The sequence below is a fragment of the Simochromis diagramma genome, unplaced genomic scaffold (assembly GCF_900408965.1).
Source record: "Simochromis diagramma unplaced genomic scaffold, fSimDia1.1 OVJJ01000501.1, whole genome shotgun sequence".
Lineage (NCBI taxonomy): Eukaryota > Metazoa > Chordata > Actinopteri > Cichliformes > Cichlidae > Simochromis > Simochromis diagramma.
The window spans coordinates 825,941-882,542 of NW_024387320.1; the positions used below are offsets into that span (position 1 = coordinate 825,941).

Below are 56,602 nucleotides of genomic sequence, written 5' to 3' on the forward strand. Positions count from 1 at the left end.
AGCTTCAAGTATTTCTTCCCACGCAAAAATGAACACATCACAAAATCAAGCTCTGGTGACATTACATGGAGGAGGTAGTGCTCACTTATTATGGCTTTGTCTGCAGGGTGTCTCATGGGGAGGTCACAGAGAGTTCAGATCTTCTTCTTTTTTTTTTTTTTTTTTTTTTTTTTTTTTTGCTCTTGTACTTTGTTGAAAGGAAACGCTGCAGAATTCAAGCCACGCTACTCCAATACAAAACGAAATGTCAGAGCAAATCTTGTCAAAAATTGTGTTGTGGCTCAATGCAGGTCAAAGTCAGTCCTGCAAAGCAACGTTGACACTTTTCTTTATGATGGCTGTGTTATCTTTTCATAAAAAAAAGCATTCCAATGTTAAAATAAAACTCAAAAATAAATGATGGTGCATTGTGTTAAGTTACAATGTACTGTTACTGATGATTAAATGAGGTAGAAAAGCAGATATATTATAGGAGGCACACATTTTACAAAATTGTAAAGAATGGTGCGTTTATATACATATATACATATATATGTGTGTGTGTGTGTGTGTGTGGGGGGGGGGTTATCAATCTGTCAGAAAGAGAGAGAAAAGTCAATGCACAGATTTTTAAAAAATTAATTGTTCTTTTCTTCAAAATTTCTATAGAACTTGCAGTGAATCCTTTGTTGTCAGTTGTTTTTCAGTATGCTATTATCCTGTCCAAATCTGCTTTGGTGACAGCCCTACTGAAACACATTTGTGGATTGCATTATTCATGACACAAGGAGGATAGTCACGCAAATAATCATGCAAAGTCACTTTTATTAGATCTTGTCAGAGAAACTTAAAATGGCATAATTATGATGAAGATCCATTTTAAAATGGCTATAATGAGGAGATGAATATTCCCGAGATGCTAAACTTTACTAGAACATTTTCAGAAATAAATACATAAAAACCCCTGAATTGACTGATTTCTTATTAGAATTAAAAAAAGTGAAACCGTTCTTAACTATTATTCTTAGATCCTGCATTTACATGTTTTTTTTTTCTTAGAAACATTGACAAGTAATCATTTATATTATAATGACAACTTTATCAAAGTGCTACGACTTAAAAAAGTTCAAAAACACAAAATTTCCAATGGCCTCTAAATCAACCTTCCACAAACATATGAGCCCCCTTAATAGATGTCATTAAAAATTCGCCATTTTCCTTAAAAGTATATTAATAAAAAAGTGTGCAATATGAATGTAAAAAAAATGTGGAGCCAGCTAGTGAATTTGGAATTGTCACCAACCAAAAGAGTAATGTACATAAATGTGCAAAGCAAAGAAAACATTTATTAAATAGCTCAGATTAGTTTTGGAAATCTACACCAATGTCACTGTATCCTTTTTTTCTTTTTTTCAAAGGTGCACACTATCAAGTCCCTTTCTGGATACAAAAAAGAAAATCCAGGAAAGACGGGGCAGGTTTATCAGTTATTGTAGTCTGTTCCCTCTAAGTGATCGGGGATAGGCAGTCCACTCAGGATTGTTAGGCATCTGTTCCAAACATTGAACACAGGGCAGACTGGCTGAGCAAAGTCAATGTCAAACGTATACAAGTGCTGAGAACCAACAGCGTCATAAAAAGACAGAGATCCAGAATCATAGTCCAACAACACCCCAAGACGCCGCAAGTGGGGCGAGGGCTCGATGGGAATCTCTTTACTGTTGTGACGCACCACCCATGAGTTGTTGCAGCGAGACATTACCCAGGAGGCTGAGTTTTTGCCGACCCACTCGTGTTTCGGCGCTGACTTGTACGCAATTCCTACTGCAAACCTGCGTAACCAATGAGAGGAAATAATTACATTTCATAAATACAGGTTTAGTAGTAACATTCTAAATCTGAAACATCATTCACGCTTACATAAAAACAATACATCTACAGACTTAAGCAGAAATGAGAGCAGACATTCTAACTGTAGCAATGTAGCAAATTTCATGGAAATCTATCCAATGACTAGCGAGCCTATCTTTGTTTAGTCTTGAGTCCAGCCAACCAGGAGTCTGACACTGAACTACCTGTGAGCCATGCTACGAACTTAAATGTTTTTACCACGTGCTTCCCCCAATCAGAGCCTCCCAGTAATGGCGCCCACTGTCGATGTAGACATTTCCCGTGACACCGTAGCTGCTGTGGCTGGAGAAGCGGTCCTGACTATGGCTCTTCTTGGACGATGTCTCATCCCTCTCTACTGTCAGGTTGTCATGGGACACCCTCAGCTTCCGGTGAGCAGACTTTGGTTCCAGTTTGAATGGCTGACCTTACAATTTAAAAAAAAAGTATTAATTACAATTGTCAAGTATTAATAATTATTTAGTAACACAAGCATTTCTGAACAGCTGCTGACGTACTGTTTGTCTTGAGTTTCCCTGGTTCACTGCTGCGGGTTCCAGCCTGGTTTATTGCTTTCACTATGAAAATGTACTTGGTGCCACACTGGAGTCCGTGCACCGTGTAGTGATTTTGCTTGATGTTTGGTACTATCATCCAGCTATCAGCAGATTTACACAAACCTATAGACAAAGCACAAATTCACCATGAGAATTATTACTAAGTTTAAACTAAGGAGTGAGACAACACAGTATAACAACATGAACTCTTTCAATCTAAGGCTGCTATTTTTAATTCATCAAGTATAGTTGCACTGCTACTCAAGTGTGCTCGAGCGCTGAGGCAGATAAGAATAAATGCTTGATCGAGCATGTTGTGGCTAATTAGGGCGATCAATTCGAGCAGTCTGCTCTTTATTTCAACCCCGAGATAATATCCAGCTTACGATGTGCATCTGGATGTAAATCCAGTCTGACTGTTATTTTCCTTTCCCTTCTGAGATGCAGCAAAAATTACAGTGCATTTTGGAAACATCTCATTACCCACGAGAGCCAGGACAACGCTCTCCACTCCTGCAGCTAAAACACAATATTATGTTTGGATATTGTAGCATACCCCCTCGAACTATTTGAAAATCTTTCTAAGAAATCCTTTTCAAATCCCACCACTATCGTGTTTTCCACCCCAAACATTTGACCGTGGTTCCTTTAGAAAACGACATATGGACTTACTGACAACATTAGATTGGCTGGTGAAGATGGCATACTGTAGCTCGTATGATACAACAGAGAATTCATCATCTGATGTCCAGTGAACCGTGATCGTGTCATATGAAGCTGTACAGAGTTCCTCGCGGATTACTGGTGGATTTGGCGCTGCAAACACAAAACAAAAGGTAAATGTTGCCCAGAGAAAATAATGAAAGCGGTGTTGATTTCATTCTGCACACAACATCAAAATAACAAACAGAGACCAGTGATGGATAAACAGCACCAGCCCTTTGTGTGTATGCACGTGTGTGTTTGTGTGAGTGTCTGCATGTGTCCTTTATTCTGACAAGTGTAATTAATCTATATTGGAGTTCCTCCAGCTATTACAGCTACAGCCCCCATGCTGAGTTAAATTCACAGTGCACAACAGGAGCCGTGCATAAACAATCAAACCTGTTTCATTCAGCAGCAAAAAAACTATTGCTGTAAATTATATGAGCTTTTTAGTTTTCTGCCACTCCTTCACAATAACATAGTTTAAATATGAACTCACCGCTGTTATGCTTGCCGAAGCCTGTAATTTTATAAATCCATAATTCACGGATAAGCTGTGGTTCATTTTAAGTGCATCTTTCAATAAAGGAAGCCGGCAAATCGTATGAAAAAGAAAGTTTTGGGGAAACTGATCAGGCGGTACTAAACAAGCAAACAGATTATAGTAATTTACATGGAGGATTCATTTCAAACAATTAAATGCTCTGTGCTTAACATGCGTGGCCCGACTCACCTGTGAGGTAATCTAAGCTTTCTAGCATTTTCTTCTCCCTTGTGAAGTCCAAAGCAAAAGTATCAAATGTGTCATTCAGGTTAATTTCTGGTAACAGGATTTGGGAGGATGCTGTTGCCATAGACACTCTGGTACAAAGAAAATATTAACATTAATATGTGGCGACAGTTTTACACACAGTTTCTATTGTTTGTTCCCGTGTCTGCCTTTCGCTGGTGTCTCACCTCTCGCAGATACTTTTAGCTGTCTGAAGAAAGCGAGCGTGGTCTGTCTCCTTGAGGGTTTGGTCAGCCTGGGTGATGAGCGAGGAGGACCTCTCAATGCACTGCTTGCAGCCGGCTATCTGCTGGGCTAGCTTCCTCAGCCTCACAGACTGGGCAGAAAATAGGATATGCAGACAGATGAATAGCTTAGTAAACTACCAACCGATGCATGACCTATGAGACGGCAACTTATCCAATGTAAAATTGGGTTTCACTTTGCCAATAAGGAAATCCTGCTGGGGAGAAAAAAACTCTGATTTTTCAGTAGTGTCATAGTCACAAGAGTCTGTCCTACAACCTGTTTTATAAGCAATACTTGCATAAGGGGTATTCATGAGACATCCTACACAGTATTGTCATAGAAACCAGACCCTTCTAACCCCCCTCTGTGGCTCAATGGCTTAGTGGCTGAAAGCAACCTCACAACCTGTGTCATGAGCCACGAGGTGTGGAAGGAAAGAGGCCCCCTCCAGAGTGGACCACCACAGGAAGCAAGACTGATCTTAGTCTGACACTGAACATGGCACAGCATGCTCCCGCTTCTCTAAGGCGGACAGGAGAAATGGAAGGGAAACCATTCAAGAGGCATAACACATCCATATTAAAATTATGGACACCCGCTCCTGATACTGAGGACAAAACAAAGCAATAAACTCTCGTCAGTATAAGTGGCCATCAATATGTTGAAACACAGGTCCACACTGCAGAAGAGAACTGCAATTTGTTTTCTCTTTAGAATCCAAAGTCAGCTTTTCTTTTAACTATTCTATATTGTATTCTTTAACCGTAACATAGCCAAGTAAATTGTTTTTGTGCCTAAATCTACCTAAACAGTGGTAAAAATATATTTGCTTGTTGCCCTATAATTGTTCACATTAACAGGATAGCAAGCAATTACATTTTAGTTCTTGAAGCATGTGTCTGTTTGCCACATGTGTTTTTTGTTCTTTCCCTGAAGATTCTTCTCAGTCAGTTGCTAAAACAGCCCCACTGTTAGGCAGCTTGACTGAATACTCAATAAGATGTGAAGCAGGAAACAGTAAACATCACGGTAATGTGTGCTACGTTTTACTATTTGTATATTTTTGATAAAAGCTGCTTTTGAAAAGCCACTGGTGATTGCTGGGGGGCGGGGGAGAGAAGCTACCCGCTGAGAACAACACATTTCCAAGGCCTGCCTTCTGTTTGCATTTACATGGCTAATAGGAACTCTGAAGGGACTTAATAGCTGACCAGTGGTGGCTACAGCACCATCCACGCTTTCTGTGTTCCTTTACTTTCACTTTCCCATAATCCTGTTTCAGAGTTTTCTTTATTTTTTCTCTACATTGCAACACAGTGTGAGTTTCAATAAGCCAAACACTTCACAGACTGCTCATTTCTCCATGCATTGCAAATTTTTTAGACTGTAAAAAATTGTTGCTTGCATAGCTGATGTTTAGCTAATGTTCACTTTTTTTTTGTTTGTTTTGTTTTATTGATGTCCACGGTTCCTCTTGGCAGGAAAAGTCCCTGCTACTAACAAAGAAAACACGTCTGAGAACCATTATGGTCACCAGAAACCGGAAAAAATGTCATCCTTCCTCCATGAATTATTAGAACTATACAAAAGTTTATGCTGCCTGGAAATCAAACTATGTATCAAGACCTGCTTTTATGTAGTGTAACGTGTGTCCAGATGGAGCCAAATGTCACATTTAGAGAACTAACATCAGTACAGATTACAAAGCAGTATGTGTCTGCCCACATTAGCTAACACTGGCCACCAGTCAAATCAGAGGCCTACACTGTGAAAGCCTGATTTTGGCTTATCCAGGTAACTTCAGGGTTACCATGGGTTTGCTTTATGATAAAGGCAGTTCACATTTTTGCCTCTAGAGCAGGTTATATTGAAGATTAGAGATCAGCAGGCATGAAATCATTGCCTACTGACCAATCAGTTCCCTGGAAGATAGTATCACCATTCCTGGAAGATCCCTGGGACATCATTAATACAGTAAATCATAGTGTTTTTAATACTAAACTACTGTACAGTGCTTTTTCAATTACAATGCTTTTCCTACTGCTGATTTGTATTAGACAATACATATATGTTTAACTCTTCATATTTTTTTTATCTTCCTTTGTAGACGTTGCATTACATCACTTATGCGTCCTTCGTGCGTTACATACTCTCCCTTTGAGCAGTAGACGTGTGAAGAGTCTTTTTTTTTACCCATCATCTGTGATTTGTTATTGCTGTATTCTAATAAGAACAGCAGCCTAGAGTGAAGAAGCAAGGTTATCAACATGGACGAGGTGATAAACAAACAAACAAAAGCTATCGAGATACAAAGTGTGATAAACGGTACCTTGCCCTCCTTTATCTTGGTAGCTATGATTTGTCTTCGCTGCTGTATGATATTAATCAGCAGGTCACACTCTTCCTGCAGCTTGTTTTCTTGTCGCGATGCATTTACCTAGACAAAACAGGGGTACAGGTAACATACATTAGAGCAGAGTTGCAATCAGCTGTCCTTGTTTACACACACACACACACACACACACACACACACACACACACACACACACACACACACACACACACATATATATTCATTTAAAGCACAGTCATTTTGAGATAACTGACATAATGCAGTATCTTAATCCTTTATTTGAAAGGATTTTCAATGAATCACATGCTATTTACTTTATACATATTTATTTATTTATATCTAGACATAAATAAATTCATATTTAGCTTACACATGCTGTTAAAATACCAAATTTGCAGTCATTTAACAATAATTGTTGAGCTTGTGAGTAATGAGCACTCAGTCTTGTTGACATGATACAATTCCACATTCGGATACAGTAATTCATCACGGTGTTAATAATTTAATGAGTTGTTGCCCACGGATTGCCTGGAAAGCTAAAACCCCCAACCTGAAAGGAACAGACAAATAACCTCACCTCCACATGTTGGCAGGTTTGGATAAGTTTGCCCATCAGACTTTCCAACTCACTGGTCCTCTTGATTAGATTGCTGAGGTTGGAATCCAAGGCTTGCTGCAAAACAAAATTGAAAGGGAACATTTCATTATACACTGCCTCCCCAATCAAACTGTAAACAGCTGAATAAATCCTGGAAGAGAGTTAGGTGAATAGGAACATAAGGACCATATCAAGTGTAACGAGCACGTGAGAGGACACACAAGGTTGCCCATGGATATGAGTGGCCAGATTTGGGCTCTGATCAGTGTGAGCCCCCCCCCCAAGTCCTAGCTTTGTGCCAAGGATCCCATCATACTGCCCACTGAGGCCATGAAGCTAAGCAGAGCATCTGCCAGTAATTTGGACAACTGAACCCAGGGTGTGCTAATCACCGAGTCAGATCAAAGGGTGATGTTTCGAACTTAAGCTCTTACTATAATCGGGCAGCATGATGATGGTGTCCTGTGACATTACAGAATGTCTAATATTATAAGCATTATTCAGAGGAAGTAAAAGATTAATGCATGATTATATTAAAATGATTTCAATTCAAACAAAACTGTGGTCTTGCAAAACCAAAAGCAGATGGGTGGAGAAGGTTGTAACTTCAAATATGGATGACAGATTTAGACTGCAAACTGAGGATACTGCACACCCATGCTGTAGCCACTTGTCAATTACAGTGTGTTCATGATCTCTATTTTATTCCAAATTGGACCATGATTTACAAATTTACCATGATGCTGTAATGGATATGACTGGAAATTAGTGCTTCAAAACCATAAACTCATCTGGGAAATGTTTACTGAGGTCATAAATCAAGTAAAAAGTTATTTTCCTCATATACTTCATGCAGCCTAACTGTGTCTTGCTGGCCATTAGGATAAAAAAGCAGTTAAAAGTACTTCTATACTAGTGTCATTTAAAAAAACTGACACCAGACATTAAAATAAATAAATTAAAAAAAAACAACAACTGAATTTTGGGGTTCTCTTAGAAACCTGCATTTTCAGCTAAATCAAATACAAGCAGAACAATGTATTTCAATCTATTATTAAGTCTTCAGCAATACATGTGAATGCATCTGAAATTTTACAGTCAAACAGTTACAAACTGCCTTTGAATTTCACTGTTTGTAACTATAGCACCTGGTTCCTAAAACATTGATTTAAAAGAAATTATTGTAGAGAACCATAAACACTAATCACAAAAATATAACTCTGACTAACATCCCTTTATTCAAAAGGGAAAAAAAGAACCCACAAATACTTTGAGATGAGACCAAACAAGCACGAGAAGCCTGCAAAGATTTAAAGCAAATAGATGGTGGGAGAGGCTCTGTCATGTTAGTTCAGTCTCACATTGTGATTTCATAAGGTGTGTGAGTCACTGTACTAAAATAGCAGAGCCTCTGTTTTACTGCTCTTACAAAGATAATTTATTTATATGGAAAAGAAAATGTGATGAAAGCCATTTCAGATGATCCGTTGCAGGTCCAGGTTATGGCGGCTTTGAAACCTCCTAAGTGGTGTACGAAACATAAGATATTCAGCTGATGGTGAATACAGCAAAATACAGTATGACCGTTAAAAACCACAAAGTAAAATCACCTCAGCGAAAATTTTTGCTGTACAGGCATTTTCAATTAAGCTAAAATAACTTCTCTTGCAGCGTGAATATTCTTCACATGTTTAGACAGCTCTGTCTAATGGAGGTCTCTTTCCTAAAATCATTTAAATCTGATGAGAGGAAAGAATAGTGGCTTCCTTTTGTATGGGAAAGCTTCTGGTTCCACACCTTTTCATTGGCTGGCCTCTCTTCCTTCCTCTTAGAGTCCCGAAAGGTCAACGTCAGGACTCAGACTTTTATCCTGTGTCAACATTAGAAATTTTATTCACTGTGCGACTCTTCATCCTGTGAGCAACACAGGCCGTGTTTTGCATTACTTTGCTGGAGGACACCGTAACTGTATTTGTACCATAGTGTGTGTGGTAACTCTGGTGTATACATACATGTGTATAATCTGTGCTGTATTTAAGTAAATGAATCAAAAATAGATGCAATTGTAATAAGTTATCAACTTATACATTTATTAATTACTTTTTGATGAGCTTGTAAGTAGAATCCATTTTTTGCTTTTCATTGTTCACTTTAGTCCTGCCTTGGAATATTTCCAGAAAAAGCAGGTCAGCTGCCTCTACATCTTAACAGGCTCCATTCATGTGGCAATATGAAATCTTGAATGCTGTTTTTGATTGTTCTTGTTTTAGTTTTAAACCACCTCTTCTCTGCCAAATGTCAAATCAATGCGTACTGCTCCAAGCAACCGAGTCTGCTATGCCTGCGACCAGCCAACCACACCAAAGTGAGTGACCACGCTGGCGAACAAGAATGCCTCTCAGTGCTGGATATTGCTAAAAATTCAACAATGGTTTCCTTCTAAAATGAGAAACGGGCTTTGACACTAAACAGAATAAAGCTTCTTCACCAGCTGTGAAAGTGCTTTCTAAATCGAAATGCAATGGACTTGAACTAGTTTTACTGAAGACATCAAATGTAGTAAGTTAGTAATTAATACAGTCATATTTATGTTTGAACAGGTTAACTAGTAGTCTTTATTCTATAACCTTTCAAAAAGAACTTTTCCAACACTGATTGTAATGATGCAGATTTTTTTTCCTCACAAAAAATACCACATTAAATATCAGTTGGTTTGATTTTTATAGAACTTTAAAAGTACCCACATACTGTGTGCGACCGAGCTGTTCTAGTATAAGTTCTCTGATGACATGAGTGCAATCTCTTTTTAATTAGGCTCACACAAGGTCATAACAGTGAAATGAAGAAAATTTAACTTATCCATTTCCTACTATCACTGAAAATAAATATTTCAGCGCTGTGGTTGAGTATCCCACCGTCACCTCGTTATAGAGTAGTCCTGGGTCTTAATTTCATTTCCTCCTCTTGTTTTCCGCGTGTTTACATGGGTTTCTTCCCACGGTTTTAATCTAGGTGGTTTGATCAGCTCAAGCTTTACAACGTCTGCATGACTGTTTCGTATGTTTACATATAAGCTCTGTGATTATCTGGCAAAAAAGGGGGTTTTCCTTAATGCTTCTGCCTTTCCTATGACTTTAATAGGAATGCAGCGATATAAGAAAATATAACATGGATATATAAGATTTATAATTATTTAACTGGGATCATGTCACATAATTAAGGCTGAAACACAGACACGCACACAAAGACGCACATGCGTGCCTTTACAAGTCACAGTATCCCTTTGTCTGGGAATTTGCGAGAAATGTGAGGCACTGTGGCTGTAAACATGTGCTTGAAAAAAGCCAACAACTATCAACAAGCTCAGCTGCATGCCACCTGGGTCCTGTCCTATGCCATGAGAAAAAAACTATTTCTCTCTTTGTTGAAAATTGTCATTTCCTCTTTCACTTGGGCTAACAATGCAACTAACAGTGCATGTGCATCAAGGAAAAAAAAAAGAGTAAACACATGAAATAGTAAAATATGAGATACGGCGATAGGATACCGAAAAAGGTAATTGGTTAATGTTTTTCAAGAGAGAAAATAGACCTTTGCTTATAACAGTCTGCAAGAGGATGAAAATGATTCGGTTCGCCTTAATTCACCCACAATCCTAATGTCTGCAAACATCTGCAGGATTTTATTCTCATTAAAAGGGAAGTAACAATGTCACAGCACACATTAACTACTTCGTGAAATAATTAAAACACACCAGGCTCACAATGCTGAGTGCTTTAACTCTAGCATTAATAACCATCCAGGCCATATTGCCATGCCTCATTACTTCATGTTATGCAGACCAGCTGCAACTAGCGTTTCACTTTCATTTCACTGGTCTTGATTTGGTAATCGATCCCTTCAAAAGTTACATTCAGGTCCAGGCAGATCTACGCAGTAAATCTGCCCCGAATGTGTAATTAAAGAAATGATGCTGATCACCTGCTCTGCCTCCTGGAACGAGTGATCACGCCCCACACAGAGAAAGCGGCCGGGAGATTTCTGCACAATGACAGCACGATCAAACAAAGGAGAGAGGTTAAGGCTGGTCCTATCTTCCCAATATGTTGCAAAAAGATTGTTTATATCCCACTTCCACTGTGACCAAGCATTGTGAAAGAAAGGAATGGGGACAAAAAAGGCTTTCAGTGCTGCGTGTGATACATAAAACTATCCTTTTGTGAGTCATGCATTAAGGGAGTGTTTTGTGAAAAGAATAAGGGTGCTCTTTTTTTGTCATGCAGCCTATGCCATGCAGACAAACTTTAAGGTGAACTTTAACTGAACTGAAAAGCTTTTTGCAGCCGAGTTTAAGACTTTCCCAAATTAAAACAGTAAATGTTTGATGTTCCCTTGTGTATGGTAACTTTCTTTTTTGTATTAAAGTTCCATGGAACAACTGGCTTATAGTGGACGATAAAATCATCCTGTTGAGTTTGCGAGTTACTTTATACACCTACCTAAGCTAGTTTTTTTATGATAGAAGCTTATTTGTGAAGAAAAGCCAAACCGCCCTTTTATACTCCAGCAAACAGCATCTTCTTATGTCTTATTCATGTCGGCCCATCTACTGACAATGAGCAGTACTACCTAAAAGTGTGAAAGCAGTCTCTGACTGGCCAAGTGGGAAACAGCTTCAAAGTAAACACATTATCGCTAAGCGTAATTTAAAGAGGAAGTCATTTCGTACAATTATTTATTTCACAATGCCGAATAAAGGAACTTTTGTAGTGTTTGCTAATTCGCTACAGAAAAACTCAACTCTAAACTTGCTTCACAAAAACACCCCTCTATCTCTCTTACTAGAACTGCGAAGTATTATTGCACTTATTCTTGTAAATCATCTGTATTTTTCAAGTAGCAAATCCGTCATGGAGTACTTTCTTGTTGACTGTCTGTTTCAGATAAACGACTTAAAAAATAAATCGATGAGATTTAGTTTCACATTCCTGTAATCAATACTCTTAATTTATCTCTGTGTGTTTGTGCGTTGCCAAAATCGAGCTGTGCAAAAAGCCCACTTAAGTTTATCATAATGTGGAAATTCAATATTTTCATTATCAGCTTGCCAACCTGTCATGCTGAGAAGCTGAAAGAGGTTTTTGAAAAATTCAGAAACCGTCTCTCAATTATGTGCGACATTAGTGAAAAATCTGTTCTCACTGTGTCCTAAATCCCCGAGCTTCTCTAAAATTATTTCTTACCTTGAGTTTGTCATATCGGTCACTGAGGGCTGCGACTTGGTGGTCTCGGTGTCGGCCAACTAGCTTACACAATGCGCAGATCAGCTGCTCGTCCGTCACACAGTACATGTTGACCTTCTCGTCCTCGTGCTCCAGACACATAAGCCCTCGTAGATGTGAGTCAAGCAAGGGCTCGATTAGACGGTGTCCCGTGAAAGGCTTTTTGTTTGGATGGGTGGCCTTGAGACACTCTTCGCAGTATGACACCTCGCAGGTGACACAAGTCTTCACGGCATCCTGTGGAGGGTCCTGTTCGCAGAACTGACACTGGACCCGGTTGCAGGGGGACGTCATGGCTGTGCTGTCAGGGACGGCTCGCTCACGCCGAGTCTCGTTAGGAGAGTTGGGTCCACTTAAAGAAGCTTTCTGGTAGCGGTCGATGATATTCTGCAGAGTGACGTTGCGTTTGAGTCCCTCTAAGCCCCTCTGGTTGAGGGTGATGACATAGCGACAGGTGGGGCACTGAAAGGCGCTGATGGACTGAATTGGCTCGCTGGGGGTGCAGTGGGAGACCAGGATTCGGTGGGCGCAATTGAAACAAAGACTGTGAGCGCAGGGTAACAGCAGTGGGTCCTCGAAAAGCTCCAGACAGATTGGGCAGGTCAGCTCAGACTCCAGCGTTTCCATTTTCAAGCAAAACAAAGCGGGATGTTCAGCGAAATCCAGGGAAGCTGATCAGCTATCTGTAAAGATGACACAAAAATAAATCAGGAAATGCTAGCAGCAGCGACAAAGGTTAAAAAAATGATAGACTGTTGCTTATTAGTTTCTATCAAGTTATTTTTCTGAGATTAACTGATGGAGAAACAATAGTTAGCTGGAGTCCTAATGTCCACAATCAAATCCAACATATTCTTTGGAAGGAACAATAAAAAACACATTACGCATACCCGATCTAATTACCAGTATTTATGATAATAAAAACAAAGTTATTCATCTCTACTTGAGTTTCAGCATGCACCAGAAATCGACTGAATGTAAAAAACATTAATATTTTATTACATAAATATTTGTAAGAGATATCTGATTATGGAAATGAAGAATACTGGAAAAATAAAACAAGCAAGCAGGAAAATTCTCGGGCAAAAACACGTGTTTGCACATAATACATAAACATGTATCAGCTTTCAGTTTGGTCTGTGTGGCTCAACTGAGAACTTAAAAGAATGCAGCAGCAGCTCCTTTTAATTTGGCACAGGAATAGTCTAGCCTGTCTATACTGTAGCCCGTAGGCCAGCAGGCCAGTGAGGACTGACAACTCAGCCAAGCAGAAGTGTATTGGCCTGCTTGCTGATGGCTGGGGCTACACACCATCACAGACACTAAGCCTTTGTTCCCGGCCAGTCAGACACCCCAGCTGCGAGTGGACACACTGTGCTCACAGCGTCTTTCTATGTGAACTCTCTACCTCCACTCATTATGTGTGAAGAAGGCAAAAGCTCATTATCAGGACAGTCGGGCACAAGTAGCCTTTTGAAGTTATGAGGATACAGCAATTACCTATGAGCTACAAACCTGGGTTTGTTCTTTCTGTTCTATTCAAATCCTCGCAGACATTCAGTGATCCCACTGTACTGCACAAGAAAAGAAGCAATTGTTGCACTTGTCTCTTGTGACTCTGATGCATCTGCGGGCCTTTGTTTCAGTGCTATTTTGTTCTTTAAAGGCAAAGCAGCAAATGTAGGTGCCTAGAAATTGAGAATCAAGGGATACCGCTCCATTGTCCAAACCCCTCTGGTGTGAACAAAATATGCTTTCAGGAACAAATGTTATTTAATAACAAAACTATATTATGTTAACTTTACAGATGATATGAAGTCATTTTTGCATTGTACTAAAGCAAATAAACCTCTACAGGGTAACAACATGATAGTAAAACATGATAAAAAAAAACAAACTTCTTGTTCAAAATTTCATCCACTTGTTAGATTTTCCGCAGCAAGAGAAAAGACAAAATCACACATTATATTTTTTTTAGCAAAGCAACTGGATAAACATAATGCTTTTGAGAGTTGTTATTTTCAATAGGATGCCCTAAATACAAACTAAATAAAGGGCTTTGTGTGACAAACACAAAGCAAAAAGACACTTATCCTCTGATGTCATCGCTTATGGTATAAAATATCCACACATTATAAAAAGCTTGTAAAACAACACTGTGGCAAAGAGCCCTTGCAAAGTGCGTTACAGCCCCAAGTACATTACGCACTCCTGAAAGTGCTCCCATTCATACACAGTTTACTTTACCCACCGATGGATTTCGCCCCACTTTGTACTGCCGAGACATTTTTGCTGAAGGAGAACTTCTGACTCGAATCATGAAAATATGTTTATACCACAAAATGCACCAGTCATTAACTCCAGCATGCTTGTAGAGATATGCATCCAGATGGCACAAGTTTTCAGAGCCCCATAAGTCCTGCAGCAGAGCTGTCATTAAGCAAGTGATTGAGCAAGAGGTAGCAAGCACAACAGGAAAAGTTGCCCGACAATTCCAGGAAAGCCAGCTCCACCTACAGCTGGAGCTCAGGCCAGTACTGGAAGAAGAGAGAGAGAGAGAGAGAGAGCAGGCAACAGCGAGAGAGAGAGAGGGAGAAAGAGAGAGTGCGCGTGTAAGAGAGCGAGAGTCAAAATCAGCAAATAAGCAGAGGCACAGTATCATGTAGAGCCCTAGCTCACATCCTCACAGGCAGGTCAGTGTCCCCTCAGCCCTGCCCATTCAGAAATTCAAAGCGTTCGGATCAGTTTCAGGTTCCCTTGTGTGACTGTACCTCTGCTTCAAGCAGCACAATGCTGAGGTACTTGGCAATTCCACCGGAGATTCAAAAAGAAAGGCTGAAGACACAAACACAGATGAGAAGGAGCCCGGGAGGCAGCGGGACTCATCTGTGATGTGGGACAGAGGTTTGTGATTCCCGCAGCATCCAGTCAAGAAAATTATGTGGAATCGCTGGTTCACCATCTATCGGAGTCTGTTATCCCTCCTCTCTGAGGCCATTGTTATTTAATATGCAACAAATCTGATGCAATGGATTTTTACAGGCTGCAAAATAACTGTAAAGTCGCTCAGCAAAAAAAATGCTGAGGCACCAAGAATCTGCCATACAATTACAAATAAAGACTGGCACTTTCTAACATTATGTGCTACATTCCAGTCTGTACCAGCTGGCCCTCATGTGGGAATCACTGAGGTACCATCTGCTTACCATGTGCCTCTATTTCCAGACACACCCCTGCTGCGCTCCATTTGAATTCTTCTGTCAATCAAAAGATTCCCCAGGGTGACTTTTCTCTCTGAGAGACAGGTACACTATAACTATTAAAGGCATGCTACAGTTCGTACAAAGGACTGGGTAGAAGGTACATTGCTTGCGAGATACATATTGGAATGTCACTGGTATTCCCAGGGAATTTGGTGTCTATCATAAGATCGCACAGAGAATTGATCAGTTTGAATAAACAGCTCTTAGGGAAACCAGGAGAAAAATGTACATTGATGACTGAAAAGATTCAAAGTTAAGTTTAAAAATAACCTCTTTTTTTTTTTTTGCTCTTTACCAAAGTATTCACAAGTGTAAGGCAAAATTCTGACTTCTGTTCCCATTTAATGAGAAAAAGGGGAACAGTCAAATGCTGGTACTTACTGTCTGTCTATGGGGCATTGTAATATTGCCTACATAAAATTTCATTACCTTTTGGGACAAGCTGTATTAGGTTATATCACATATCCACACCAATTGGAACATGCATTAATAATGACAGACATTGTATTGATATAATATTGCCATGGGAGTATTCTGGTGTTATGAAGTTACATACTTTGAGACCATAAAGCATTAAATATGAAAACAAATGAGCTCCAAAGTTCAGTTCTCTCAACAATAATGGTTAAATAAGATGAGACCTTAATTTTGGAGAGTAATACGACCATACAACCAGAATACTACATAAAACCTTGTACAAAAACATCTGACTCTATACATCACTTTAACAGCTACGTTTGGCAAACTGATTGCTTTTGGATAAGTGCAGCATTTTCAGCTGACAGTTTCTCTTCATACTCTATACTGAGAAAGATGCTTAGGGTATGGTATCCAAAGAATCACAGGTATGGGAAATAACAAATTAAATGTGTGATTGTCTTTAAACTGAAGTACTAACTGAACATGTGTAATTTTATTTGATTAGGAAGTCGCCTAATGGGTCACTAAGAGATGAAACAATTACAAAGTCTCAGATATGAAGACAATTTCCTGTTCAAGTACTGCCTAATCCCTTTGGTTATGGTCTTTTATCGCCCTTAATGATAGCTCTGAACCCTGTATTCGGAGTCTGAAAGAGTGTGATTGCTCTTTGTCTTCCTTCCTGGGGCACACACCTAACATATTTATCTATAATCCTGTCTTCACAGCGTAGCTGTGACCAATGTGTGGCCTGTTGCTGCTCCCTGAAGCAGCCAGCTCAGCAGCGGCCCACTCTGGCCTAATATGATTTACAGCTGCAGCAGCACAAATCAGCTGATTAGACTGACAAATCTACCTGATGTGCAGCTGCACACATTACTGAGATTAGCTTAATGGGAACTGGCCCTGACCAAGGGCTACAAATGCTGTTATTTAAATGATTACGGAGGACAAGTTAATTACAAATCTAAATATTTCGGCAACTGAATTCAAAACGCATCTGTCAAGCACAACTGCACGGAGAAGAATAACAGCGTTATAAGTTTTGGTGTTGTGGCTGTGCAAACAAAGCTTTAGCTGGAAACCAGGTCCAATTAATGTTAGCAATGGCATTCTCACAGCGTAAGAAATGGAAACGGAGGTGTAGAGGTCAGCTGAAATATGTTCATTCTTCCTGCCTGTCACTTCTCTGCATGTTTACTGACACAGGTCATCCCGGTCAACATCAGAAGTTGCACCAAACTCTCATTTCCTCTCGGCGGCTTGGCAGGTGGCATCAGCGGGGAAACACTGTATCCTTTCCACCACCACAGGAACTTTAGAAAATGTGACTTTCCAAGTATGCAGCTGTGGTTTTGTGACTCAAACGTCCACACAGAAGAAATGTCTCATTCACTTCGGATCTATCTCAATCTGCACGTTTTTGCTGAAATCATAGATAATGTTTAGACCTGCTCTTGTTTACCGTCTGTCCCCTGTGCGAGGAGAAGCAGTTTGCAGACGTCATTCAACAAGAATGAGTCTAACTGTTGTGGAAAACATTCAAAGAGCGACATCGTGTGGCTGATTTGTGAACTACAGCAAGCACAGTGTCCGGTCTGACGTTGAAATTAAATGGTGACCTATAAATTCCCACCAAAATAAAAAATAACTGCAATCTTAAGAAACGTGTAAAAATTTAATAGTCAGTTAATACTTCTGTTCCCAAAGCGTCCACCACTTGCAGCTCCTTCTCCTAAACTCTAATTATTATACATTATAAAAAGACCTCGTGAGTTACCATGGTGACAGCTTGATATCTATTTGTCACACTAGTGATCAGAAGCAGTGCTCTGGTGGGAAGATGTCTAACATTCCTCCTCAAGTGAATGAGATAAGTTACTTATTAACAGGGGCAACCACAGACTCAAATGCAATAACTCAGCTTCACTCTTCATTAGCTCTGCTCTGTTTTTATGTATGCAGGGCTGATGCAAATGGGCTCACGCATGCACGCACAAACACGCACACACACACTATATAAATATATATAGAGATAGATTTTGCAGAGGGAAAATGTCTGTATCCTTTATCTTATCAGCTCCGTAAATGGTATTTTGTAGGTCACGAGGCCACAAGATTGTGGTTGGAAGAGTGGCTTTATCTTCCTCAGTGCTGCAGTGGATCTCTAAGTCTGAGCAAGGGTTGGGAAAAAAAGGGAAGTGGGAGGAGAGAGAGAGAGAGAGAGAGAGAGAGAGAGAGAGAGAGAGAGAGAGAAAAGAAAATAAGGCTAAAAGATATATTCTTTTAGGCAGAGGCCATGTAAAAGTGTGTGTTTTAGGAAATGCTACACTGAATTGCTGCTTTAACACTGGAAATCGACTTTGTCTGCTCCCACTCTCTTTGACGCTTTTTAATTGCAAAATCCCTGTTGGCCCTCCAAGTTAGTCATCTTATTCCACAAGTTCTACCCACACTTCATAACATGAAGGAATCTGTGAGCACCACAAGGCCAAACCACCTCAGCTCTTGCACAGATCCTTGCCTACAGGCTTAGAAACATATGACTCATTGTTTTGGTAGAAAAATACAGAGGCACAGAAACACAGTGAACAGAGCTAAGAATGACCCTCTGACTTACCTGCCACATGATTACAGCAATAAACAAGCAGAAGGAAAGAGCCACGTTTAAAGTCAGTCAGTGTTGATAGTTAGGCTCTACCAAGCTGATCCACTGCAGCGGTCTGAACTTTAAGCAAAGTCACTCGCCCCCTGAATCTCTGTGAGTTTCTGACACTAACTCTTTCCTTCTAGCCTACTGAAAAAACAGCAGGAAGATCAAAACTTACCACCCTTTTCTCTTCCCTCACTGAGAACTGCACCTATCCCATCTACAAGTAGTGGGCTGCAAATTGTTGAGATAGCCAATCATAAGAAAGGGGCAGGCCTTTCACTGGTTTGGTCTGTCTCTCGGAACTGTTAGAGCATAGGGTGTTACCATAACTCCGGAAAGAGGTTTGCTGTCATCCTCCAATGGATTTTTCCCCCAAATAGCTGAGCTGCATGCCACAAAAACAACATGCACTGCATTAATAAACAGATTCATTTCAGATTCATTGCATGTTTCCTACGATGAGATTTGCATATAATATAAATTTGCAATGCTTTATAGTTAACCCTGCTAAAATTAGTCTAGAATAATGCAGCTAGAAATATGCTTCACGCCTAAGTCACGGTTCAATGGAGCCAAATGGAATAGTGCCTCATGAAACACAGTAATCAATTATTAATCAACTGTTCAGAAAGTACAAGAGTGACACTTTGCAAATGCTATCATGGCTAAGCAGAGGTATATTAATAGACTGTCAGTCATTTATGCCATATAACTATTAAGAATTGCTATCTTCATTATCTCAATGCTGATGAATAACATTGCTCAAGGTAGGAAGGTTACTTTATGTTAGCTTGGAAAACGCTCAGAAGAAAGCTTATTTCTTAAAGCAATAACACCTTTTCTTTTTCTTTCTTCCTTTTTTTTCTTGTGAACACATTCACTGAAATGGAAACACACAGGAATGTAATGTGGCTGCGACAGCTGACTTAGATATTGTTGAAAGTTTTCTCAGATTGTTGGCATCTGTTCACCAGTCTCACAGAAACGCTTCCAACGCAAACATGTGCTGGCTGACAGGATTGGCATCCAAATAGTGAGACTGATAACATCAAGTTTGATCCGTTTATTAGCACAGAATTTGAGCTTACTTTTGAGGCAGGGCATTACCTGCAACAACCTTGTCAACAACATAAGGTCAGAGTGGTTTTTGTTCTTCTTTTTTTAAATGGCATCCATATAAAGCAGACGTTTATGTTATGGGGTTAAACCACAATATATAAGGCATGGCTTGGTTTGGATTAACTTTAAGCCAAAACCCCGGAGGAGGAGCAGTGAGATCTTATTTTTCAGTATAAAAAAGGATCAAAAGAAATGTAGGGGAATGATAAAAACACTTAGATTCTTATATATGTTAACTCAAATAATGAGTTGAAATGCATCATAACTGCAGCTGCAGTTAGGTCAGCACCATGTGCAGTGTGGAAGCATGCAATAAAGTGCAAAAATATTTAACTGAGCACCACAGAAAAATTCACTGGGCCATAAAATCACCATTGATGTTTGTTTACATTTTTATATCTACATTTCAAACATGCAGACAAAAAAAATATACAGAATACCGTATTTAATTTAGCACACTAAAACTCCCTCAAAGCCAAACTCCAAAGTCTAAAAGAAACCTAAACAGCTTTTAAAGTGTCATCCACTGGAAATACAGATCACGCCTTACCTCGCTGTCTGTTACTCAGTCAAGCACACAGTTCACAGCCAGGGTGACAGATGAATACAGAAATAAAGCCCAGGAAGGGATTTTTCTCAAAACACCGGCTTTCCTCAGAAGCCTCCCTTCAGCTCCCACTTTCTGTCTGGGTTCTGCTGCTTCATCTGTCTCACTGCTATCTCTGAAATTCTCTTCACACAGCCTCTTTTTCTCTAATCCTCTATAAAAGAAGCCGAAACTGCTCCAAATGGTTCAACCAGGCGCCGACTTCTCAGGCTTTTCCCTCTTTGTATTATTTTGTTGGCTGGGATCATTAACTTAGTCCCATGAGAACACAAGGAGGTAAATAAGCCCCCTCCTTCCTGTGGGAGGCTGTCAATCACAAATGATGATGAGGCAGTGAAGGGGGTGCTTTTAGCCAACAGGGAAGAACTCCTGATTGGTCACCAGGGAACAGAGGTGCTCTGCATGACAAATGAGAGCTCTGGGATAGATTGAATTGTGAAGATGCTCAGCGAAGTTTACATGCTCTTTTATAATAGACCTTTTGCGTCTTATTCATTCACCTGTCAAAAGAATGTAAAGCCATGGTAATGAATAATCAAAGAGGGCAGCAAATGTCTATTTAATGCAGCTGAATTCAGGAAAATGTAATTTATGTTGTAAACGGCTAACTACTGTCAACACAAATAATCCCAGGATCTTTAAATGACTCTTTGGTACAGTCTGGACACTCAGCGGGGGGACTGCGAGGCAAGTATAAAGCTTCCGTTGCCATGACAGTGTGGCAAGAGCAACGGTGCATCTTGGCGCTCCAGCCAAATGCCACTCTAATCTTTTCACTGGCAAACCTTCAGCTCTCTCTTCACAGCTTGTTTGTTTCTCAGTCAAGCCTACTGCTGTCTGTCACTGTCCAGTTCCTTCCAGCAACCCATGCCAATCTAAAGTCTGCAACGTTTTGTAAGGAGCAAAAATGTGTAAAGACGCTGTTAGCGAGACAACAATACCTGAGAGAGGTCGCTCTCCTCCCGGTGACCATGACTAAATTGAGAAACAAAAGGCAAATTAAGCGGGGTGACTCCTATGGCCATGTAACTAACATACTAATGGATGTGAAACTTCACAGGACAAATCAATTTAATACATAAAAAACTACCAAGCGGCATATAAAGATGAAGCTAATATGACTGTCGCAAAAACCTAGTGGCATTTTAAGGCCGGCTCCCAAACCAAAGAGCAGAAATAAACACATTTATGGCATCATTTTTAAATAATTCACTTTATGGCTTAAAATTAATGGCAGGGCTGTTCTGGGTGGTACAGCGAGCTAGTACCAATAAGGCTGCTAGCTTGCTGTTAAGCTTTACCTGCGCTAATGTGAGTCACTGAACTTCTTGACTTCTTGTTGCAGTTGGACAAATAATTTGTCCAGTTGGTGATTACAATTAAAATATTTTATTTGTATGTGACTGTGCGACCAGAAAGTCTGTAAAAGGACCTTGCTAAACAAGCTAGCTATTATTTCCTGAGAATTTAGCACTCTTTTAACACTCCTTCCTTACATTCTCTTCTTTCTGGGAGCAGAAAACAATAATAATGCTAAAGTTAAGTCTGGGTGCAAAACACAGCAAAGGTAGATATTCCTCATATCAGTCCTTAGATGCACACGACCTTTTCAATAATTTCCAACAGCAAGAAAATCAACAGGAAAGTGCTATTGCTCTGAGTACTATATATATATCCGCAAATTGTCTGCAGAATAATTAGTTCACTGCTTGCTCTCATATTGAGAATCATATTAGGGCAGTAAAAGGCAATAAAACTCAGGACATTAGAGTCATCCTGACATTTGCGGCCAGTGCTTTTTAAAGATGAAAATGACTTGCTACTTCAGGGTCAGTCTAAAGTCACGCCCTATTCTGAACTGTAATAAACGCGAAGTGGAAAAATGTCTGTTTCTGTTTTACTCATCCCATAAATATAAAACTTGTCTGGGCTGTGGTTTTAACAACTGTCCCCACCTCACCCACTGGAAACCCAATCTGATCCTTGTTAACACACAAATTCTCAGGGGCTTTCAAGTCCAGCAAATTGATCCATATTTATTTTGGTATCTTCTTGTTACTTAGTAGCTCTGCTTTCCACTAAAAGCAGATATAATAAACTGTATAAATCCAAATATTTACCACGGATTATGTCATAATGCATCAACATGACTGAAATATAAACTGGCAGTTTCATTCTATCAAGCTGATATCAAATTGGACTCCAGATGTTTGAGGAGTAACAGAAGCAATTTTGTTTATGCTTTGTTAATGCATTTGTATATGTGACCTTTTGTGAACTGTTTTCTTAGTGTAATCTTACTAGAATTAAAAAAAGGTCATATTATAGCGCCCATATATTTCCTTATCAATAAATAACAGCATGGCTGGAATAATTATTTAAACAAATGAATATTCATCCTCACTAAATAAGGCCATTTACAGCCTGAGGCAGTTCTCTTGATGATGGCTGGCACATCAAGCTCTATAAATTGGGGGGGAAAAAGACCTGAAAAGGGCTAGAAATACCCTCCTGAAAAAGCAGATAAGAAGTTAGAAAAAAATAGGCTGTGAAATTGAATGTTACATAAACTTTGATGAGGGAAAAAAACAGGATCTATCCAAGTGAACAAATGAGCAGACATTTTTAAACTGCATCATCATCATCATATGTTTCATCTTGGTGTTTATTCTTTCCCAAGTTCAAACCTCTTTCATACCTAACAAAGAAATTCTTAAATATACATTAAACAGAGAATAAAATTTAAGGTGACATTTTGGAACTAGAGGACAGACACCATATGCTCCAAACAATGCTCTGACAATGATGAGAAATGCTCATTAAAGCATCAGGACTAATTAAAGAGTCAGGGTATTTCATTAGCAGCCAAACAGTAACAAGTAAATCTGACTTACATGGTATAGCAGAATAATCTTCAAAAACGCAGAAGTAAGATGCAACTCCCACTGACAGCTCAGCTCTGTTTTTCAGCAGCACATGGGAAATTAAACAAAACATACAGTAGCATCCTGGCTAGTCTCTTTCCACACTCCCTCCCTCATTGGTAAAGCTCTCTACCCTACCCCAACCCCAGCCGTATGCTCATGCAAGCGTAAAACATGTCCAGGAAGCGTCACTTCCACTGGGCTATTTCATGGATACTGTCTCCATTAATGCCTGGGCCCACCAACCCCTCCCCTATTCCGGGGTTGAGCTCTTGCCCCTGGCACCCCACCCTCTCAGCAATGAGACAAAGAGGTAACAAATGGAGAGACAAAGGGGGGTCCACAAACCTAGGGGGACCACATTTTGATGAGTTTCTAACTAAGCAGCCAGGCCTTGAACAGATGGGATCAGTCTCCAGGGCTATCCTGCATGGCTGGCTTTAATACACAGCTATATACATCCTCACAATTGTTAAGGTCTGCTCACTAAATGGCACGCATCACCTCATAGAGCACATGCAAGTGAAAGGCAACACAAAGGAGAATATCTTTACAATGTTATGTTTGCCATTAAGCCTTCAGAAATGACGGTAATTAAAGTCTGAATGTACATGCCCAATTGAGTTAGCGCGTGCTTTGGCATCCAGATTGTCCTTTTGAGTGCAAACAGTGATCTAAGCAGCAATAATTATTTTCCTAACTAGGACAGTCCAAAACACTTCTCATTTTGCCAATAAACAATAAGATGAAAGCGTAGACTGCCCCCGCCATGGCAAAGGTTCAACACTTTAATTGCTTTCATCCCCAAGGCATGATGCCCACAACAAAGCAACACACAATCAATCCAAACATCAACCAAATGAACGAGCCCGTTAGTACCAGGCCAATTAACACTCACTGCAGTTTATCTTCAGCTTTCAACAGAGGTGTTATTTTGTGCAATTTAAGCTGGTATCTCAAAGAAAATCTGCACGTCTTCATTTTTAGAGTGTAGGAGGTTTAAGGATATAAACTGTAGAAGATCCAGCATCTACGTACGCACATTCACTGTGCTTTATGATAGACTGGCAGAACGTATAGAGCCGCTGTGGGCAGTGACCTAGAAATGATTCTTGTCCTCTCAGTTTTCTGCGGCTTCGCTGATGCTACGTTCAGTTATGCCAGCAACAGAATCAATTATCAGCCCTGTTCTGCTCTCTACTGTAGTGTATCAAACGAATACATGCTGTGATCCTAAGTGGTGGGACTGAATTTATTATAAAATATTGACATAAACAGGCATATTTTAAGGGATTCCCTACAGAGTATGTCTGTTTAGTGCTTTTAAAGCAACGCTTTTAAGACACTCTGTTAATGTTTGAATAGTAATAACTTTATTCGGCACGTATAAAGCGTATATTTACTACACTCCACCCTGAAATGATGAGCATGAAGTTTTGAAAATTATGACAAGGGATCAAAAGAAAAAAGTGGAAGAACAAAGGAAACGTTCATATATCATTTACAGAGGAAACTACTTATACTGCGTTGTTCAAAGCCTACTGTGTCTGGTGCTTTCTCATTGAATTGAAACACTGAGGATTTTTTTCCCCCCTTTTTTTCTGGAAAAGTAAGGTCATGTTTTATGTTTAGTCCACACCACAGCCCCAAGGCCTGAAAGTCGTGGCTTGTATTTTATTTTATTTTTTATTTTTCCTGACAAAAATGTATCTTTCTGAAAGAGTGCATGGTGAACGCCTGCTACATTCTTGCTGCTTGGAGGAATCTGTAATTGCTTCCAGCTTCTGAGGGACCCACTAAAACTAGTGTCACGTCTTTATCATTATACTCTCACTGACAACACTGGAGTTATCTTATCAAAGATAGTGAAGCATTGAGCTAAATACCCCCACAAACACAAGAGGCAGCAATTAAAGACAGTACTTATCCAACACAGGAAGGAATAAAAGTGTACCGTCTATTCTCCAGTGAAGAGGTTTAACACTTATCTGTTCTCCAGTTCTCCGTTAGAGAAACAAAGACACAGTGCCACTGTGCTCAAACATCCTACGCCAGGATATGCTTGAGGAGCTCTGAACATCTGTTTTGGTGCACTGTGTTCATGCGTTCATAGAGACTGTTGGAGCCAAAAGCAGAAGTGCAGCTGTTGTGATCTGGGTCAGCTGCGTCTGAGCTGAGCGATGTTTTCAACACACTATCTTTGCGGGTTAAATTAAATTTTGACACTACCGTCGCCGTTTCATTTAGCACTGACCATGATAACCGCCGTCGTGTAGAGAACGTACACATAACAGTCTGTCACTGAGGTGTTACTGCTTCGCTGTATATGTTGGCTTGGTGCGGCCCTACAAAAAACCTTCACTTACACTCCATCTACATGTCAACAAAACATTCCTTCGAGACAGTTTAGGACACATTACTCAACCCTGGCCTGTGAAGCACATTCTTCAAGGTTTTAAACTGGATGAACATTTGCAGAGGTATCACTGATAGAGGGATATGCTTCAGCTGCACTGTGCAGCGAGTCCAAACACATGCATGCGCACACATTACAATCACACGGGCCCCATTTCCCCACAAGACCCCATTCCCATTTACAGTTATTGGCTCTGACAATGAGAGTGACCTAGCATCAGCTCTCGCTCTGTCACAACAACGAGGCGCAGAGAATTCACAGCTGATGGAGTTGGCACTGCTGAGCCGATGGAGACTGTTTTGTTTATCATTTGGAGTGAGGACTGACGAAATAGAGCTATATAATGAAGGCGAGAGGGAGTTTTAAAACATATATTAAAATCAGCAGACATCCAAAGCACTCAGGGGAATAATAATACATTCAAGCTATCTTCTTCTGTGTCTTTATAATATGATTATTATTCAATACCTCAGGCACAAAAGATTGATGTTAAGAAATAGTTCGGTCGCTTAAAACTGTAGCAAGCAGGGTGTTTCAGAGAAAAAACAGATCCAGATGCTTGCATGTAGGAAAGTACTAAAATCCTAAATGAATTCACCAGAGTTCCCTATCCGCAGTTATTTGGCACAATTGCACATTCTGGTCTGTCTGAAACAACATGGCATTGCTTCAGTTCCCACCAAAATAAAAGTTTGAGGGAGGGAAATGCCTCTCGTCGAAACTTATGAGCGATCCAGGAAAAATACACAAAACTGCACAAAACCTTAGCACCACATTTCTTCCTGTGAATAGCAAAAGATTTATTTATTTATTTTTGCCAACTGAATAATTTACCAACAGTTGTTTTGTTCAGTTGTCAGCAGATTTGATGCATGTGCACGCATGAGTGAACTTCATATTAAGACAACATATCTGGCCTCCCTCCCTTTTAAATTAACTTTTATGTTGAGAAGCACAAACAACCCACACTTTTAGTGTCTTACGTCTTCTTCTTATGCAAACCTGTTTGTGCAATCCTGTGCATCCATGCGTGTATTCTCCTTCACCGTGCAGACTGCAGTGTGTCAGTTTCTTACGTAGACTATAGCAGATTCCAAGGAACAGCTGAAAAAATTGCCAGAAACCTTTTACGAAAGGATAAAGGCCCCAACTTTCACCCTTTGTGACTTAGCACAGTGCTAGTCAGTTTCCCTGCTGTTCAGTTTGAAGTGATTAGCACTGGTCATGCAATTAAAAAAAAAACAAAATCTAAAGTCAAGACTCAGCACTAATTAAAGTCGCTTGATCCAGTCCCACTAAATGTTTCTTTAACAGATCTTACCTGCTTCCCCATGGCTGCAGTGGTATGTGTCTCTGTCTGGTGAATAAATATTAGGCTAAAACTGAGTGTTACTGTCAGGCAGCTGGTACTTCCCCTGAGGTAAAACAGGAGACAGAAGGCTGAAGGTGTTCTGTCTGCATGTATACTCCCCTTCATTTGGGGTGTGTACCTACACATACCTCACTGACACTCACTCTGCTTCTCATCTGCTGTACAGGTTTGCACAGGAGCATGGAAAGCTCCTGAGAAGAAACTTAACCCTTTGATGAGTTGGCATTAAAGACACTGATTATCTTGAAAATCCAACCTAACCCAAAAGCTTGTGGACTCTATTCTTGGTCCATCAAGGTAGTGGCAATGATATTAATGGCTGTTAATGAGTAGCATTCCAGCTTTCAAAAACAGAGTGTACAGGGTGACCAGATATAGTGTAAATCAGCATCATAACAATGCTGATAAAGAGATCTACTTCTTCACCATGGGTGGCTTGTGTTGGCAAGAAGAGAAAATATGTTTTAAGCTTAAGGATTTGCAGCAGCCAGCAGCAAAGGGAAAAAAAAAAAAAATCTTTCTCGCTATTAAGCAAGAGAGAATTGGTTTCCTCCACCCTAATGAGAATTCATCCTTTGAGATAGATGAGTCAGTCTCAAAACACAATTCCATACTTGCAATAATGAGATCATATTTGAGGAATTGGGTGTACGGCTTTCAAGCAAGAAGAAAAAGTCAAGGGTTTGAGCTAGACCTCACCTTATCTTATGAAATTTTCACTTTTCAACTCATAATAAAATCACTGAGTATTAACATTCACAGTACGCACATGTCAAACAAGGTGCTGTAAGGAAAAGGAATAACAGGAAGGAAGAAAAAACAGAGAGAGAACCTTGCTTTTCTTCACCCAGTTCTACTGAGGTAGAGATTTTAAAGCGTGTGTGGCTAGGATCTGGTCAAGTAATAAAAAAAAGGCCACACAAAACAAAACTGAAAAATGGACTGGAAAGTTCTGGAAGCTGCCACTTAGAGGAAACTTAGAAACCTAAGACTGCAAGCCTACGCAGGTTATTTTGGATCAGAGAAAGGAAAGTTACAAATCATGTAGGAGTTCAAATAAAGTCAGAGTCGCTTTAGTTTTTGGGGGAAGTGTTCGGTTAGGTTGTGTATCATATAGAAAAGGATTTGGGAAAACCTTCTAAAAAATAAGGCAGGGACAAAGAACTGATATCTGTCTACGCAACCACATCTCCTATACTTTGACCTGCTGATGGTGTGAAGGTGAGGCTAACATCCACAGTTTTAAGATGTCATTTTAAAAATGTTGTGTTATGGTAGATACCAATAACAGTGCGAGCTGATTCAATTTTGGTAAAATGGGTCAAAGTCAGGGTCACACCATATGTGAAAATCAGTAAAAACAACTTTTTATCAATCGCCTTCGAACTTTACAGCAATATACTAGGCCTAGGGGACATGCTATGTCAATTAAAAGAATTTAACCATGACCTTCATTGTTAGTGCCCAAGGTCAAAGTTGATCTTGAAAACAAATTTCAAGAATCCATATCAAGTGTAATATATGATATATAAGGGCAAGGAGAGAACACACGTTTTCTTTTTTCAGTTTGACGCGCTACGACATCACAAACATGCCAAAGTTCTTGAAATAATCACACACTGCATGACTATGTCCTAAAAGCTAAAGTTTTTACAGCTTATAGAAGCCAAAGATTTCAGGCAATTCTGCTCCAATCATATAATAATATGAAAGATAATAAAAATACATAATTTTAGTAATGCTTCAAGGTCTTAGGTTAAAGGTCAGACATCACCGTGTTGTTATAAAAGCAGGCGGACATCAGCATGTTGTGATAAAAACTTCATAAAGCATGAACATTTTAGGATAGCCCTCTATGCCCTCTCTTGTTACCTACTGCTACTACTATATAGTATAATAATGTAATATATTCTGCTGTGCAGAACATAGACTGAATTCTTGCTCTGAATATGTTTACTAAGTCATCTGAGTTTTCAATCTTATGATGCATCTGCCTGTTGGTGATTTTAACAGCAATGATCCTTTTTTGAAAATCTTGGATCTGATCGAGACGCCTCTGATGAGGTTTTCAGTGACGACTGTAGCACATCAGACTGATTTCATTGTCTGTGTAACATGCACTGTGACTTTGTGCTTTCAAGAGGAAGCTTTTGTAAGCGCTGGATTACAAGGCAAAGGTTGATGCTCGGTCGAGGATGAGATGAACATGATCAGAGTTTGTTAACTCTGCCATGATCACGATGGAGAACACAGAATGATCAAGCTGACAGCTCATCAGCTAACTCAGCATCTAACAGAGTTGATGAATGAGTTGCTCCCCGAACCGGCACACCATTTAAATCTCACTCTTTCCATCTGTCATTGCTTCCATCTTCTGATTAGCACCTCATTCTCTTATAATTACCCTTCCTGTACAAAAGTGGCACTTATTAGAGGTGGAAAATTTTGCTGGGACGGATTCTTGTTCCAACCTGTGTTGATGTTCAGGAATTTTGAACTGGAGTTTCGTAACTAAATATTTAAAACTAAGTTTAGGCTCTCTGTAGTGAATTGATCTAACTGTGCCTGGTGGACTGATGGAATATTTGAATAGTTAGAATCATCATAAAGCTGGTAAAGGGGGAAAGGTTCAATCTACTTTGAAAACATCTACTATTTGTGTGCTTTTATGATAAGAGAGTATTTTCCACAGGCCAGCTGACTCCCTAGATCTGCCTACATATGATGAAACCAGGAAAAAGTTATAGGAATTACAAGGGACTTTTCACACACCTGTTGAGGTGGGATGATTACACCTTTATGATTCCTTTGAGCAGAATACAGTTTGATGACTTCACCAAATTTCCAGAATATAGCAGTGAGTGGGCAGGGATGCAGAACATTTACTGTGGAGCATCAGACATAGTATGAGACACCTGAAGTGTGAGATGGTGTTTCATACTGCTGAAAATTTGGTTTTAAGGTTACCAGCAGTATTGGATTAAAGAGGAGCTAATGTGCTTGCCTTTTGAGAATAAAATGCCAGAATGTTTCGTATCAAGATAAAAGATGCTACAATCATATTTTTAGTGAAATAAATAAATAATTTAAATAAAAACATTTACATTTTAGTATTGAGCTTTTTGCATCGAAGGACCCAGGATTTCTGGTCATTCTTAGAGTGGTCTTAAGCAACAGCTTTTAAAGGTATTTCAAATCTTTTCTTTAGACATTGGTTGCTTTTCCACTCATTTTCAGTCCAGTCTTTGTACCTGACCATTTTCAGAAGAAGAGTATTTTTTATTTGTTTGTTAATCCACTGAACACTGACCTATATCTCAGTCAAGCATAAAAAAGGGCACCCAATGAATGAATGAACCAGTTTTGCACATAACAGGCAAGTTAGCAAAGAGACAATTTTTAATTGCATCTTTATGTACTTTGTTAGTAATTGTTAGTAATAGTTGTATCCTGTTTCTTTAGTTGAATCCATGAATAAAATGACCAAAATAACACATTTTGAGAGGCATAAAATTGCATTTGTCACCAACAACTGCAGTCGATCCATCTACTATTCTCTGAAGCTTCATCAGAAATGATCTCAGTGGAAGGGTGGCAAAGACTGAACTATGCTAATTTATAAAAGAACTAAACTGAAAGACAGTGGGAGCACATCTGATGGCACCATGAACCCAAATTTGAATTCTTTTGTTCAAATCAACTGATATATATGTTTGGAGGTCAATTGAGATGTAAAACAGTGAGTGTATACAGCCATCTGTAAACCACGGTGCAGGCTCTGACATCATTCGGGGTGCATTTCAGCCATTGGCGTGCACCACTGGGGAACACAGTAAAATACCATCAGATTTTCATTCACCATGCAATACCATCTTAAGCAATGACCTCAGACACAATGCCAATAAGGTCATGGATTGACCTCTCTGGAATCCAAGCAATGTTACTGAAGCAGTGTGGGATCACTGGAACAAAAGACTGAAGACTACTCAAACAGTTTACATGAATGAGGTCATACTGCACATACTGCACTCCTGGATCTATTTCCCATTGAGGGGTGGTTCAAGACATTTTACAGTACAGTACTGTACAACTAACTAACAGTACAGTGACTCAGTGGTTGGCACTGATGTCTTACAGTAAGAAGATCCTTGGTTTAAATCCTCTCAGTGGCTGGGGCCTTTCTATGTGCAGTTAATGTGTACTCCTGGTGTCCACATGGGCTCTGTCCAGATAATCTGGGTTCCTCCTACAGTCCAAAGACATGCCTGTTAGGTTAATTGGTAATTCTTATAATTGGTAATTGTCTTTATACTTAGACTGGCTTTAGATGAATAATCTTGCCCTGTGTGCTTTGACATCTGGGATAGGCTCCAGTGCCCCTGCCACCCTGAATTGGATAAGCGGTTAAGAAAATAAATGGATGTTTGTTTTCATGTTTTATAAGAAAACTATCATCAATGGGCACTTGTTAGCAGCTTACAGTTGATAAAAGATAGGCTTAGGAGCGAGGGAACATGGCTTTTATCCTGTAGTCTAGGAATAAAATAAGTATTAACATAGAATTTTTTAAACACGTTGGCTGTCTTTGTTTTCCCATTCAAACTCGTTTGGTTTGTATTTTCACTATGTTTAAGGAAAAGAGCAGAATAGAGACTGTTTACAAACCGAGCACCTCAATCAAACCTGGAAGAGCTTAAAAATCAATTTTACAGCCTGACAGTGTTGGCGTTTGTTATTTGTTGCTGTGTTTGTAAGTGTCTGGTAGCTTTGGCTCAGTGTGTCTGGCGGTATTGGTTGTTATTAGCTGGCTGCTAAGTTTCCCATGATGATTACTACAGTGTTTCCACAAATCCTATACATCAAATGACTGCCAAACTGAATAACATATGAGATAGCACATTACTAGAATCTGCTATATCTGAAAATGAAGACCCGAGGGAATAAGGATGCAACCAAGACGACAAGAAAGAAAAAAAAATCGTCTAGAAGGAAATAGGAGGACACGGCGATAAAAAAAAAAAGCTGCAGAGAAAACTCGCCTCGGAGCTGCTGCTCCCTGTCATCTTTGAGACGAGAGTGCGAAACCTTAAAGGGTGCTGATTAAAAGCTCGGCTTCTTTATTGGCACACAGTCATATTACCAGGTGTTTGGATGTTTGCACTTTAACACTGACATTTTTGAAGTAATTATCACGGTCCATTCTCTGCCTAATCATTAACTGCTGGCAGCCTCTTTCATTCATAACAAAGAAAGGTTATATATAATTGAAGCTTGTTTTAACATGTTTTCTACACTCTGTGTGTACTAGCTTTGCCTGCGTGCAGCCTGTGTACATAGGGGAATTAAACAGAGCTTTAAATTGCCCTGCAGAGTATTGATAATGACCACTTTCTCTTCAAGACATTTTCTGGTACTGATCACTTTTACCAGAAAATAATTTGATTCCCCCCCCCCATTTTTGCCACCTAAATAAGGATTACATATAAGACTATGATTAAAAATAAACATATTAAATGGAATCTATCTATCTATCTATCTATCTATCTATCTATCTATCTATCTATCTATCTATCTATCTATCTATCTATCTATCTATCTATTATATATATATATATTTTTTACATTGCAGTGGTGAATGCTCATATTAAACGTGAGTCACATTTTTAAGTAATCCCTATGAGCCCAAAGCTCTAGCTTCAAAGTGCTCTAAACTCTCCAGTTCAGCTTTTTCTTCTCTTGGCTCAAATAACAGACAGACAATATATTTAATATGGTCATCTCAGACACACAGCTCAGACTTAAAGCAAATATTGTGTTTGCAAACTGCAGCTAGTCAGAAGTAAGAGGGCATAAACAGAGGTGAAAGGAGTTGGAAATTATTAAAATAGTTCCCCGTCTAAATTTAACAGTCACATGTCTTTCACACACACTCTCACACACACATATTTTCACCGAACATATGTTGTGAAATATCTCTGCGCATATGCTAACCGCTAAATGGCATTCTGACAGTCTCAAGTAGACTGTCAGACAAAAAAAAAGAGAGACAGAGATGGCAGTAATACTAATAAGCAGACAGATTCAGTATATGTGTAGTTGTCCCATAAAACAAGCTTGATAACAATGAGCTATGGAGGAAAACATCTGGTTGCTCTGATGCCTGGTGTTGCATGGAAGTGGTTTTTTTTTCCAGCCACGCAGTTTTCTGTTTGTTGCGCAATTTTGAAGACTGAACAAAACTGCCTGTGAAAACTGGATTTTGTTTCCCAAAAGGTATTGTAACCGCAGCTTCAACAATGAATCATTCACAGTCTAACACAGCCAAAGAACTGACTTGAACCCGAGCCCTTGTCCCACCCTATATACAGCTTGTATCCCTCTGCTGTGTCCTGTAGACCCAGGGAGTGAAGAGGAATCGCTGGTAATATGCAAACCAAAATCTAAGTCTTTTTCGGACATCACAAACAAATTCAGGTCCATGCACTTATTTGTTCGGGACAAACATGTATATAGGACTTGAATACAAACATCAGAATGAGAAAAAAAAGAAAAACACAAATTTCATCCATTACTCTAGGTGCAGTGTGGTCTCTGTTTCAAAAGGGGAAATATTAATCACATTTATTTCCAATTGGAGCATGAGGCAGAACAGATGGCAAGAATGAAATGAGATTTTGCAGGCTGCTCTTGCATTGCTTCACGGAGATTGTGGCAAACTGGAGAGGGGAAGACTTTTTCTCAGTATACTGGCCCGATCATAGCAATCAGACATAGATTAATTGAGTTGGAAAGCATTGATGTTAAATTAAAATTTTAGAAAAGTAACTTTTAAGCATTACTTCAAACAACCCCTCCACAGAAGATAGTTGCTCAGAATGCAAAGCAAGTCAAGAACTGCCCAAAGCTGCTTAAGCTTGTTTTATCAGTGACTCAGTTGGTATCTAAAACATCACATTTTGGTCATCAAGTGTGGAGGTGGACTAAGCTGAGAGGCTTAATGCAATCACTGCTAATCCCTTTAATCTGGAACTTTTTTCTTTTTCTTTTGAAATAAACTTCATTACCCAGTCAGGACTATGACTCCCATAAGCCTCTTTTTTATTGACATTAGGGCCATGTGTAACTCTTGCATTTACTTACCAGTGTATTATCCATTTTTCCATTAGCTGAAATGCTGGGCATCATCAGTTATTTACAGTTCTGCTAAAGTTACCGAAATACAAAAGAAGTCGAATCATAAGTCAGCGCAAAACAGCTTCTTGCCTCACCTTCCTGGGAATGCAAATGCAGCACATTACCTTGGCACTGACAAGTGACTGAGCACAAGATTTGACTTCAAGGCACACCCTCTAATTTTAAGTTAAATTTCACAAGGAGAGAGGAAGCATTTACATTTACATGTGCTCACGCCTGCTTTAACAAGCCAGGGAATATCTCCTTTAGATGGTTTCAGATATATGGCGAATAGCTGAAAAGCAGTTAGTGCAGCTGCATATTAAGTGGTCCAGAATTGGTGCCTAAAATGACAGAAAAAGGACTGAGGACTGAGTGATTGTGCATGACTAACACCTTAATGAGCTCCACTGAGCTCTATTTTTCCTCTGCAGAGAGCTGTGTATCAATCTCGACCTTGAAACTGCAGGGCCAGGGCTCTCTTGTTTCTGACTGTTGAGTCTCATTTTGGTTGTGACCTTCTTCTGTCCTCCCTGCAGCTGCTCCTGATGCTAAGGAGCGGACTCAGACAGGATGGGCCTCCTGTTGGGAACAGAAGCAGAGGATCAATTTACATCCAGTACTGCAAAGATAAGACGTGGAATTAAATATTTGATCTCAGTCGTTTGCTTCAGGAGGTAGCTGCGGTCTGTTTGTTTTTGCCCTTCAGTGTTTGGCCTGGTAGTGTTTAGAACAATGAATGGTTCCATTTGCAGCACAGATTTTTTTATTTTTAACTCGTGAAGACAAATGGCAGTGAGAGTGGATTCTCTGTGAAACACATCCAGACATCCTGTTCTGTTTTCTTGGTCTCATCAGAATTGGACTGCATGGCAGCCAATACAGCTTGAGTCCGACAGCTGTGGAGCCTTAAAAGTTTAACCACAAATCTTTGTATTGAGGAAATCTGCTGTCTTTGATGAATAAAAGAAGAGCGTGCTATGTAGGTGAGAAATTACCTACCACTAAACTTGATACGTGAAAACTAAAATAGGCAGTTCAAGCAATCACAATCATTCCATCATGTTACATTGACTAATCATAATGAAGCACAGCTGTCTGGAATCTGTGCCAAATTTCATAGACAGATGATTTTTTTGTGTCCAACAAAACATCCATTTAATGTTAAATATGAGCTCGTCTCAGATCTTATGTCCATTAGCACAGAGTAAGATTAATGCAAAATCCGTGGCCCAAGAAGATCACTCATCTTTTCCAACATGAACATAGCTCAACTCCAACACATGAAATCCCCACCACCAATCATAGTGGTGGAAGAAAAGCAATAGGAATGAAAGTTAATAAAACTCTATTTAATATGTAATGAATTGTTATAGCCACTGACAGATCCATATTGATGTTCAAGGTTTCGAAACAGCAAGGAAACCAACTATACAAAAGTTTCCTGGTCTTATGCTTCCCTCTTGTGGCCAGCTTAGGAAATTGTTTCACTGTGCTCTGAACTCCTACTGCCTACCAGTAGCCATTTTAGTAAACCTGAACCTAAAATAAATGAATAAATTAATATATACATATATTCATATCATATAATGTAATTTAATACTATATCTCAATGTTCGGTGCTGATACGTGCCACTTCCTGGTACAGCCCACAACCTTTGCTAGATAGATAGGACTCTGGAATCTGAGTGAAGCTAAATGGGTGAGGCAGGAAATGTGACCACAAAGAGACAACTCTTAGTCTGTTTATTAGGAGACACCTGGAGAAAGTTGTTTTTCATTAAATTACAAATGACTGTAAACTTATATTAAATATATTCATATCTGCAAATAATGCTGCTTAACAATAATTTCTTTTTGTAGCAAACACAAAAATTAGGAGTGTTGGTAAGCTGACGAACTTCTGTTAAAATGTAAGCATTTTCTTGAAAGAAAAAATACAAAAAAACAATGAGCCATGAACTCAAGACACACATATTATTGCAGCATTTACAGATGTGTCAAGATTAGGTTGCTATAAATTTAAAGAAATATTAAAAAACATTTTTTTATATTTACATTCAGCATTAATATAAAACAATATTCAAGTCCAATTATTACATTCAAGTCTACATACAAGTTTTTCATGGTTCTTTTTAAAAAAAAATACAAAAACATACACAATCATGCTTAAACTATATAGTTAGTGCAAAATAACAATAACAAGTATATATCATTTAGCATTTTATATTCAGTATAAAACACTAAAATCAACTGATAATGTTAACTGCACACAATGATAACCTGATGATGTGACAGGAGACGTGCACATGTTTTTAAAAAACATTGATCCACAGTCTGCTTATCAGTTAAGAGTGGGTCACACCAACGTTTCTGGTAGAGCTTCTGGATTTTCTTTTGACATCATCTTCCATATATGCCACCTCTCTTTCTGCCAATTTGAAGAATCAGGGCCTTTTTCCTCTCCAGGCCCAGTGGCATCTGCTGTATCTACAATCTTGAAGTCAGCGCTCTGCTGGGACTGTTGTGGGATTTGGGGGTCATGCTGAGATTTTAAGAGGGAGGGTGTGGAGTGAGAAATATGAGTCTCTCTTAGAGGTCGAGAGCAGTTAAGGGAAGATAAACTGTCAGTCCTGACCTGGAGTAATGGACATTCAGTGCATCCTGTCCTTTGTGCTAAGTTGTCTGAGCTAACAGCTCCTGATTGGCTGCTCATTGCCTGATGTAATAATAACGATTCTGGGTGTCTCTGCTCTCTTTGGTCATCAGGACCACTGCTGCAGCGAGTCACCGGAGGGTGTGGCCTGCATTCTGAAACGCCCAATGACATTTGTGTTGCACTGACAGGCAGCTTGTTGTTACCTTGGTGACTGCTCAGCCCCTCGGATGAGCCGTATGAGTCACATTCCGACACGTCTCCAAGGTATCCTGGGAGAAAACATTCATTAGCATCCAGCATTTATTCCATATCCAAAGACCATCTGGAGCAACATGTAAAATGGATTCAGTTACCGGCGATGCCAGTGAAATCCTTTCCGAACAGCTCATGCCAGGTGTCCCAGAAACTGTCAGCTGAGGTCTCTAACAGAAACAAAAGAACTAAGAGGATTACTTTCTTTGCTTTAATGCATATTATCTCAATGCAAAATATGAGAAGGTTAAAGCTATTTCACCTTTTTTAAGCCTCTTTCTGTTTCCTTTTGGCCTTGGCAATGTGACGTTTACAAAGAAATTATCTTAGATATATTAGATACTGGAAGTTATGGAAATGTTTAATGACATGTGACCATCTTGTCTTTTAAAGAGAGAAATAAACGCCTCCTTGGGAGTATTTCAAGCATCAAAATGATACCATAAAAAATAGAAGTTATCGTGTTTTATTATTTGGAAATATACTGTCATGTTTACTGTTTTATGTTCATATTACAAATGTATTCATTATATCTGAACTTTAATGTGACTTTAATGTGACTTTAAGGCACTGTTGGCTAACATAGATGTGGGAGTGAACTCTCAGGAAGAAAATTCCACAGATCTTTCAAGTTACACTTTATACATTAAAACTATTGTTGAAATGAATTTTGTTCACCTTTGTCAGTAGAAAGTGTAGGGGAGGTACTGCCAGAGTTGTCTTTTGATTGGTCTCTGAGTTTGTCCTGTCTGGGAACTCTGTCTGAGAGCAGACTGCCGTCCTCTGTGTATTTAAACTGCGGTCGATCGGACAGGACGGGGGAGTTATTGTCATAGGGGGAAACCTCTCCACTAGATGGCTTGTGTGAGTCACTGGACAAGCGTCTGTCAGTCAGAGAGAACGACTCTTCTGACCTAAGGCTGGTCTCTCTGTGAAGACAAAGCAGACGAAATATATTAATGGATGGGTATGTTTGGACAAAAACACTCAATTCTAGAAAAACCTGTGACCACGAGCTATAATGTGTGCTTGATTCTGATCATTTAAGTAGTCATGCATGCGCATAAATGCACAATGAGACAAAAGGCAGAAACTCACGAGCATTGTGAGGCCTTTCTCCGCAGTAAATAATCCACCACATCAGGATCTGTTTCCTGCAAACTCATCAACAACTCATTCTGCAGGTCAGGGGGCACCTAGAAAAAAAGACATAAATTTGGTTTCTCCTTCATCCTCACTCATTGATTTGGTGATTAATCGCATCAGAACGAAACTCTTCTCCATATTAATTAGATGATGCCCCCCAGAAGGGTTTAAAAAAAGCCTACGCTGCTCGTTTATAGTGAGTCATTTACCAGATGTTTGCAAGGTGCACTGAGAAAATAATTAATGTAAATACATGTTTGATTGACTTCTACCCTGCTGATTTTCTTGACAGATAATTTTCAGATAGTTTAACTAAAGTGTGACTCGGCTGAGGTTTCAGTTGAAAAACAGAGAATGTAGATAATGAAGATGAGCATCCTGGCATCATCACACCAACAAAACAGAGGCTGGAATCATATTTTATTTGAAGTCGATTTTTACATCTAGTTGGGTGAACTTGCACAAGACACAACAGCAAACACTGACTGACCAAAGAAAACCTTAAGAATGTTTAACATCTTAGTTTGCAGTTAGAGCCCTTACCATAAACAGCGTATCATATGTATCGATCATCTTTTGGACAACGCCGATGATGGCTGCACTCTCCTCTGCACGGGCAAAACTCTCTACTGCAAATTCTTTGTCTGAGTTTTTTTGCTTGTGTAAGAGGTTGGGTCCAAAGACGGTAGCTAAATTAAGCGATGTCATCTTGTTGCCTGTAACCTAAACAAAACAGAACACAGAGTTCTCATAACATGTTTAAACTACTGAACAAACACATCCTCCAACTAAACTTTCATTATATCAATGTATTTGCACATATTTTGCTTTTGAGTTGATGATTAATAATCATATTGGGATAAGCTGATCACTTTAACTGTCTCGTAATTCTCAAACAAAGTGCTGCATAACATGACATAACAGTGCAAAAACATGAACAATCGCTGGTTCGAGTCCAGGAGGAGTCACAAATTCCCATTAGGATTATGTCAGGATGAGATCTACTGTGAAAAATCTGTCAAATCAAATATGCAGATCCATCTATATCAGGTTTATTGCAGGGAAAATTAGCTGGAATTGAAAAAAAGATGGAAAAAGAAAACACCTGTGGGCATGAAAGCTTTTGCAAGTGATCTACTAATAAGGCACTAAGTTATTCATGCAAACATAGCCGGCTCATCGCAGTAATGACCAACACAAGCTGCCAAGAGCAGAGCAAATTACTGAAGACAGCTTAAGGAGAACGTTTTATATATTTGTAAGAAACTGGTAAGAACTTTGTGGGAATTTGGATGCTGGGCCATCTGCTCTTTGGCTAGCTTTGACAGCTCAGGTGTGGAGAAAAACTGCTTTAATACAACCAAACCTATACGCCTGGAATCTGTAACAGCTGTCCTGTGAGATGTGCAGAATAACAACACAAAACACTGTTTGCCATCAGATCCTGTCTGAATATTAATGGAGTTACCCCTACTGTGTGTATGCACTGCTGAGTAAAGACATGTACAGGCTTTTGTACTCTCTGCAGTTATCACTGTATGGGCTGATCTCTGTGTAGAAATGTGACTTGAAGGACAAAATACTGGAAACTACCTTGTTCACTGTAAAAAGTACGTTTGCTGCCTCTCATACATCACGGTTTGTATCCATCTTGTTTTAGGAAACTATTGTCCCCTTCCACTGCGTGTCCATGTTAAGTTGTGCCCTGTTACACTGAAATACCAGTGTGATTGAGGACAAGAAATATGTGAAGTGCTTTTCTAAACATTCAGTGGGAGGAAACAGCGAAGAGCCAAAGGACAGAGCCAAAGTTCTGCCACCGCACTTACAACTTTGACTAATCCACCCACAGCAATTACGCACTCATTCCGATAACATCTCCTGTTGGCATTTCAAATAAATTAACGTTCCTAGCGGCAACTATCACAGCCACATCAGGCGCAAAATAAGACATGCTTTTTCCCGAGTTAAATAATGGTGTAATTTGCACTAATTTGCCTGCAACAGTCCTTAGTAAATCACATTTGTATGATTCATTTAAATAATCTCCTCCCTAATTTTTTACACTTATTGGCCCTTCCAGTTAGGTTTATTATTTGCCACGCAGTGAAAAGAGCATTTACCAAATTTCATTAAATGATGCTTGCCTCGAGGCGACCGTTGTTGTTGACTGTTGTGAAATAAACTTAATTGAATGATACTTATTCCACCTCAAAACCTATGAAGTTAATGCTTATGTTTTGTTCATCTTCTAAATTCTGAACCATCAGAGGGAAATTTAATCCACAAAATGTGTCCATGCTTTATAGCCACAAAATTGACACTGTGCGTATTAAGTAAATCCCAAGAGCAGCTTTTAAAAAGCCAATTGAGGGTTTTCCACAGAACAACAGTAAATCTGGCCCTAAGACAGAAGAGAATGATACCAACGTGCAGTGTTTATGTCCTCACTCAATGGTTATTAAAGAAACCATATTGTCCATAAAGGTGTTGCGTTTTGGTATGTCCCTTCCTTCAAATTAAAAATAAGAGGCCTCAGATGTACTACATATCTTTTTGACTTCCCTCCGATGGCAGTTGGGATACAATGTATCAGCAGTTTGTCAATGAGATTGTTTTGTGATTTAACATATTTTTTCCTATTCAGCGATAGAATCAACAAGCTATAAAATGTGAGTTCTTGCCAAAAGAGGCAGTTCCTAAGGGTTAAACTCTGGGTGTCTTCTGGGAGCAAAGAAGACAAAATTATTAACTAAATTATCATCACCTCATTGTGTGCTACCTCACACTTATATAAAATTCATCACACAAAAGCTTGTGCTTCTCGGAAGCATTTTAGACTGCTGTAAAAACCGGCCTCTACCTTATGTCCCTCACTGTCCAGGCTGTCTTCAGCATGTGCAGACACAGTGGACAACAAGCTGAGGAGACACTGTAGCGTGTCGCTGTTACAGGGAGGAAGCATAAACACCAGGAGCTGGATGGCACTGTCTTGCTCTGAAAAATTCAGCACTGTAGAAGAAAAGAACAACAACAACAAAAAACACACAGTTAACATTAATTTCAAAGTAATCAGAAGATAGTGGATTGTTTATTGTGTGTGTCTTTTTCTTACACATTGTATTGATGAAGGCTGTATAAAGTTCTTTTGTCAGCAGTGACTCAGGCATGTCTCTTAAGAATTCTTTAAACAATGCAGCTACATCATGGACGCTGTGCTCTTCATCCATGTAAACCTGCCATCCCTGGTCGAATTCCTCACGAAGCTGGGTGAAATATTGTGACAACTGATATGGTTAAAAGGTTACCCGTGGATAAAGTTCAGAGGTGTTAAAAAGCTAAGCTGACGTCTTACTTGTCGTACTCGCTTCTTGGAACTCCCAACACGAAAAATTCCAATTGTCTGTAGGGCTAAACAAAGACAAAGATGCTCCTTTAGAGCCAACTTCCAAGGCATTTGCATCGCAAGACAATGAACATTTAACCAAGTGTTTAAGGGGATATTCTGTACATTTTGCATCCATCCATTTTCTTCTGCTGGGGCTGGAGCCTATCCCAGCTGCCATAGGGTGAGAGCTAGGGTACATCCTGGACAGGCCCCCAATCTTTCGCAGGTCCAACACAAAGAGACAGACAACCATTCACACCTAAGGCCAATTTCAAATGACCAATTAGCCTAGCCCCACTAACTACATGTTTCTGAAGTGTGGGAGGAAGCCAGAGTGTCCAGAGAGAACGCACACAGACATTGAGGGGAACATACAAATTCCACACAGACCCCAGCCAGATGGTGGATTAGAACCCAGGACCTTCTTCTGTGAGGTGCATTACTGTACATTTTATAGAATTTAATTTGGTATTCTGCACTGTGTTTATGTACCTTTACTTGTGCACTACGTACCGTATTTTTCCAGGTGCTGGCAGCACTGGTCCACTATCTTGGGCACCTGTCTGTAAATAGGGTTAAGGCTGAGCTTTTTGTCATGGTGCTTCTTCGTGTTGCCAGCTGCCTCTTCTGGCAGAGACAGCTGGAGTGCCTCCAAGAGCCGAGACTGGTTGTCATCAAGGTCAGTGATGCAATCCACAGACACGCCGCCCTGTTAAGCAGATGGGTGACAGTATAATGACTGGAAAAGCAATTGATCATATGCTGTGAATGGCCACATCATCAGCCTCCGGGGGAACATCTAAAAAGGTCACAAATTCTCAAAGAAATCTCGAGTGCAAGCATAATCAGACAAATAACTTGTTATTCTACATCAGTGTATGTAAGGTTTGTTGACAGGGAAGCCTACCCGTCTGCGTGTCCGTGGGGCTATGTCTGGTGTGCTGGGCAGTGGTGATTCATTAAGGGTCTCAGAAGTGGAGCTCAGTGACGAGTTGCTGCTGGAGAGCTCTTTGTTAGCCCTTTTGTAGCTAGATGTAAGATGAAGGAAGGATAGCATCAATTCAGTGGGGTCACTGTGCTCTTCCCGCGGGTGATCGTGCCGCAGCTTGTGCATGCGGTCGTTGGATATGACATGCGACAGTGGTATGCCAAACGCCTGTGGCGTGGTGTCTATGTGAGGGGGGAAGAGCAAGACAGCGAGACTTAAAGTTCACATATAAGCTCCAAGTCAACAGAAAGCTTCTCTTTAGATGTGTCAATCACGGCAGCGTATTATCCATTTTACTCTCTGGATTAGTTTCCGTAGAAACCATTTAATATATATTTTTAAATAAATCCTGCTCAAGATAAATGCCAAGAACACTGTTCTACAGCCACACTTAATATTCAGAGTGAGGGAGCACATACTTTCCCAAGTGCTTTTGTAAACAAAAAGGGAAAAGAGGAAAGAGGGGGCTGGGCATGCCTGAGGATAGGCTGTAACGAACAAGCCACCACTTAAGATTGTTTTAGTTATTTCCCTCGACTGCCTGTCTGACAGAGAACATCACTTTCCTGTTGGATTGTTGCAGCGGGCGGGGCAGCGTGGTGGTTGGAGATCACAGCCCTCTCTGTACTGATTTTGATCGCTCAGTGCTCCGTGGGTATAAAAAGCTGAGATTGTCGGCTTCAGTGAGTCGATACAGCTTCAGCCAAAAGGGATAAAAGAGTATTTTTTAAAATGTCACAGGCTGACTAGACTAGAAACTGGAAGGGAATGAAAGTCTTACAAGACTCAGTGGTTCTCCTACAGACCTAAAAGATAGCTGTGTTTATCTTTATCTGTTTAAGAAGTGCTTGAAAGCACCAAAGTTCCTGCTATGCTGCCATCACTTCATGTTGTAAATAGAAAATTGGGAGAAAACTACCCTTTAAAGCACCAGAATTAAGACTATATCCTGATCATGTTACCTTTGTCTTTACTCTTCTCTTTAGATAATGAATCCAACTTCCTCCTGAGTGTCTTCTTGTGCTTGTGGCCATCTAAAAAAGAGTCACAGGTAAAAAAAAAAAAAACAGAGGTCTAGATAATATGTTTCTGTTTATGTCTGCTCCACTTGATATTCTCAGGATCACTACACAAAAGAGCTAAGAAACAAACTATATAAAAAATGTCAAGATAATGACATGCAAAGCAAATCTTAATTCACCGTGAATTTACAGGACTGTTCCTTTTCAGAAAACAGCACATTTTTCACATGTACTCTATTTATGGCGTTTTCAAAGCACTACAGACTCCAGGGACGATTTTGAAACAAGAAAAACCAAGACAGCTCACCAGAAAATAAACAGTTTTTAAAAGCTTTCTTTATAGAGGGCAGCAGTAGTGGAATCCAGAAATGATTCAGCCTATTACTGGAGAACGTAGATGAGCTCACGTCATTAAACCAATGAGTTTATGAGTATGATGCCCTTACACAACAAAAAGGAGAAAAAGGAGAGCGGAACATTTCCCATCTGTTGCTCAGCATGTGTTTTTTCAGAAAGTTTCTTGCCTGAGACAGAATAACAACTTGGGAGACAAGAAGAGGCCTGTAATTGTGTGTGTGTCTGTGTGTGGTAATACATTTAGGGATGGTGATGTGGCAGCCCAGGTCATGACACCGAAGCAATCGCTTGAAGGCCACATCCTGGAGACGAACCCTCTCCAATTCTGAGAGGCTTTGCAGGGGGACGGGCTTGAGGCCAACAGTGCCTCCTGACAAGCTGTTCCAAGTGAAGTCACCCTGAGGGCAAACACAAACATGCAGGTTTTAAAAGCACATCAGACAATTACATCCATAATTTGTGTCATATGTTCATGACCTGTCACACTCTCTGCAGATGGCAGTGCGCATCAACTGGCAAACACTTGCAGTTCTGCTTCACTTGGCAGCTGAAAATCATCAAAACTGTTTCCCACGAGGGAAACTGACAGACTGCACGGGAGAAACAGGTTGCAATGTGCAAATGTTATTCATTTCTTGTTGTGATCGTATTAAACACTTTATGTAATCCATCACAAATGTTTTTTCTGCATGTCGAAACAAGAATTATGAGGTGTTGACATTAGTGATGCTGCCTGACTGAACTTGTGTCCCAGTAATGTGAGGCCTTTTGACCGTATGCCTCCACCATACAGTGTAGTTACAGATTGCATCCATATCTGTCCAGACACACATGCAGTCATGTGAAAAAGAAAGTGTTCACAAGACTCTATGCATTCCTGTGAAAGAAAAAACCACTACACTCCATCTTTCAATAGCATGCACCGTTAGCAGCAATAACTTGAATTATTCATTTTCTATATGACTTTATAGTCTTTTACATCACTTTGGAGGAATTCTGGCCCACTTTCCTGTACAACGGTGCAGTTCATTGAGGTTTGCAGACATTGTTCCAAAGTCTGGCCAATGCAACACCTGGCCCAACTTTTCTTTTTCAATCTTTCTGTTGCAAATTGCTGCTGTGATTTTGGATCGTTGTCCTGTTGTATGACTCAATTTTGGCCTAGCTATAGCTGTCGGACAGACTGAGGACAGAGCACCCCTCCATCACTGTGCTTAACAGCTGGTATGAGGTGTTTGTTCTGATATACTGTGTTTGGTTTTCGTCAAACATCTTCACTTAGGTCTTGCCTAACAAAAGGAGATTGTTACAGAGCTCCTGCGGTCTGTTCAGATGCAACTTTGCAAAGATAAGCCGTGCTGCCAAGTTTTTTTTTAGGGAGAAGAGGGTTTCTCCTGGCAACACCTTCCAAACAAGCCGTGTTTGTTCAGTCTTTTCCTAAATGCACTGTCATGAACTATAACATTTAGCATGCTAATTGAGGCCTGTAAAGACTGACATGTAGCTCTTAGTTTTTTTTTCTCCAATTTCTTTGACTCTCTGAGTCTGACCTTTGGATAAATTTTCTGGGACTTCCACTTCTGTGAAGATTGCGGCATTGCGCCGATTACACCAGACCAACAAAAACCTTAAAAACTTAGGCTTTAATAGGGGTGGTCACACTTGCTGATGACAAATTAATCAAGTGCATGCGATTATCATCATCTACTTGGTGTAGAAGCAGTACTAAGTACTCAGTTTTTCACAGAACTTTCTTTTTCATATGACTGCCATATATGTATCATCAAAGATTAGACTCACGAGTTCATTGTGGGACCAAAACTGAAACATAATCACAATCACTCTTTCTGTTAACAAGTGATAGTGCTTGAAACATGTATTAATGTCATTATGACCTTTGACTACCATGTAATAGTCAGCTGGGGCCAAGTAAATGTTTTTTCCCAAATTAAAAATAAACAAATAAATAAAAGCCTCATGGCATAACTGCTTTTACCTGAATGAAACAAACTGACATATGGATTTGTGCAACACCTAAAAACACGTTGCCATAGGGCACAGCTGCTGGAAACCAAACAAAAAGCAAAAGCTTAACTAGATCAGCTGAACATCAATACTGACTGTGCAATAATAGCTCCCCTTAAATGTGAAATGCATCATCTTAATTTCTTTTTAGCTCAATTTAGTATAGTGTGTGATGGTGTGTACAGTTTTAGCAGGTGCTTGTCTATCGTCTAAAAAGCCATTTCACAAAAAACGCTTCATTAGTAAACACTGTTACAGATATTCTAAAGGTCTTATACTGGAGTAGTGACAAGGAAAATAATCTGATCTGAAATCCTCAACCTCTGAGCATCTCCATCCCAGAGATTACCCTGCTTTGATCCAGTACAGTCAAGCCAGTCATATGAGCCATTTTCCAAAGAAGCTTAGTAACTCATTATCGGGATAAGGCTTACACTAAAGTGGCTCACTCCCATTAAATGAGAATTAGGGCTGTGTAACAGTAGCATACCATTATCTAGCACACATACAGTATGACAATGTGCAGTATAAAAGCGGTGAAAAAGTTTAAGACGCAGGCATTTTTTCAGAGAGGCATCTGACTAAGTCTTAATTCATTCACCAGCATGACACCGAGCCCAAACCTTTAGCCACAGTCATAATCTATCCTCAGTGACAAGAAGAACAACGAGTCCTGCAACAGATCGCCTGGGCCACACAGACTCTCTTGATCCCAACATCATAGAGTCAGTCTAGGATTATATCAAGAGACAGAAGCAATGCAGACAGCCTAAAACCGCAGGAGAAGTGTGGGAAGTTCCCCAGCATGCTGGAACAACCTACTTGCCAAGTACTTAAAAAAAAAACAGTGCTTAAGTGTACCAACTAGAATTGGAACAGTTTTAGATATCCTCCTCTTTACAGCACATAATCTTGCATAATTCTAACTGATAAAAAATATCAATTTATGGAACTACTATAGAAAGAAGCTGCTCTTTAGCATCTAATCATTTTGTAATGCACGGGCAAATAATATTCTATGACAAACATATTTTCTTTACTGTGCAAAGAAAAGTAGTCAATAACCTGTATTTGGCATGTATCACAATAGATTTGTGACTCTTTTCTGCTGCCAGCTTTAAATGCTAGATGCACGTTCAGTCTCGCTTTTAATGTGATAAGCTTGGATTTTTTTTTATTTTTTTTTTGTGTACAACTATATTCCATTTACAAATGTATGATTAGTGATTCCTATAATCATTACTTGCCATTTACAACAGTTCTGATCAATTGTATATAATATATACATGAAAATAAAGGGCTTTTCTTTCAAAGGGGCAATGAGCAGGAGATACTTTTGCCCTGTGGCAGCCGGGATAGACTCCAGATCACTCACAACCCTAAGATGGATGAGTGGTTAGGAAATGGAAGGATAAATAAATATTATCTTAGCTGTCTGCATTTTACAAACCTTTTTGGCCATTGGACAGAAACTACACACTAAAAACTTTAATGCCCAGGTCACAAAACCATATGCACGATCAACATAATTAACATTGCAGTTGCATAAATGCCACGAGTAAGTCACATTTGCAGTTATGTCACTTTGTTCACACATTCCTCTTTTGTGACTGTATGGGAGTGGAAACGCACTCCATGTATTTGATGTGATGGTGAGCTGGGTTCCCACAGTCTCTCCCAGTTGTTACAGTACTCAGAAACAAAGAGCCACTTATTTGCTTTGTGCAGTTCCAAGCACCGTCCTCTTTTATGCAATATCTCTTAGCCAATAGGTTCAATTCTGTCATGTCCAAACATGAACAGATTTCATTAAGTGCTTTTTTATATCATTAACAGGTTGTGACAATTACTGCCTTTTGTAGTAGCCTTTTGTAATTTTTCAAATTAGTCAGATTATAGTGACCTCAGAGCTAAAAAGCTGTTTTAAGATGCTACAGAAGCTGTCATCATAAAGGTGGAATTACCGTTTGCTCATGTTTGTCCCTGATGGGGCATTATCCTCAATTTACTGGTACGTTAATATCAAGTGATTAAGTTAATCCATTTATGCTCTTATAGCAACTGATCTGAATATCTATTTAAATTTGAAACACTCCAGCTTCACTGATACACAGCTCTCAAATACAGGTGCACCCGGTTGTGCAGGACCTAAATTTAAGTCAAAGCCTTGCTGAAACACAATAGCGCTTCCTCGAATACAATGAGAGGAAATGTGCAAGGTAGTTCATACAATATGGCTAGATTGAAAGCTCAGATTACACCAATCAACCACCCTTAAACAAAATCCAGAGGGGTGATGAATATTCTTTAGTGCTCAGGAAGCCATTGAATGGGGCATTACAGGAAGAGCTTTCTATGGAGCCCTTACACTGTGTCAACATTATTTGCTGGAGAGTTGTATAGTGAATTCTGCATTAGATTTGAATAAGCAATGAAACAACTACATTCAACACTGGTATACAGATTTTTGCACGCAAGGGTGGATGTCAGCTGTTATTTCTCTTTGTGTTTGTAGTTTTTTGCAACCATTATTAAACCTCCATTATTGAAAAACGAAACAACCAAACAAAAAAATACATTTATTTAGAGGACTGAGCCATCATAAGATAAGGCTAATAATATTGACGCATAATGTATGCTGAGTAAAAGTGCAGGTGCATGACTGGAAATATTGTGATGCTACCTCTATTAAAATCGTACGGATCAAAAGCGTTAAAGTCTGTCGGGCATAAGCGCACGTCCTGAGTTTATGTCATTACACTAATGCCTGCAAATGTACTCTGCAAACTGTTTAGGAAACATTCAGAGCGTCAACAGCTCAGATCGCTAACTTTCTGAAACATTACTCACAGCGTAAGTGATGCTTCGCTCCAGATCCCCCATCACAAAGTCTCCGCGGACGAGAAGTGACCCTTCAACTGCGCTCAGAGCCCATTAGTGCCAAATTAACCGATTTCACACCATCGTCCCTGATACAAGCAACCCACATGTTTACAGCCAGCACTGCCCGGCCTCACGTCTACTGGCAAGTGACACAAGTTCTGGGTACGATTTACATTGCTACAAGCCTCATAAATAAAGTTAGGCCTGGCAGGGAGGGGGCGACAGGAAGAGTCAGCTCTCTTTGTGTCAAGTAAACAAACGAATCCCAAAGCACAGAAGCGCATACCTGCAGGTACATCAGAAGCACGCACGGTTAGCCAGTTTGTCGCTTTGCGCGATACTTCAGAAGTGTCAATCATTCTTAGAACTACATTACCCAAAAGGCCGTGCCAGGCACTGTTGCTACTGAGAAGTTTGGGAACCCAATTATAATAAAATAAATAAGTAAATGAATTTAAAAAGTAAGTAAAGAGTATATTAAAGTATAATAATACTTTACTTTACTGGGCATTTTGCTAGCTGGGATATGCTCTAGACCTATTGGTATATTAATAATATGCCATTTTGCTTGGTGCACAGTGCTGCAACCTTTGGCTTGGTGAGTTCACGTTTCCTATATCATGTAAGCTTTTACACTAGCCGTTTGCCAGAGAACATTAACGCTAGAGTTAAATAGCTTGAAAATAAGGGCTAGACTGTTAAATCCAGCAGACAGCTGTGCTCACTGCAGATAGGCTTCATCTGTATCTGCACTCAATATGAGTCTTTTATAAAGGCATCAACCCCACCCACAATCCTGAATTGCACAAGTAGTTGAGAAAATGAATTCATGGGGAAATGTAACCCTACAGTCCCTTGACTCATGTCCTCAGGAGCTGGGTTGAGGTACTCACTTCACTAGAACTGGGTCATCATTAGTGTTGCTTCGGACGTCTCCACAGCTGGCACAGTCTACCGTCGACATAGTGCTGAAATTAAAGCTTCTGAATTGTGTCTGCAGAACTTGGTAGTCAGAATAAAGGGCCAGCAGCTACAGAGATGAAAAGCATGTGAACCGGTTTCGGTTATTAGGTGTGATATGACCTCCCAGAAACTCAAGTATTTATTACTATTAACACAGTAATGTTCTGATGTTAATACACTTAAACAATTAACATGCTGAGCTTCAACTCATAAACAGCCACTGTGATTTTATCCTGTAAAATTAATGTAATTTTCATGTGGGTGATGCCAAGCTGTTATGGCCCAGAGGCAACAAAGCAGTCCTCCAATGTACCACACCTTTGTAGTACCCATACACTTCAACGTCAACATGTCTGTTCACTGATTTGCTCGCAGCGGAGAGTGATGAAAAGAGATGTTAACAACATCTACTTAAATGAGCATTCTGCTTTGCGTCTTTGGAGTAATCTTACATAAATGCTCACTTCTACCAAGAATAGCCACAGTACTTAATTTTCTCTACTTACAGACAATTGTGAGTTAATGAATATTTAACTTTGAAATTACTTTATAATCCCAGCTTTACGCAAGTCAACAAATCTAAGCTCTCCTTTCTGGAAAGCAGAGGCTTCTTGTGAGAAGCAAACTCAAAATATTTGAGTGTTTTAGACAAAGTTTCATTCTCATCTGCAATTCCAAACTTTTTCCAATCTACAGGTTTGCTTAGTTCAATTACTTCTTCCACAGGAACAATAAAGCGAGGCTTAAAACCTGTAGATCTCTTTGTACTAGAGTCATGCCTCAAATTTCTTTTTCTTGTTTATTTTTCTTCCACATCTTCTTGTAAAGTGCGCTGAGACTTATTCTCTGGAAATGAGTTTTCTTAATGCTTTGGGATGATAAACAGGAAGCAGCACGCCAGACAGACACAAAACATTTTGATGGCAATGTTGGGTGGAGAAATCCTCCATCACTTTGAGAGCTCTTCGGACAGCTTAGCAGTAATAACTGAATCACCGGCAAGCTCTTCCACAAAACTTGAGAAACAGCTGAGATCAATCGAATTTACTCTAAAACGAATATCATAGTAGCAGGTTAGTCATTAAAGTGCTAAAAAATAAACAGATAGACGAACGCTGTGTGTGCGTGCTCATGTGTTAGTTAAGCAACTGTTTATTGTGCACGCCACATTAGGTAGTTTCGGAAAAAGAGGTGAATACAGGGATTCACAATTAAAAAGGGTGGTTTATGATATTTTGTTACACTGTTTTTAACAGATATAACCAATAATAATACGATTAAAGGCTTTTTTCATATCCACTGGAACATATTTTGACTGATAATCATACTGTCATATCATTGGGAACACAACAGCTGGAATTTTTACCCCGCTACAATACGGTTCCTATTAAGTTAATGCAACAACAGTCAAAGTTTAAGAGCTAATTTTCAGAAACCACATGTTCCTGTTGAAAGCGCAACGCTTACGTGCACACTGAAAGATTACGACAATTTGGTGAGACACCTCGTACTCAGTTGTGAGTCACAAACGTGACTCAAAAGGGCACTTTATGCGCTCTAACTGCAGTCATGCTTTCAGCGCTATTGTTAGTTCTATATTTTCTAACTTCAGTGTTCTGAAAACAAGTTCAATTTCACTTTAAATATGCCTCCTCCAGCGTTTAATAAAGTTAATTCCTTTTAGTGAGATTCGAGAGTGCAGTTTTGAGTTTCCTGCAAGCTCTTTTTCTTTTCTTTTTTCCCCCTTCAGGCCATCTCTGTGCTGTGATGCTTAGAGGAATGCAGATGACGCCAAAGCTGCACTGTTTCTTTTTCTACATGAAACAATATACCCAGCGCGCAGGGCTCCATTCTGATGTGTTTTGAGGCTCATTGTGATTTCTCATTTTCAACTTTAATGCCGCAAACACTGCAGTTTTAGAAAGCTTGAAAATTGCTTGCATGCTTGGTGGCTTGTGAATTGAGGCTCTATGTCAGTATCTATACATAAATAATGATGCAAAAGGCCTGACTAGATTAAGAAGCTCTCTAGTCATCAGAAACAAATTTGCTTTAATGTTGTTGACAAAATCTATCAACCTATATATTCAGCCTCCTCCTACTTGGCATGAAGTTAATAAATAATGTGACCCAATAGCCATGCTGCTTAAGCAAATGACGGACTAATGCTCTTGTGTATGAACAGTGCAAGTATGAAAGTTGATAACAGTATAATTGCATACATTTTGTAAAATATATACTAATAAGTAACTAATTAATTCAAGATGAGTGTGGATATCATTTGGAGATTATCTCCTAACAAGCCCTAATCATCGTTCCAGTGATTAATATCCTCATTTCTTCACTACATTACTCCTGCAAAATGATGCATGGCTCCCTCTAAAGGCTTGATAAGCAATAACCCAGTTATAACCCTGCCATTTACCATGTTAGATCTAATTTATAGCTGGATATCTAATCTGGCTCTATTGAGTCATTCAAGTTTTCAAAAGCTCTGTGACTTTCCATGTGAACGATATTAAAACTGAGTGCCAAAAAAGATACTTAATGATTTCAAATATGCAGTTTTTCACATCACCGATTTAAAAGTCAGGAAACATTTTTCAGATATCTCCAGTCCAATTGCAGCCAGTAAAAGGCAAAATCAAAAACAGCTCAAATGGACGCTTACCATGACTGCAACTGCATCTACGTACTTATAAGGACATGAGAAAGAACCAACACACTCATATCAAAAAGTTACAGACTTAGCGTTGGGCAGTCATACCAACTGTCATGATATTGAAGCGCTGAGCACACTTTAGATTTTTATTAAATTATGAAATTATTTAATTTAATAAAACTTTCATTGCTCAGTGTCCTGTCTTCTGGGAACGTGTTGGACCATGCTGTTCTCATTGGCACTCTTGAGCACCATACACAGATCAGAACTGGGGGGGGGAATCCCTAAAACTATAATATAAACAAAAAGACAAACAAACAAAGAAGTGATCCATAAGCTTTTAACAGCTCATGGAAGCCAAGATTATGAATGGATTTTAGTTATTCAGTGTAAGTATCCAGGAATTTTGGCTGAGAATACAGTTTAACTTACACTAAGCAGATTGTAACTTTTCTATTATGTAACCAGTGGAAAGATGAATGTGAGACAAAATGATTAAAAACAATGATTTTGCACATATGTTTACATCTAACCCACTGGGCGGTTTCCATTTATCAGGCACTAAACTTGACACTATAGTGCTGCAGTTGTAAGCCAGCAGATTTAGCCCCATGCCATGCAGTCTCTTGTCGGACAGTCTCTAGTGGGAAGAAATATGTGCCTGAGGGACTGTAGCCAAGGATCAGGTCATGCTGCTGTACTGTGAGAAAGAGAGGCTTTCTTCATGTAAACCAGATGTCTCTGCTTTCCATCTCCACTCAGATTGTTGAGATTCTGAGTGAGTACACCACTAATAAAACACAATGATATTCAACCTATGGAGCTAGCAAACCGCTTAATAACATAGATCAAAAATACCGTTCTGACACGTCCCTTTAAACAAGAAAAGATTGTGTTTTTTAATGTCAGGATCACACTGACGGACCAATGAGTTCCCAATCATCCTGATCATTTGAATCATGTCATCATTAGAAAGCAGTGTCAACCAGTGTTATATTTTTTATAAGCCCTCTGCTTGCTTGTGTGATCTTCTCTTATCCAAAATCAATAGCGGTTGGCATTTAAGTAATTAAAAACACTAGTAAAAGCAAAGTTGGGGAATTTAGTGGGTGGAGATACAGCAGTATTTTGTGGAAAGGCGAAAACACTGTCAGCCTGTTTTTACTAATATTTCTGCAGAAGACTTTGACTCTTTCCGAATGAACCACTTGTCTGACAAACTCACAAAATGTGACTTTGATTTGTGACCTTGAATAAAGTTTGCATACAGTAAGGCACTTGCTGTCGATGTAAGCTAACACCAGTCACGTGGGTCTCTAGAAATGATCTCAGACTTCAGATTTCAGCTCAAGGGACTGAAGTTCTTCCTAGTTTTGTGCTGGAATTGCACAGCTGCACTTTCTATAAATGTGTAAATACTTCCTCACATTCTCAGTTAAATTAATATTACTAAAAGTAACTCTGCTATTTGCCTGCACGTCTAAGCTTGTTATTGCAACACAAGGAACATTCAACAATGCTCAGTAGAAAAAAGAGAAAAAGTGCATGCTAACTCATGCACACACTCCAAAAAGTCATAAATCACATTAAAGTCTTCGCTGACAAAGGGTGTGTCTCCAGCTTAGATCAGCTTCATTCAGATTCCCTGAAAACCGAATTTCTGAAGGCTCTGAGGCTCTGACTTGCAAGAGAGACCAGATATCTGGCATTTATTGGAAGCCTATTAGAATGTCACATCTGTAATGCATTTCCATTATACAATACAAACAGTTACCATGAGTTCTTAAGTAAGAACAGGGGTGTTTTATATATATATATATATATATATATATATATATATATATATATATAGGATGCTAAATGAAATATAATAGCAAAATACTAATACTAAAGAAACGTCTGTCCTTTTATGTGCTTCGACCCGATTTCCCTCACTGTGTCAGATTCGCCAAATGTGTCAAAGTTCAACGAGCTGGTTAAGACAAAGACTTGTGCTGACATCACTTTGACAAAAGCAACCAGCTGAATCACTTTTAGTGTCCCGAGACACACAGACTGCATCAAAGGTCTACACATCTCATCATGAAACTAAGAGCTCTGTTAGTCATGGACTTGGTGATGTTGCAATACTGAGGATTTTCCTATGATATTTAGCCCACCTGAAAATCAAAAATAAATCAAATAATATAAATGATAATGATGATGATAAATTTGTTGAAAGCGAATTCCCAGTGTTTTCCTTAAAGGCAAAATTGAGATAAAATAATAAATGGCTATATATCATCCATATGGGAATTTCAACTACTTCCTGAATTTTGCAACAGTATAAACAAGTTCTCTCTTGTGCTTCGCTCTTGCACGCTTAGGTACAAAAAACATTTTTAATATTTCTCTGTATTCTAACCTAAATTTTAGGACGCGTGCATCTCCAAAGTTTAGTAAAACATGTCAGCATCAAAAACATTTCACACAATAATCGCCTACAAACATCATCACTGTCTGCGACCTCTTCTAATACATTTAACACCAGAGGAAGTACGCCGAAAATCCGGTTAGCCTATATTTGTGGTGTCAGTCAATCAAACCTGGCGAGTCAACTGACCTTAGTCGACGTCTCCTCAGTTTCGGTACCGCAATGTCGCATCAACGCCGAGTCCAAGCTCCTGGTCTGCCTCAGTCTCCGCTTGGCAATACTTTTGGGGCTTAGCGAGCATGAGAAAACAGTGCTTAACAGTCCTTGAGCGGACATATCTTCTTCACTTTGTCAGGTTGTGGAGAAAAAAGTGGAAAAACTGATTCATAATCAGGTCCAAACTAAACGAGAGAAAGAAGGACTTTTTCACAGCAGCAGCAGGTCCCCCAATGCGTCACCATGTTCAGTATTATGAATTATGAAATACGCGCCTGGAGTCCCAGGTCGCCTCCTCCACCTCCCAACACTGACTCACTGCTTCCTGCTTTCATCATTTAACATCCATTTAAAGAAGTTATGTTAATTCCCCCCCGAACACCAAAACAGCCAATACACAGGAGTTAGAGTAGGCTGTGACTCAGAAAGCGTGCATTTAAGTTCCTCCTGCGGCTCAGCTGAATTTTTATTTTTATTTATTTATTTATTTTTATCGTGTACACAAGCGTAAAACACAATGCAAAAATAATAAATCACTAAAGAGACTCCTAGAAAGCTGAAACAATCATTATTGTTGAATAAAAATGAGACTGTTGGACTATTTTACACCTTATCCAAATATTGCTTGCATATTTATTACATACAGTATAAACTCATTAACTTAATTGAAAGAGTTGTTAGAAAGAAGCTTAATTTATCTTCTTTGTAAGACTCCAAATGTACAGTATATGTCTTTCTGTGATCTGGTAATATGGTGAAGTCCATTTTACACTAACTGGGCCTGTGTTGATTACACTGATGTAAAGTGAAACTGCCACTAGATGAATTTTCTGTGGGACACATTCACACCATGAATACAAAGACCAAAGTATGCTTTTGGCTCTCTCTTGTGTTAAACCTTACATCTTAGCAACAATAAAGACAGAAATATTACACGGATCTTTCCCCACCTCATGATCCTCTCTTCCATCACCCTGAGCTCAACATAGAGCAGCTGAGATACATGGCATGCAGTGCCCTCGGAACAGGCTCTTCCTGTGGGAGCCCCGGGGAAGGGACCTGTGTGATAACATGACATGTGAACCAGCACTGTATGGGCACGATAAGGACTGATCAGATACCAGAGCCCACCAAACAGACAGGGGAAGTGGTGATAAGAGAGCGGCCCCGCGTTTGATCCACTTATTTGGTGGTGGCGTGGTTTGGCGTAAGACTCCCTGCAGATTCTCATCAGACTTCCCGTTCTGTCATTTCTCAGAGGGATAGATGCAGCTTACACTGACCTAGCCTTGTAAAGTA

General features: G+C 39.5%; 2 protein-coding genes across 10 annotated transcripts; both read right to left on the reverse strand.

The window, feature by feature from the left end:
• Nucleotides 1-784: 784 nt before the first annotated feature.
• mid1 (midline 1) lies at nt 785-34,954 on the reverse strand. 8 transcript variants are annotated; one of them, XM_040005384.1, is made up of 12 exons: nt 27,106-27,527; nt 26,787-26,888; nt 12,344-13,065; nt 11,082-11,141; nt 7,080-7,175; nt 6,479-6,586; nt 4,089-4,237; nt 3,865-3,992; nt 3,099-3,242; nt 2,388-2,549; nt 2,089-2,296; nt 785-1,811 (listed from the first exon to the last, which is right to left on the reverse strand). In XM_040005384.1, the coding sequence occupies exons 3-12, from the start codon at nt 13,007-13,009 to the stop codon at nt 1,463-1,465; spliced, it is 2,070 nt and encodes a 689-aa protein (XP_039861318.1). In that variant the 5' UTR covers nt 13,010-13,065; nt 26,787-26,888; nt 27,106-27,527; the 3' UTR covers nt 785-1,462. The 8 variants fall into 8 exon arrangements, with proteins under 8 accessions (XP_039861318.1, XP_039861319.1, XP_039861315.1 ...); XM_040005385.1 differs by lacking the exons at nt 26,787-26,888; nt 27,106-27,527 and adding an exon at nt 34,297-34,954; XM_040005381.1 differs by lacking the exon at nt 26,787-26,888 and having other exon boundaries at nt 27,106-27,524.
• Nucleotides 34,955-36,058: 1,104 nt separating this feature from the next.
• Nucleotides 36,059-55,616, reverse strand: LOC120717415 (rho GTPase-activating protein 6-like). 2 transcript variants are annotated; one of them, XM_040005379.1, is made up of 13 exons: nt 55,277-55,616; nt 44,380-44,539; nt 43,725-43,796; nt 42,682-42,944; nt 42,288-42,483; nt 41,742-41,797; nt 41,502-41,652; nt 41,250-41,398; nt 38,930-39,109; nt 38,339-38,436; nt 37,919-38,169; nt 37,342-37,410; nt 36,059-37,257 (listed from the first exon to the last, which is right to left on the reverse strand). In XM_040005379.1, the coding sequence occupies exons 1-13, from the start codon at nt 55,421-55,423 to the stop codon at nt 36,689-36,691; spliced, it is 2,361 nt and encodes a 786-aa protein (XP_039861313.1). In that variant the 5' UTR covers nt 55,424-55,616; the 3' UTR covers nt 36,059-36,688. The 2 variants fall into 2 exon arrangements, with proteins under 2 accessions (XP_039861313.1, XP_039861314.1); XM_040005380.1 differs by lacking the exon at nt 55,277-55,616 and adding an exon at nt 49,017-54,459.
• Between the last annotated feature and the right edge of the window lie 986 nt (nt 55,617-56,602).

Bases quoted from the DNA above. Each gene is read 5' to 3' on its own strand.
- LOC120717415 (XM_040005379.1), bottom strand. From the start codon at position 55,423: ATGTCCGCTCAAGGACTGTTAAGCACTGTTTTCTCATGCTCGCTAAGC. The intron at 42,484-42,681 runs GTAGGCTTCCCT...TCTGCTTAACAG, and splicing joins CCCCACGGACACGCAGACGG to GGCGGCGTGTCTGTGGATTG. The intron at 38,170-38,338 runs GTGAGTTTCTGC...TTGTCTTCACAG, and splicing joins AGAAAGGCCTCACAATGCTC to AGAGACCAGCCTTAGGTCAG.
- mid1 (XM_040005385.1), bottom strand. From the start codon at position 13,009: ATGGAAACGCTGGAGTCTGAGCTGACCTGCCCAATCTGTCTGGAGCTT. The intron at 11,142-12,343 runs GTAAGAAATAAT...GTCATTGTGCAG, and splicing joins ACCGATATGACAAACTCAAG to AAATCTCCCGGCCGCTTTCT. The intron at 3,243-3,864 runs GTGAGTCGGGCC...TTGTGTTTGCAG, and splicing joins AAGCTTAGATTACCTCACAG to CGCCAAATCCACCAGTAATC.